Consider the following 62,057-nt stretch of genomic DNA (forward strand, 5'->3'; position numbering starts at 1 on the left):
CCAGCTGGCAAGTGTCTTCACTGAGATTTTCGACCTCTCCCTGTCTGAGTCTGTAATACCAACATGTTTCAAGCACACCACCACAGTCCCTGTGCCCAAGAACACTAAGGTAACCTGCCTAAATGACTATCGACCCGTAACACTCACGTCTGTAGCCATAAAGTGTTTTGAAAGGCTGGTCATGGCTCACATCAACACCATTATCCCAGAAACCCTAGACACACTCCAATTTGCATACCGTCCCAACAGATCCACAGATGATGCAATCTCTATTGCACTCCACACTGCCCTTTCCCACCTGGACAAAAGGAACATCTATGTGAGAATGCTATTCATTGACTACAGCTCAGCGTTCAACAAATCAAATCAAATTTTATTAGTCACATGCGCCGAATACAACAAGACCTTACAGTGAAATGCTTACTTACGAACCCCTTACCAACAATGCAGTTTAAAAAAAATACAGGTAAGAATAAGAAATAAAAGTAACAAGTAATTTAATAGCAGCGGTAAAATAACAATAGCGAGACTATATACAGGGATGTACAGGTACAGAGTCAATGTGCGTGGGGCACCGGTTAGTTGAGGTAATATGTTCAGTTGAAATCGGAAGTTTACATACACCTTAGCCAAATACATGTAAACTCAGTTTTTCACAATTCCTGACATTTAATCCTAGTAAAAATTCCATGTCTTATGTCCGTTAGGATCACCACTTTATTTTAAGAATGTGAAATATCAGAATAATAGTAGAGAGAATGATGTATTTCAGCTTTTATTTCTTTCATCACATTCCCAGTGGGTCAGAAGTTTACATACTCTCAATTAGTATTTGGTAGCATTGCCTTTAAATTGCTTAACTTGGGTCAAACGTTTCGGGTAGCCTTCCACAAGCGTCCCACAATAAGTTGGGGGAATTTTGGCCCATTCCTCCTGACAGAGCTGGTGTAGCGGAGTCAGGTTTGTAGGCCTCCATGCTTGCACAAGCCTTTTCAGTTCTGCCCACAAATGTTCTATGGGAGTGAGGTCAGGGCTTTGTGATGGCCACTCCAATACCTTGACTTTGTTGTCCTTAAGCCCTTTTGCCACAACTTTGGAAGTATGCTTGGGGTGTTGTCCATTTGGAAGACCCATTTGCGACCAAGCTTTAACTTCCTGACTGATGTCTTGAGATGGTGCTTCAATATATCCACATAATTTCTTGCCTCATAATGCCATCTATTTTGTGAAGTGCACCAGTCCCTCCTGCAGCAAAGCAACCCCACAACATGATGCTGCAGCCCCCGTGCTTTACAGTTGGGATGGTGTTCTTCGGCTTGCAAGCGTCCCCCTTTTTCCTCCAAACGTAACAATGGTCATTATGGCCAAACAGTTCTATTTTTGTTTCATCAGACCAGAGGACATTTCTCCAAAAAATACGATCTTTGCCCCCATGTGCAGTTGCAAACCATAGTCTGTCTTTTTTTTGTCGGTTTTGGAGCAGTGGCTTCTTCCTTGCTGAGCGGCCTTTCAGATTATGTCGATATAGGACTCGTTTTACTGTGAATATAGATACTTTTGTACCTGTTTCCTCCAGCATTTTCACAAGGTCCTTTGCTGTTGTTCTGGGATTGATTTGCACTTTTTGCACAAAAGTACGTTCATTTCTAGGAGACAGAACGCGTCTCCTTCCTGAGTGGCATGACGGCTGCTTGGTCCCATGGTGTTTATACTTATACTGTACTATTGTTTGTACAGATGAACGCTGTACCTTCAGGCATTTGGAAATTGCTCCCAAGGATGAGCCAGACTTGTGGAGGTTTACAAATTTGTTTCTGAGGTCTTGGCTGATTTCTTTTGATTTTCCCATGATGTCAAGAAAAGAGGCACTGAGTTTGAAGGTAGACCTTGAAATACATCCACAGCTACACCTCCAATTGACTCAAATGATGTCAATTAGTCTATCAGAAGCTTCTAAAGCCATGACATAATTTTCTGGAATTTTCCAAGCTGTTTAAACGCACAGTCAACTTAGTGTATGTAAACTTCTGACCCACTGGAATTGTGATACAGTGAATTATAAGTAAAATAATCTGTCTGTAAACAATTGTTGACAAAATTACTTGTGTCATGCACAAAGTAGATGTCCTAACCGACTTGCCAAAACTATAGTTTGTTAACAAGAAATTTGTGGAGTGGTTGAAAAATGCTTTTTAATGACTCCAACCTAAGTGTATGTAAAGTTCCGACTTCAACTGTACAAGTGGGTAGAGTTATTAAAGTGACAATGCATAGATGATAACAACAGAGAGTTGCAGCGGTGTAAAAGGAGGGTGCAATGCAAATAGTCTGGGTTGCCGTTTGATTAAATGTTCAGGAGTCTTATGGCTTGGGGGTAGAAGCTGTTTAGAAGCCTCTAAACACCATAGTGCCCTCAAAGCTCGTCAATAAGCTAAGGACCATGGGACTAAATACCTCCTTCTGCAACTGGATCCTGGACTTCTTGACGGGCCGCCCACAGGTGGTAAGGGTAGGTAACAACACATCCGCCACGCTGATCCTCAACACCGGGGCCCCTCAGGGGTGTGTGCTCAGTTCCCTCCTGTACTCCCTGTTCACTCATGACTGCACGGCCAGGCACGACTCCAACACCATCATTAAGTTTGCCGATGATACAACAGTGGTAGGCCTGATCACCAACAACAACGAGACAGCCTATAGGGAGGAGGTCAGAGACCTGGCTCTGTGGTGCCAGGACAACAACCTCTCCCTCAACCTGATCAAGATAAAGGAGATGATTATGGACTACACGAAAAAGAGGACCGAGCAGGCCCCCATTCTCATCGACGGAGTTGCAGTGGAGCAGGTGTCCACATCACCAACAAACTAACATGGTTCAAGCACACAAGACAGTCGTTTAGAGGGCACGACAAAACCTATTCCCCCTCAGGAGACTGAAAATATTTTTTATGGGTCCTCAGATCCTCAATAGGTTCTACAGCTGCACCATCGAGAGCATCCTGACTGGTTGCATCACTGTCTGATTATGGCAACTGCTCGGCCTCCGACCGCAACGCAGAGGGTAGTGCAAACGGCCCAGTATATCACTGGGGCCAAGAATCCTGCCATCCAGGACCTCTATACCAGGCGGTGTCAGAGGAAGGCCCTAACAATTGTCAAAGACTCCAGCCACCCTAGTCATAGACTGTTTTCTCTGCTACCGCACGGCAAGCGGTACCAGAGCGCCAAGTCTGGGACCAAGAGGCTTCTAAACAGCTTTTACCCCCAAGCCATAAGACTCTGAACATCTAATCAAATGGCTACCCAGACTATTTGCATTCCCCCCCCCCCCCCCCCCCCCCCCGCTTACACCACTGTTACTCTCTGTTGTTATCATCTATGCATGGTCACTTTAATAACTCTACCTACATGTACATATTACCTCAACTAACCAGTGCCCCCGCACATTGACTCTGTACCGGTACCCCCCTGTATATAGTCTCGCTACTGTTATTTTACTGCTGCTCTTTAATTACTTGTTACTTTTATTTCTTATTCTTATCCGTATTTTTTAAACTGCATTGTTGGTTAGGGGCTCGTAAGTAAGTAATTCACTGTAAGGTCTACACCTGTTGTATTCTGAGCATGTGACTAATAACCTTTGATTTTAAATTATGTTAGGTACATGAGTATGTTCAAGTCAAATATAAAGCCACTGTTCCCCCTAGCTGTTGGAGGGTGAAGCTGTGGTGAGGCATGAAGGAGGGTGGCAGTCCTCCCCGGGGGAGGAGGGGGACATCACCTGGACCCCCAAGCAACAACTAGTCCCTCTGAAGTTGAAGACCAGCAACACAGGACGCAGCACAGGCAACGCCGCCACCAGACGAAGTGTGTCAATGGCTTTATCATGTTCTGCCGCATCAACAGGAAGACCTACCTCTGGTGAGTAACTGTGTCCATATTCAAATAAATAACACTGTTTATTTGTCTTACAGTATGAGTTAGTTATGGAGTTCGTTGGAGATTAAATTATATTCTCAAACGCAGACACTTCATCCCTGTCTTGCACACCACATTTTAACTGTTACTTATTGTTTTCTACTTCAAATTGAAATGTATTTATACAAAATGTTCAAACTTGATTTTACAGATATCATTGATTACATTTTTACTTGGGAGTTTTCTATTTACATTAAGTGAGGTCTTCCCATGGGTTATTATGCCAAGTCAGTGTTTTACTGGTCATGTAATTCTGACATTTATTTCATCACTCTGTATTTATGACCATAATGCAAAGGACCAAATAAATTCCAGACTACACAGTATGTAGCACAAAACAATCACTTGCACCATGGACTGACAGATGTATTTATTACCTATTTATACACACTGAATTTATGAATATATGTGTAATGTCTGTGTTTCTATATTACACATTGTGTAAAGATTTTTTTTCCAGGCAGGTAAGAACTGAAGTCTTACTGTTGTATTTAGTTATTCAAATTGAGAATTGAAGTTTGCTGAAGTGTTTCTATGCATGGTGTCAAAATATGTTTATACTCTACATGGCCTAAAGTATGTGGTAATGTTAGCTATTCTAGGAATTGGCTTTGATTTGGGCCAAGAGCATTTTCTTAGTGATTCTTTCAAAAGCAAGGGAGAGGGAAAGGGACCTGCAGGGTTATTTTAATGATAATTGCATCAAATCCATCAAGCCCTGCTTAATAGGTTTATTCTCTAAAGGAACTTGTCTTTATATAGGAATTTACAATCAAGAGTCAGGATTTCACCTTAACTTTAATATTACCAGGACATACATTTATTCTAGAATTAATGAAAATAACATGTTAGCTATTCTAGTATCACTTTGCAGTCCCCCACCTGCAAACAGCCGACAATATAGTTTAAGTAATTATGAGCGGATAAAGGCCACTTCATTAAGCATTTGAATGTTTTTCTTTACTGATGTGAATACACTATATGACCAAAAGTCTGTGGACACCTGTTTGTAAAATATCTTATTCCAAAATCATGGGAATTAATATGGAGTTGGTCCTCCCTTTGCTGCTACAACAGCCTCCAGTCTTCTGGGAAGGCTTTCCTCTAGATGTTGGAATATTGCTGCGGGGACTTGCTTCCATTCAGCCACTAGAGCATTAGTGAGGTCAGGCACTGATGTTGGGCGATTAGGCCTGGCTCGCAGTCAGTGTTCCAATTCATCCCAAAGGTGTTCGATGGGGTTGAGGTCAGGGCTCTGCGCAGGCCAGTCAAGTTCTTCCACACTGATCTCGGCAAACCACCCGAGGACAGACAATTTTTATGCGCTTCAGCACTCAGCGGTCCCATTCTGTGAACTTGTGTGGCCTACTACTTCGCAGCTGAGCCGTTGTTGCTCCAAGACATTTCAACTTCCCAAAAACAGCACTTACAGTTGACCGGGGCAGCTCTAGCAGGGCCGAAATTTTACAAACTGACTTTGTGGAAAGGTGGCATCCTATGGCGGTGCCACGTTGAAAGTCACTGAGATCTTCAGCAGGGGCCGTTCTACTGCCAATATTTTTCTATGGCGATTGCATGGCTGTGCGTTTGATTTTATACACCTGTCAGCAATGGGTGTGGCCGAAATAGCCAAATCCACTCATTTGAAGGGGTGTCCACATACCTTTGGTCATGTAATGTATGTTCTGTAAATAAAATATCTTAAATTGTTATTACTACTTTGAGTTATTTGAGACAAGTTAACATTTATTTGAAATACCACACAATATAGTATTTTAGATTATTAAAAATTCATTCTTTGTAAAAATCACATTGTGTAACTCAGTTTTTCATAATCTAAAGTCAAGGCCACTGTGCCCTCAAACCTTTAGAAGTTATTATTACTTGACTTTGGGCATCTCAGGTTAAAGTATATTCACAGTGCTGGTAATTAAATTTGGTAGTCACCAGGTGAAGCTGGTTGAGAGAATGCCAAGAGTGTACAAAGCTGTCATCAAGGCAAAGGGTGTCTACTTTGAAGCTTCTCAAGTATAAAATACATTTTGATTAGTTTAACACTTTTTTTGGTTACTACATGATTCCATATGTGTTATTTCATAGTTCTGATGTCCACTATTATTCTACGATGTAGAAAATAGTAAAAAATAAAGAAAAACCCTGGAATGAGTAGGTGTGTCCAAACTTTTGACTGGTACTGTATATATATATATATATATATATATATATATATATTTGTAAATAAACTCAGCAAAAAAAGAAACGTCCCTTTTTCAGGACCCTGTCTTTCAAAGATAATCTTCATTGTAGAGGGTTTAAACACTGTTTCCCAAGCTTGTTCAATGAACCATAAACAATTAATGAACATGCACCTGTGGAACAGTCATTAAGACACTAACAGCTTACAGACAGTAGCCAATTAAGGTCACAGTTATGAAAACTTAGGACACTAAAGAGGCCTTTCTACTGACTCTGAAAAACACCAAAAGAAAGATGCCCAGGGTCCCTGCTCATCTGCGTGAACATGCCTTAGGCATGCTGCAAGGAGGCATGAGGACTGCAGATGTGGCCAGGGCAATAACTTGCAATGTCCGTACTGTGAGACACCTAAGACAGCACTACAGGGAGACAGGATGGACAGTTGATCATCCTCGCAGTGGCAGACCACGTGTAAAAACACCTGCACAGGATCGGTATATCCGAAACTCACACCTGCGGGACAGGTACAGGATGACAACAACAACTGCCTGAGTTACACCATGAACGCACAATCCCTCCATCAGTGCTGAGACTGTCCGCAATAGGCTGAGAGAGGCTGGACTGAGGGCTTGTAGGCCTGTTGTAAGGCAGGTCCTCACCAGACATCACCAGCAACAACGTCGCCTATGGGCACAAACCCACCGTCGCTGGACCAAACAGGACTGGCAAAAAGTGCTCTTCACTGACAAGTCGTGGTTTGTCTCACCAGGGTTGATGGTCGGATTCGCATTTATCGTCGAAGGAATGAACGTTACACCAAGGCCTGTACTCTGGAGCGGGATCGATTTGGAGGTGGAGGGTCCGTCATGGTCTGGGGCGGTGTGTCACAGCGTCATCGGACAGAGATTTTTGTCATTGCAGGCAATCTCAACACTGTGCATTACAGGGAAGACATCCTCCTCCCTCATGTGGTACTCTTCCTGCAGGCTCATCCTGACATGACCCTCCAGCATGACAGTGTGTGATTTCCTGCAAGACAGGAATGTCAGTGTTCTGCCATGGCCAGCGAGAGCCTGGATCTCAATCCCATTGAGCACGTCTGGGACCTGTTGGATTGGAGGGTGAGGGCTGGAGTCAATACCCTCAGAAATGTCCGGAAACTTGCAGGTGCCTTGGTGGAAGAGTGTGGTAACATCTCACAACAAGAACTGCCAAATCTGGTGCAGTCCATGAGGAGGAGATGCACTGCAGTACTTAATGCAGCTGGTGGCCACACCAGACACTGACTGTTACTTTTGATTTTAACACCTCTTTCTTCAAGGACACATTATTCAATTTCTGTTAGTCACATGTCTGTGGAACTTGTTCAGTTTGTCTCAGTTGTTGAATCTTGTTATGTTCATACAAATATTTACACATGTTAATTTTGCTGAAAATAAACACAGTTGACAGTGAGAGGACGTTTCTTTTTTTGCTGAGTTTATATATCCTCTTTCTCTGATCACATTTTGCAGACAGTCCTCCACCCCTCTGTTCAAGTTATCCCTCTCTCCTCTTAGTGTTGTTGGTCATTCTCTCTCTCTAGGCACCATTCCTGGGGCCACGTTGAACAACAGGCTGAGTTTACAGAGCTTTTCATTGGATGAAAGAGACTCCTCCCACAGGCGCTGGTTGGTCTCCCTCAGAATCGTCACTTCCCCCATCAGGGCTATTCTGTCTTGCTTCTCCTGACCGTCACAGAGAGACAAAGAGAGAGAGAGGTCATTGGGGTTATTTAAAAAGAGATGCTGAGGTGGTCAACACGTGGATTTAATGATGACAGATGGGGGTTGTGTATCTGAGGTAGAAATGTCTCACCTTCTCCAGGTTGCTCTCCAAGTGTCTCAGCAGCACTTCCAGGTCGTGAAGTCTATCAGACAGATCACTGGGCACTTCACTTTAGAGAAGCAAAACATCTTGTTAATACAGAATAACTTCAACACAAGCTCCATGAAGGGAAAAAAAATATGTGCTGAAGATGAATTAAAATGTACAACTCCATAATGGCACACTCCATACTATTCCCATGTGCCTTTGAGAATGAATAGCCAGATCTTACAGGACCCACAGTTTCATTAAGTCAGAGTAGAGCCATTATGTGTGTATGTCCACACAGTAAAGGGAATGGAACCATAGGGAGAGAGAATGTGTGTACAGTACCTTCTTATTGCAGGCTGGGAATTGTAGTCCTGAGGAGGGTAGTAATTGGGTGGGCAAGCCGTGGGTCCACCCTTTGATCCATGCTTCATGGGCTTGCTGAGGGGAATGGGCTCCACTGTCCTCTGTGCTACTATCATGAAGAATAAATGCACCATACACTGATATCACACAAATCCCTGCATATTCTCATTTAGTCTTAAATGCCATGCATCTCACAAGCATTCATAGGCAAGTTCAGGCACAAGGACATGCTTCTTGCACACATACTTTCCTACCCTCATAGGCCTTGGCAGTGTTGACCAGGTTGCTCCACTTCAGGCTCCCTGCAGGGTCTGGTAGGGGGATGTGCCCAGAGTCCCAGCCCTCTGTCAGGGACAGCTCAGAGGCAGACAGGTCCTCCAGCCCCGCCAACTCTGAGCAGTCAGACACTGGGGAACAGGCCAGACTGTAGTCCACGGGACCACTGCCTAGACTTATCTCTGTAGAGAGGCTATGACGGCAGAACTAGGGGACAGAAGCAAAATGAGCTGTGGTCAGTTAAATGTGTACATGGACATAATCTTGAACTTTAAAGGTTCAATGCAGCTGTTTTTATCTTAATATCAAATAATTTCTGGATAACAATTAAGTACCTTACTGTGATTATTTTCAATTAAAATTGTCAAAATAAAGTGAACATAGCTTCTTAGCAAAGAGCAATTTCTCAAGCAAGAATTTTGCTAGGACTGTCTGGGAGTAGTCTGAGTGGGAATGGAAAAACTGAAAACTGCCTGTTATTGGCAGAGAGGTTTGGAACTTTCTTTCTTATTGGTCACTTATGATGTCACCAGGCAGGCCAAAACTCCGTCCAACAAGACAGGCTGAAATGTCAATTTCAAGCAGTCTTTTCAAACAGCTCTTTCACTAAAAGGGCATTATCATCATTTTCACTATTTCACAGTATTATTCCAACTTCATAGTGTGGAAATATATGTAAAACACAGGAAAATTACGTTTGTAAGGTTCGTACTCATATTGCATTTCAGTATGTTAGAACAATATTCAACACCTGTGCCTCTATGATGTGTGTTGAGGTCTTATAGTGAGGGAAAAAAGTATTTGATCCCCTGCTGATTTTGGACGTTTGCCCACTGACAAAGAAATGATCAGTCTATAATTTTAATGGTAGGTTTATTTGAACAGTGAGAGACAGAATAACAACAACAAAAATCCAGAAAAACGCATGTCAAAAATGTAATAAATTGATTTGCATTTTAATGAGGGAAATAAGTATTTGACCCCCTCTCAATCAGAAATATTTCTGGCTCCCAGGTGTCTTTTATACAGGTAACAAGCTGAGATTAGGTGCACACTCTTAAAGGGAGTGCTCCTAATCTCAGTTTGATACCTGTATAAAAGACACCTGTCCACAGAAGCAATCAATCAATCAGATTCCAAACTTTCCACCATGGCCAAGACCAAAGAGCTCTCCAAGGATGTCAGGGACAAGATTGTAGACCTACACAAGGCTGGAATGGGCTACAAGACCATTGCCAAGCAGCTTGGTGAGAAGGTGACAACAGTTGGTGCGATTATTCGCAAATGGAAGAAACACAAAAGAACTGTCAATCTCCCTCGGCCTGGGGCTCCATGCAAGATCTCACCTCGTGGAGTTGCAATGATCATGAGAACGGTAAGGAATCAGCCCAGAACTACACGGGAGGATCTTGTCAATGATCTCAAGGCACCTGGGACCATAGTCACCAAGAAAACAATTGGTAACACACTACGCCGTGAAGGACTGAAATACTGCAGCGCCTGCAAGGTCCCCCTGCTCAAGAAAGCACATATACATGCCCGTCTGAAATTTTCCAATGAACATCTGAATGACTCAGAGGACAACTGGGTGAAAGTGTTATGGTCAGATGAGACCAAAATGGAGCTTTTTGGCATCAACTCAACTCGCCGTGTTTGGAGGAGGAGGAATGCTGCCTATGACCCCAAGAACACCATCCCCACCGTCAAACATGGAGGTGGAAACATTATGCTTTGGGGGTGTTTTTCTGCTAAGGGGACAGGACAACTTCACCGCATCAAAGGGACGATGGACGGGGCCATGTACCGTCAAATCTTGGGTGAGAACCTCCTTCCCTCAGCCAGGGCATTGAAAATGGGTCGTGGATGGGTATTCCAGCATGACAATGACCCAAAACACACGGCCAAGGCAACAAAGGAGTGGCTCAAGAAGAAGTGCATTAAGGTCCTGGAGTGGCCTAGCCAGTCTCCAGACCTTAATCCCATAGAAAATCTGTGGAGGGAGCTGAAGGTTCGAGTTGCCTAACATCTGCCTCGAAACCTTAATGACTTGGAGAAGATCTGCAAAGAGGAGTGGGACAAAATCCCTCCTGAGATGTGTGCAAACCTGGTGGCCAACTACAAGAAACGTCTGACCTCTGTGATTTCCAACAAGGCTTTTGACACCAATTACTAAGTCATGTTTTGCAGAGGGTTCAAATACTTATTTCCCTCATTAAAATGCAAATAATTTTATAACATTTTAGACATGCGTTTTTCTTGATTTTTTTGTTGTTATTCTGTCTCTCACTGTTCAAATAAACCTACCATTAAAATTATAGACTGATCATTTCTTTGTCAGTGGGCAAATGTCCAAAATCAGCAGGGGATCAAATACTTTTTTCCCTCGCTGTAACTCACTGCATCCCTCCCTGAGTCCTCTGATGTGCTGTCCAGTATGACGAGCCTCCTCAGTTCCTCCTCTAGATTTGTTGTCTTGCGGGTCTGTCGCGGAGAGGGAGGTCCCCGCAGCGAGGCCAGGACACGTGGCTGACCAAACACGTTCTGGGACGTCATGTCCACCTGTCTGATTACAGAGTGGTACTGCACAGTTACTCAGTAATTAATAATCTATCTCAACACGCTGCAAATCCTGTTTGGATCAACTCAATAGAAATCCTCTTGGAACCTTCCTTTGTCAACTCAGATCACATAGCCTTTTCTCTAAACATTATAGAACTAGAATCAAATTACAAATCAATGAATTACACATTAATGAAGTAAGTACTTGATACATGCACTATAGAACTGCAATAACTGAAATAATATAGAATATCGTTCTCTCTCTCTCTTACGCTCAAACTCACCTCTTGATGCTGTTACTGTGAGAGCTGTTGTTGGTCTTGATGGTGTTGCTGTCTGTGTTGGTGTTGTCCTTGTGCTGCCAGGTTGTGAGTCTCCTATAGACAGGAAGAGTGGGACTGAGCCTTGGCTGGTAGACCGGCTTGGGACGAAGGCTTGGTTGGTAGAGAAGCTTGGGGCTTAGGCTTGGCTGGTGCTGCTGCTGGTTTGGTCTGGGCTGCTGCTGGTGCTGGAAAGGCTGACTCTGGTGCTGGTCCTGGCTCTGGTGCTGGCTGTGCTGTCGGCCAGACTGGTTAGGGTCCGAGGGGCGGGATCTGATAGTGGCTCTGAGCATGCGAGGTTTGTCCACTGTGGTAGTCTTATATCCCTGAGGGCTGCTGTAGACACTGCAGGCAAAACAATCACACACATATCAGAACCACGGTTACAGCACAAACATAGACACACACAGCAGTACAAACAAACACACCAAAGAAATGCACACACAGTGCAGATGTGCAAACTCGCACATGGGACGCATAGAGAAATGTCGACATAATTGAGACTTATCCAAGCATTAATCCAATCATTTATTGCTAACCCGATGCCCCATCCAGTGTGTTTGTATGTAACAGTTATGTGTCACACGATGGTGGTGGTCCCCCCATGTGGGACTCTGCAGCTCTCAGCTGACCCGGAATCATTACACACATCAATCTATACCAGGGTCCCTCCCACTATGGTCTCTGTCTCACTATGCCTGTATCTCACCTGTGTGTCCCTTTCCTCCCTCCCTTTTTGCCCCCCTTCCTGTCTCTCACTCCCGCCAGGTGTCTTACCCACCAGGGTGTCCCTCCCTCACTCCCTTACTCCCCTGTCTGTTACTCACCTGGGTCTGAAGACAGCCAGGGCTCTGCGGGGCAGGGGCAGGGTGTGGGCGTGGTAGCCCTGGCACTGGTTGAGGGAGACAGGCCTGGCAGAAGAGGAGGCCCCCCCTCTGCTCTCAGTGCTGGATCTCTGTGGAGGGGGGCTGTATGTGCCCCAGCCATAAAGGGACCTCTGGGGGGCCCTGGGACAGGCATAGTGTGACTTGGCCTCCTGAGGTTGTCGAGTGTCATTTGGGGAGTACAGATCTGGTGTGTCAAAGTCCCTGCCACTGAAGAGGATGTCCAGCCCAACCCCCTGGTGAACCCCCCTCTCACCAAACCAGCCCTTGTGGGCAGTGATACAGGAGGCCATGGCGGAGAGAGTGTCACTGCTGGGAAGGGGGGGGGAGCACAGCAACTCCACCGGAGAAATAGAGTGTGTCGGACAGAGGTGATGGTTGGTATGTTCAATGGCAGCTATGGGAGAATGTATGACCAGAGTGGCTTGAAAATGTAAAACTGAGAATTAGGGAGAGAGAAATGCGTAAGCATGTGTGGTAGTACTAGGCACCCTTGTTCAGCCCTAACACGAGCAAAACTCGTTGCCTGGTTTAGCTGAGCTAAGGCTTCACTATATGAGAGGAGGGACTGTCCAGAGCCAGCCTAGAAGAGGCACGGGCTATATGCTCTGGCCCTGAGGAATAGAGGGCAGATTGTTAATGTGAGTGTGGTCAATGCTCTCCTTGTTAACACATAGCTGCATTGTGCTGCACTGGGATTTGGAGCTCTGGCTTGCACTGAATAGCACAGACTGAAGAAATTAATGTTGAAGGAATTTATTCATGAAATGTCATCAATTGCTTTTTTCTGCAAGACCTTATTCCATTAATATCAATCAATTTTAACATCTCAACCATAATGCAAGTATCTACCAAATCACTGACCATTCTACTGGTCATCTTTAGAGAACAGGTTGTAAAACGTTATTGTTGCAAAAGTGTCTCGACTAACCCCCACAGGTTAGTGCCTACAGGCCTAATGCCAGCACATAACAACTACAGCAGGCTATCTATCTGTGCTCAAGACCATCAGCAAAATTTCCAAAAGCATCCGTCAATCATGACCACTCACAAAACAGCTGGATAACTCTTGTCAATAAGTACTTAGACTATGTTATCAGTCACCACTGACGTTCTGTTGTTGACAGCAGACACAATAATACAATTTCTTAGCCATCATCTGCATATGCTAAATCACATTCCAGAGAAATCAGGGAATAACTTGTAGAGGAAAAACAGAATACTTACCTCTCTTCAGTGTCAATGAGCCAGTTCACATGTCCTAAATGAACTCACAGTGCTCTCAGCCTCTGTCCAGGTGTGTGTGTGTGTGTGTGTGTGTGTGTGTGTGTGTGTGTGTGTGTGTGTGTGTGTGTGTCACACAAGCTCCCATAGAATGTCATATTTTTCCTGACAAATTAGCAGCTATTTTTAATATCCTACTCTGTCTAGCAACCTACTCGTTTTTCAAGAATTTTATGGAATTGTCCAACTTTAATCAATTTGTGATTGCATGTGGCCGTTCCTGCATGTGGGCATTCCTACATCTTTCTACAATGCCCCCTCTCGAGCATCCCATTGGTTCCTGCATGAACGTCCTCCCCCTCAAGCATCCCATTGGTTCCTGCATGAACACCCCCCCTCGAGCATGCCATCTTTATGCTTGTGCGACACTTGATATTCTGGATTTCCACTGATTGTCTATGAGATTAAAATGTTGGTCAAAAGTGTAATAAAAGTATTATCTGAGTTTTTCAGGGGTGAAGTACACTGTCTATCGGTGTGCTAGCTAGCTACCAATCCTGCCTGCTAGCTAACTAGCACACAGTGTCCTTCGCTCCTGCTTGCTGAACACCTGCCCTCGCTGTTGTTAACAGAACTGCAGGAAAACAGTGCACAACAAGCGGGGGCAAAGGATTTAGCTATCGTCAGCTAAATACCTTCCTGCCTCCTGTGAACATTTATTAAAACCTGTTTTCGCTTTGTCATTATGGGGTATTATGTGAAGATTGATGAGAAAAAATTGTTTTCATACATTTTAGAATACATTTACATTTACATTTACATTTAAGTCATTTAGCAGACGCTCTTATCCAGAGCGACTTACAAAATGGTGCATTCACCTTATGATATCCAGTGGAACAACCACTTTACAATAGTGCATCTAAATCTTTTAAGGGGGGGGGGGGGGGGGGGTTAGAAGGATTACTTTATCCTATCCTCGGTATTCCTTAAAGAGGTGGGGTTTCAGGTGTCTCCGGAAGGTGGTGATTGACTCCGCTGTCCTGGCGTCGTGACGGAGCTTGTTCCACCATTGGGGTGCCAGAGCAGCGAACAGTTTTGACTGGGCTGAGCGGGAACTGTGCTTCCTCAGAGGTAGGGGGGCCAGCAGGCCAGTGGTGGATGAACGCAGTGCCCTTGTTTGGGTGTAGGGCCTGATCAGAGCCTGAAGGTATGGAGGTGCCGTTCCCTTCACAGCTCCGTAGGCAATCACCATGGTCTTGTAGCGGATGCGAGCTTCAACTGGAAGCCAGTGGAGAGAGCGGAGGAGCGGGGTGACGTGAGAGAACTTGGGAAGGTTGAACACCAGACGGGCTGCGGCGTTCTGGATGAGTTGTAGGGGTTTAATGGCACAGGCAGGGAGTCCAGCCAACAGCGAGTTGCAGTAATCCAGACGGGAGATGACAAGTGCCTGGATTAGGACCTGCGCCGCTTCCTGTGTGAGGCAGGGTCGTACTCTGCGAATGTTGTAGAGCATGAACCTACAGGATCGGGTCACCATCTTGATGTTAGTGGAGAACGACAGGGTGTTGTCCAGGATCACGCCAAGGTTCTTAGCACTCTGGGAGGAGGACACAAGGGAGTTGTCAACCGTGATGGCGAGATCATGGAACGGGCAGTCCTTCCCCGGGAGGAAGAGCAGCTCCGTCTTGCCGAGGTTCAGCTTGAGCTGGTGATCCGTCATCCACACTGATATGTCTGACAGACATGCAGAGATGCGATTCACCGCCTGGTTATCAGAAGGGGGAAAGGAGAAGATTAATTGTGTGTTGTCTGCATAGCAATGATAGGAGAGACCATGTGAGGATATGACAGAGCCAAGTGACTTGGTGTATAGCGAGAATAGGAGAGGGCCTAGAACAGAGCCCTGGAGGACACCAGTGGTGAGAGCGCATGGTGCGGAGACAGATTCTCGCCACGCCACCTGGTAGGAGCGACCTGTCAGGTAGGACGCAATCCAAGCGTGGGCCGCGCCGGAGATGCCCAACTCGGAGAGGGTGGAGAGGAGGATCTGATGGTTCACAGTATCAAAGGCAGCAGATAGGTCTAGAAGGATGAGAGCAGAGGAGAGAGAGTTAGCTTTAGCAGTGCGGAGAGCCTCCGTGACACAGAGAAGAGCAGTCTCAGTTGAATGCCCAGTCTTGAAACCTGACTGATTAGGATCAAGAAGGTCATTCTGAGAGAGATAGCAGGAGAGCTGGCCTAGGACGGCACGTTCAAGAGTTTTGGAGAGAAAAGAAAGAAGGGATACTGGTCTGTAGTTGTTGACATCGGAGGGATCGAGTGTAGGTTTTTTCAGAAGGGGTGCAACTCTCGCTCTCTTGAAGACGGAAGGGACGTAGCCAGCGGTCAAGGATGAGTTGATGAGCGAGGTGAGGAAGGGGAGAAGGTCTCCGGAAATGGTCTGGAGAAGAGAGGAGGGGATAGGGTCAAGTGGGCAGGTTGTTGGGCGGCCGGCCGTCACAAGACGCGAGATTTCATCTGGAGAGAGAGGGGAGAAAGAGGTCAAAGCACAGGGTAGGGCAGTGTGAGCAGGACCAGCGGTGTCGTTTGACTTAGCAAACGAGGATCGGATATCGTCAACCTTCTTTTCAAAATGGTTGACGAAGTCATCCGCAGAGAGGGAGGAGGGGGGGGGAGGGGAAGGAGGATTCAGGAGGGAGGAGAAGGTAGCAAAGAGCTTCCTAGGGTTAGAGGCAGATGCTTGGAATTTAGAGTGGTAGAAAGTGGCTTTAGCAGCAGAGACAGAAGAGGAGAATGTAGAGAGGAGTGAGTGAAAGGATGCCAGGTCCGCAGGGAGGCGAGTTTTCCTCCATTTCCGCTCAGCTGCCCGGAGCCTTGTTCTGTGAGCTCGTAGTGAGTCGTCGAGCCACGGAGCAGGAGGGGAGGACCGAGCCGGCCTGGAGGATAGGGGACAGAGAAAATCAAAGGATGCAGAAAGGGAGGAGAGGAGGGTTGAGGAGGCAGAATCAGGAGATAGGTTGGAGAAGGTTTGAGCAGAGGGAAGAGATGATAGGATGGAAGAGGAGAGAGTAGCGGGAGAGAGAAAGCGAAGGTTGGGACGGCGCAATACCATCCGAGTAGGGGCAGAGTGAGAAGTGTTGGATGAGAGCAAGAGGGAAAAGGATACAAGGTAGTGGTCGGAGATTTGGAGGGGAGTTGCAATGAGATTAGTGGAAGAACAGCATCTAGTAAAGATGAGGTCAAGCGTATTGCCTGCCTTGTGAGTAGGGGGGGAAGGTGAGAGGGTGAGGTCAAAAGAGGAGAGGAGTGGAAAGAAGGAGGCAGAGAGGAATGAGTCAAAGGTAGACGTGGGGAGGTTAAAGTCACCCAGAACTGTGAGAGGTGAGCCATCCTCAGGAAAGGAACTTATCAAGGCGTCAAGCTCATTGATGAACTCTCCAAGGGAACCTGGAGGGCGATAAATGATAAGGATGTTAAGCTTGAAAGGGCTGGTAACTGTGACAGCATGGAATTCAAATGAGGAGATAGACAGATGGGTCAGGGGAGAAAGAGAGAATGTCCACTTGGGAGAGATGAGGATTCCAGTGCCACCACCCCGCTGGCTCGATGCTCTAGGGGTATGCGAGAAAACGTGGGCAGACGAAGAGAGAGCAGTAGGAGTAGCAGTGTTATCTGTGGTAATCCATGTTTCCGTCAGCGCCAGGAAGTCTAGGGACTGGAGGGTAGCATAGGCTGAGATGAACTCAGCCTTGTTGGCTGCAGACTGGCAGTTCCAGAGGCTGCCGGAGACCTGGAACTCCACGTGGGTCGTGCGCGCTGGGACCACCAGGTTAGAGTGGCAGCGGCCACGCGGTGTGAAGCGTTTGTATGGCCTGTGCAGAGAGGAGAGAACAGGGATAGACAGACACATAGTTGACAAGCTACAGAAGTGTTGTTTCTTGTATTATTGTCTCCTGTGTCTTTAGAGAACTGTTTCACTTTGATATCCTTTTTCTTCTGTCCTGATTTTCACTTTCTTTTCTTCTGTTAACTAGATATTCTTTGTTGTTCTTCGTTAGCTAGCTAGCTTCTTCCAAAAGAGTCCCTAGCAACTGCTTAGCAACTGGTAAACAATTCAGCTTGCTAAGATAACTACAATTATACGAATTATACTACAAGAATACGGCTGTAACGTAACAAAATGTAGAAACAGTCAAGGGGTCTGAATACATTCCGAGTGCATTCGGAAAGTATTCAGACCCCTTGACTGTTTCCACATGTAATTACTAATCCACAAAACCAATCCATTCTCTATGGAACCCAAAACAATAGCGTTCCAATTTCACGTTATTTTTCGCAATGATTCTATGATTCTCTTTATGACCATCATAATGCGGTTAAATGGATCACTTCATGAAAAGGAATGCGGGAAAAACATAATTCTGTAGGGGGAAAGCATGTGACTAGTCGCTTAGGAGGTGCGTGAGAGAGCTCGAATACTGTAAATTATGGGATCAATTGGAAGAATTATACCAGACTGGAAAACCTTTCTATCACAACTGAAACAAACCATACAGGTAAAAACATTTGTATTGTTTGTAATATAACATTTGAGGACATAATTCATATTTCCGATATTTTTAATCCATTGTCATTGTAAAGGAGAAAGAGCAGGAGAACCAGGAACCTCAGTCTCATTCTTTAGGAACATCTAAAGATGAGGAGCAAGAAGCTCCACTGTACTTGGATGCATCCCCAAGTACACAGTTCCACTACACCTGTGCTCCTAACTACCTACATTGCCTCACAACTGGGTGCAGTGACACAGTGGTGGTGGGCTTCCAGTTGGGACATATGCTGCTCAGGCATAAGGTGAGTCACCTGTTGGGACTGACTATGGGGAGGGGGTCTTACAATGAGGGAATATGGGTCAGTGAGCTGCACTGTGATGCACTCACCTCTCTTCACTTTCTGCTGATCGTTCATGTGATCATTATACCTCTGCATGCCTCCAATCCTTCTACTCTCCTTCCACCCCTCCTCTTAAATTCTCTCTCTCCCTCAGATGGATATGTGGGCAGATGATGGGCAGGGCCAGCTGAGGCACTACTTGAGCATCCCCATGGAGAAGCAGTACCGGGTAGAGCACCTGGTGTTTGTGCCGACCCAGCGTGTGCAAGATGGGTCCTGCAGTAATCTGTCTCTGCGTGTCTACACTGACACCACCCAGGAGATGACCGTGTTTCACCGCGCCACCTGCCCTGCCTCTGTGGTCTGCATGCACTTCTGCCCTGAGACCAACGAACTGCTGACCGGCAGCATGGGCCTCATTGCCTTTTGGGGCTTCTGGACGTCCCCTCAGACCCCCCTGGCCTGGTGAGGATGCTGGACTGGAACTGCTGCTCCCTGCGCAGGGATACCCTGGTGGGGGCCCTAGTGACCGAGCGCCAGACCTCCTCCATCTACGCCCTGTGCAACTGTCACATCAAGAGCTTTGACCACATGGGCCAGCAGGAGTTGCTACCATTCCACGGCTACAGCCTGGCTACGCTGCGCTGCATCACCACAGACTGGCTGCAGCGCTACCTTGGGTGACGCCGCCGGCTATGTGCAGACATGGAGCCGGGACATAGGCGGCCTGCTGCATGAGTTCCGCGTCCACGCCCAGCTAGTTAGCTCCGTGCTGCTGCGCCCGGACACCTGCAGCCTGTTGACTGCCTCCGTGGGGGGCTGGGTTAAGGAGTGGAGCCGTGGGAGAGACCTGCTGTTCAAGCTCTATGTGGACTCGCCTGGCAGGGTGAGGGGCATGTCACTGATGGGGCAGAACTGCATCCTGTGCCAGTCTCCTCCTATGCTGGCAGTGTGGCGTCTGCACGGTCTGTACCGGCTCTTCATCAACACAGGCTGTGGCCTGAAGGTGATGAAGTGGGTGGAGTCTGGGCGCGGCTGCTGGTGGTGACGCACGACGGTGTGGCAAGGCTCCTCTCTCCAGCTAATGGGGAGCTGCTGGTGCTCTCGTGGCCCTTCCTCCACCTGGACAAGGCTCTGGGCTTCGCCTACAACCCCAGCTAGGAGGAGCTGTTTGTGGCCTACGGAGCCCCAGAGGTCCTAGTGCTGGATACGTCTCTCAGCCCCTGTCCAGTCAACACCTCATCTGCACCTCCAAGGACCACATTGATGGTGTGATGTGTGTGGAGGCATTGCAGGTGGAGGGGATTGGGTGGGCTGGGACTCACTTTTCCTAGTGTTCAGTGGCCATCGTAGTGGGAAGCTACAGTTGTTGTCTCCCTATGGGCTGCACTGCCAGGTCCAGCAGGCACACATAGGGACCATTATCCAGACCAGCAGCCTCCCAGGCCCAACAACCCTCATATGTTGCTACGCCACAGACCACCAGTTCAGTGTGTGGTCAGTCAGAGTGGGGGTGGAGCGGGTGGAACTGACCCTGAACACTAAAGTGAACTGCCCTACCACCCCGGTGCTGTCCTGTCTGCTGCCTGGCCTGGTGTGTGCCATCTCTCCCAGACATAGACTGCTCCTCTTCTCGCTGACAAGGGTAGAGTGTGTGGAGAGGGAGAGGAGCCTTGCAGAGCCTGTCTCCTGTCTGGACTACTGCCCCCAACTGGGTCTGCTGGCTCTGTCTGGACCTGGGGGGAACATGGAGATCTGGGTCTGCCGTGGCAACATGATAAGTGAAATTAGGCTGGGCTCGGCGGTGAGCCAAGTGTGCTTTGCTAACGCGCCGGGAGACATCCTGGACTGCTTCAGTGGCAACATCTCCCTCATCTCCAGCCTGCACTTCCTGCCTGTCAGGTTACTGAGAACAGTGCTGGAGCAGGCCACAGCAGACGATGCCTTGGAGGACCCTGTCCCCTTCCTCCCCAGCTCCCCAGACAGCTACAACATAGCCCTGGTGCCCATGACCAGCCCCGGGTCTAAGGGAAACATGCCTGAACCAATCCCCCCTGTGGTGATCACTGTGAGTGAGACGCCTGAGCAGCAGCCTCAGCAGACAGAGAGAAGGACTAGGTCTGTAGTGCAACACTACAGCCTGACACCAGGCAGAGGAGCTCTGCAGGGTGAGTGTACAGGACATTGTCTTTGTAAGTTTAGTTAAGATTTAAAGTTTTATTACAAAAATCTGTTAGAGGTTAATTACAGCGTATTGATTAGCTCATCTCTTTGTTTCCAAGTGGTGAAGTGGAGTGCCCCTGTCAGAGGGGTGGTGTGGGAGGACATAGTGGAATGTGAGCCTGTGCCAGAAGTTGATGTCTGTGAGGAGGCAAAACATCAGTCTCAGGCTTCAGAAAAAGGCCTAGATTGTTTGGAGTGGCCCGTTGCTCCAGACGGATTTCTTCCTAATTCAGTGATCTGAGGCAAAGGCCAAAAGGTGGAGGAGTCTATTCCCACTAAGACTGAGCCCAAGGGTCTGCAGAGGAAGTTCCCAGAGGAGGATGTGCTTCAGCAAACACCAGACATCTCTCACATTCTATCCACAGCCAAAGCTGTGAGATGCACCATGCCTCCAAAAAACCCTCTCCCAGTCTTAGAGCCAGAGGAGGAGGTCCAGTCCATTTCAGACATTGATTGTCTGAAGAGAATCATCATCCCCATCTTGAACCAGCTGGAGCAGGCAGATAAACAAGGCTATGAGGAGTACAGTGCTGCCCTGCTGGAGGTGGTCCACTCACACTCACATACCCTGAACTCTGAGATTATTCAACTCATTAAGGTGTTGCTTCTAAGCCAAGTGGGGGGGCAGGAGCCTTCATGGAGGCAGCTGGGGAGCTGGAAGAACCTGGAAGCCCTGGAGCTGCTCCAAGACATGGACCTGGTGATGTTGGGAGTGATGATTGTGAAATACAGTGTGAAAAATGCTGAAAATCGGTGATCAAAATACATTTTCTATCACAGCGACCATATTATTTTTGGCAAGCCCAATTGATTCTGGCTTTGGACATATATAATGTATATGTGAAACTATTTCAAAGATGCATATTTTCCAATTTCCCGAACTCACTTGTTTCCCGAACTCACTTGCGCTGATCACACTTTGAAATCCAAAGGTGAGGTTCTAGGGGTTTTGCTCGATGTTGATGGAATGAGAGATCAGCCAATTAAAAACAGCGGTTGTTTTGTCCACTCCTGCCATAGATTTCCAGTCAAGTCCCATTCTGAGGGGCTTGGAAACCATACATCTCCACAGAGAGAGAGCCGGCTGGTGGGCGAGATTACAATCAACCCTACCATCAGTAAGAAATATCTCATGCAACTGCTGAAAATACTGACTGAAGACTTAGAGCTCATGGTGCAAAGGAAGCCAGAGCCAAACAAGACTAAGGAAGCAGAACGTCCACAGCTTACTCAGACCAGACGTATGTTTATACAGCAAACACCTCTGATTACTACACATAACCCAGCACTACAATATGTCCTCTTAGTTATCACTCTCTCCCTGTTTCAGGCATGACCATTACAGAGAAGCTTTCGCTGGTCATATCTGTTAAAAAGCAAGGTAAATAACATCTGCATTATATTTTACCCATAGGGCAGCCATAGGGGAAAGCATAGTGTACTTCAGAGAGACATGAAGGCAAAGTTAAAGCATGATAGGTGCAGTATGCAGAGAATCTAAACCAGATGGTTTTTCAGCATTTGACTAAGTTGGTAATTCTCTCTCCATCTCTCATGACAAGCAAATCAGGCGATAATCCCTGAGCTGACAGTCAGTAGTACCAGCAGAGAATCTGTGAGGAGAGCCTCCCTGCTGCCTGTGGAGGTGAAGGAGAAAAGCCTCTCTGTTCCTCCCAGTATTCCCCCCTCCTCATGCCAGTGCCCCCAAACAGTGTATCAAGAACAGGCCCTTCAAGCCGCTGGACAGACAAAAGGTGGTGGAGGTTGTTGAGAAACAGGAGGTTCTGGTGTTCAACGATCCTTTGCTGTACATCTACAGGAAGTCCCGTAGGCTCACTGCGGCCCTATCCAGCCCTGCAGCTGGCCCTGGGGCTAAGACAGACCCCCTGCAGGTCCAGGCCAGTGACTCAGGCTTAGGCTCCCTCCTTAGCCAGGTGTCCTCCTCACTGCAGGCCCCCTTCGTCCCTGCCCCTCACCCTGTCCCAGAGTACTGCCGCCTCCAGCCCAGCAGGGACAAGGCAGTCGCCACCTGGAGGGAGAGCCTCCACAAGCTGGTCTCACTATGGCTTTCGCTCCCAGAAAGCATCCAAGGCTGCCCCGCCTTACACTGCATTCTGCCCAGGGCCTCCTGTTCCTCTCTTTGTCACAGAGCCCCAGGCCAAGTCTATGGCCCACAGCCTTCCCCAGCTGCCTTCCAGGCCTGTGGGCCAGTGTGCCTTGGGTGAGAGGGTGGTGCACATGACCCAGGTAAGGTGGAAGACCTGGGAAAGACCCTCCTCTCAGTTCCAGCATGAGCTTCCTCTGCCCTGGCAGCTGAGCAGCTACACTCTGTGTTCGCGGGGACAGAGCAGGTATGGGAGGCTGGAGCTGGGCTGTGCCAGGAGCCCTGAGGGAGCCCTCTCTGATGCTCACACACTGACATGCCCCCCTCTCAGCCCCGCCTGCCAAGGATTTACCCTTTCTTAGCGAAAGGGAAGAGGACTCATGTGGGACCCATAGAGTTATATTTGAACCATATCAGGGATATATTAACAGAGCTTATAGTCTGGCAACATATACATGAATACATCTTTTTTACCAAAGTTAACTAGCATTATTTTTCATATACTATAATTTTTTGCAACTAGTAGAGCTCTTTCTATTCCCAGTTACAAATAAAACATTTTTGTTCAGCAACCTCAGTTCAGCTGACAAACTGCTGTGAGCCTGACAAATAACACAGGACAACAACTACTGCAAGACATGTGTGAGTTGGTTCACATTTTAATGGCTTCCATTTGAGTGCCTTGTCTAAGAAACCAGTTGCAGACTTTTCTCCAAATATCACAATTGTTCAGTTCTAAGTTCCAGGCTGCCAATTTGATGAGCTGCTACTCATATAATACTACTAAATCAATAAACACACTAATAGTTGTACATATGCTCGTTGCCTTAATGTCTTAGTTGTAGAGAAAAGGTGCGGGGGAGACCATAACTGTCTCATCAATAGAAAAATATATCTGCAGTGGCACTCCTTAAATAAAAATGTATAAACAGTACGAGTCAAAAGTCTGGACACACCTATTCATTCAAGAGGTTTAATTTATTTTTCCTATTTTCTCCACGGTAGAATTATAGTGAAGACATCAAAACTTTGAAATAACAAATACGGAATCATGTAGTAACCAAAATAGTGTTATACAAATATAAACATATTTTATATTCTTCAAAATAGCCACCCTTTCGCTTGATGATAGCATTGCACACTCTTGGCATTCTCTCAACTAGCTTCATGAGTTACCACATATGTTGAGCACTTGTTGGCTGCTTTTCCTTAACTCTGCGGTCCAACTCGTCCCAAACCATCACAATTGGGTTTAGGTCGGATTATTGTGGAGGCCAGGTCATCTGATGCACCCCTCCATCACTCTCCTTCTTGGTCAAATAGCCCTTACACAGCCTGGAGGTGTGTTTTGGGTCATTGTCCTGTTGAAAAACAAATGATAGTCCCATTAAGCGCAAACCAGATGGGATGGCATATCGCTGCAGAATGCTGTGGTAGCCAAGCTGGTTAAGTGTGCCTTGAATTCTAAATAAATCACTGACAGTGTCACCAGCAAAGCACCCCCACACCATCATACCTCCTTCTCCATGCTTCACGGTGGGAACCACACATGCAGAGATCATCATTCACCTACTCTGCATCTCACAAAGACACAGCGGTTGGAACAAAAATCTCAAATTTGGACTCATCAAACCAAAGGACAGATTTCCACAGGTCTAATGTCCATTGCTCATGTTTCTTGGCACAAGCAAGTCTCTTCTTATTATTGATGTCCTTTAGAGGTGGTTTCTTTCCAGGACATCGACCATGAAGGCCTGATTCACACAGTCTCCTCTGAACAGTTGATGTTGAGATGTGTCTGTTATTTCAACTCTGTGAAGCATTTATTTGGGCTGCAATCTGAGGTGCAGTTAACTCTAAGGAACTTATCCTCTGCAGCAGCGGTAACTCTGGGTCTTCCTTTCCTGTGGCAGCCCTCATCAGAGCCAGTTTCATCATAGCGCTTGAGGGTTTTTGCAGCTACACTTGAAGAAACTTTAAAAGTTGAAATGTTCTGTATTGACTGACCTTCATATCTTGAAGTAATGATGGACAGTCGGTTCACTTTGCTTATTTGAGCTGTTCTTGCCATAATATGGATTTGTGGACATCTACTTTGTGCATGACACAAGTAATTTTTCCAACAATTGTTTACAGATTATTTCCCTTATAATTCACTGTATCACAATTCCAGTGGGTCAGAAGTTTACATACACTAAGTCGACTGTGCCTTTAAACAGCTTGGAAAATTCCAGAAAATGATGTCATGGCTTTAGGAGTTTCTGATACACTAATTGACATAATTTGAGTCAATTGGAGGTGTACCTGTGGATGTATTTCCAGGCCTACCTTCAAACTCAGTGCCTCTTTTCTTGACATCATGGGAAAATCAAATTTAAATCAGCCAAGACCTCAGAAAAAAAGTTGTAGACCTCCACAAGTCTGGTTCATCCTTGGGAGAAATTTCCAAACACCTGAAGGTACCACGTTGATCTGTACAAACAATAGTACGCAAGTATAAACACCATGGGACCACGCAGCTGTCATGCCGCTCAGGAAGGAGACGTGTTCTGTCTCTTAGAGTTGTGAAAATTGCAAATCAATCCCAGAACAACAGAAAAGGACCTTGTGAAGATGCTGGAGGAAACAGGTACACAAGTATCTATATCCACAGTAAAACGAGTCCTATATCGACGTAACCTGAAAGGCCGCTCAGCAAGGAAGAAGCCACTGCTCCAAAACCGCCATAAAAAAGCCAGACTACGGTTTGCAACTGCACATGGGGACAAAGATCGAACTTTTTGGAGAAATGTTCTCTGGTCTGATGAAACAAAAATAGAACTGTTTGGCCATAATGACCATTGTTACGTTTGGAGGAAAAAGAGGGAGGCTTGCAAGTCGAAGAACACATTCCCAACCGTGAAGCACGGGTGTGGCAGCATCATGTTGTGGGGGGGCTTTGCTGCAGGAGGGACTGGTGTACTTCTCAAAATAGATGGCATCATGAGGGAGGAAAATTGTGAATATATTGAAGCAACATCAAGACATCAGTCAGGAAGTTAAAGCTTGGTCGCAAATGGGTCTTCCAAATGGACAATGACCCCAAGCATACTTCCAAAGTTGTGGCAAAATGGCTTAAGGACAACAAAGTCAAGGTATTGGAGTGGCCATCACAAAGCCCGGACCTCAATCCTATAGAACATTTGTGGGCAGAACTGAAAAAGCGTATGTGAGCAAGGAGGCCTACAAACCTGACTCAGTTACACCAGCTCTGTCAGGAGGAATGGGCCAAAATTCACCCAACTTATTGTGGGAAGCTTGTGGTAGGCTACCCTAAACATTTGACCCAAGTTAAACAATTTAAAAGGCAATGCTACCAAATACTAACTGAGTGCATGTGAACTCTGACCCACTTGGAATGTGATGAAAGAAATAAAAGCTGGAATAAATCTCTACTATTATTCTGACATTTCACATTCTTAAAAGAAAGTGGTGATCCTAACTGACGTAAGACAGGCAATTTTTACAAGGATTAAATGTCAGGAATTGTGACAAACCGAGTTTAAATGTATTTGGCTAAGGTGTATGTAAACTTCCGACTTCAACTGTATGTATGCATGCATGCATGCATGCATGCATGCATGCATGCATGCATGCATATACACACACACCTGTAAACATTTTTTTTTTTGGAATAATGCTGTAATGTAACCAAATGTTGAAAATTCGGGGGGGGGGGTCTGCAGACTTTCTAAATGCACTGTATATGAATGCAGCTGACATTACATTAAAGCCATTAGAAGCAGTTTATCATAGCGCCCTACGCTTTATTACAGGCGACAGGTTCAGTACACATCACTGCATTCTTTACCAGAAAGTAGGCTGGCCCTCATTGTAGTCACGTAGGTCAATTCATTGCTTCTTTAATATATAAAGCACTCTTACAAAAACAAACACTAGTACCTAACATCATTAATGATGTGGTTAAAAACACCAACGCAGAATCCAAGTCCAATGTGTGAACAGTCTCTTGGTTGTCCAACCCTCTAAGGTGAAAGGTGACGTGGCCATTCAGATAGGGTATGGTTTAAGTGGGAGAGGATGTTTTGGTTTTGATGAGGTCCTGTGTCAGTCAGATTGAGGTTCAGGTCAGGTGAGGCAGTATGTCAGTCAGGACATCGATGAGGTTGTCCAGCCCCCACAGGTACCCGTCCTCTCGGTTGCCCTCTTCCCAGGGGGTGCGGTGGTCCAGGGTGAGAGGCGGCGGCAGGGGAACAGTCTTCCCAAAATCAATCATCCATACTCCAGTCTTCCCTGTACTGTCATGCACAAAAAGCAGGGAGCTGCCCACTACCTGCAGAGAGACAGATGTTAGTGTGCACCTCTCCATACATAGACCAGCATCAAGACATGCAAAGCATGCATTATACTGTGAAAGCAGTGCAAAACAGCTTACCTCGTGTGTCCTGAAGAAGTCGGATGTCTCCAACACCAGTCGAAGTTCCTTCAGTCGTCTTAGATATCCCTTCTGAAAATGGAGAAGAGAAATGTAATCCTGAAAGAGGAAGGGGGATGAAGGGGGTAAGATTAAGAGCGACACACACTCACCACTATTAGAGCGTTGCAACCCACATAGTCCTGCAGTGCCTGCATCACCTCCTCTCTGCTCTTGGTCCTTTTGAAGTTTGTGTTGCACACACCATCAGCCTTCTACACAGGGATTTAACAATGTTGTAGACAGTCACATCAAATTATTGGCACCCTTGATAAAAGACTACAAAATACATACAGTACAAATATTATGCTATATTGTATGCTCCAAAACATTTGGAAATGATATTACACTAATATTGCTCAGAGAAAGACATTTGTTAAATTATTGGCAACCCTAAATATTCTTAGAAATAACATCTCCCTTTAAAGAACTGTATTTTGGCATTCCACTGCTTCCGTTTCACTGGGGTATAAACACTGGGTAAAATCCCTTTGTCATCCATCACCATGGAGAAATGCAAAGAACTCACAAATGAAGAGAGACAAATGGTTGTCTCTCTTCATAAATCCCAACAATGGGTGCAACAACAAAAAATGTGTATAGGAAAATAAATACCACTTACCCCTATTAGGGCAACAATTAAGAAGTTGAAAACCCCTGGAACAGTGGTAAACTTACCTGGTGGAGGACGCGTGTGGACACCTTTATTTAAAAATATATTTTGGCAACATCCTCAGGGAACTTGTCATGGAAATTACAAGATGTTGTTATAAAGCTTGTATTGCATTATAGTGGTTGTTTTATTCGACAGAATAGATTATTCTGTTAACTATTGTGTGTGTGTTCTACTGAGGATGGGACTCTATGAGATAACACTTGACAGAGGAGATTTACGATGTCTTTGGGTGATAAAACCTAAAGAGCATTCCAGAGAACATGAGTTAACGTTTATGCTATACCATACCAGGAACGAGATTAGAACCTCGTTTTAGGGACCAAACTGAACGATAATTTATAGCGAATGCTATCTGGCTACGGGATACTCCTCTCTCATTATAAAGTCTCACTTTGTGAACTGTTCCTAATATCTGTGGTTTGTCATGTCGACTAGGGGGGTGGATCTTTGCTATAAAAGACCTCAGTAGCCATTGTGTTGTCACTCAACGGTTCATTAGAAATAGGGAATCGTTGAAAGTCATTGCTATTGCAAAGCTCTTATTATTAAAGATGTAGTTTAAGTAGAACTCTGACTGGTGTGTGAAGTTTGTCTCTCCTCATTTGGTAATACAGAAATTAACCACCACAAACTACATTTAGGTCTGAAAGGCACCTACCTATCGAGAAAGTCAGGAGTATTTTTTGGTTTCCCGAAGATTATGGCCACTTGCCCATACATTTGGAAATAGTTGTTTACACGCAGAAATGACATAACGTTTCAGGCCCTAAAACAACAGGGAGGAAACGGAAAAATAAATAAAATTGACTGACCTGCTTGCGACATTGGACACGCAACTTTTGCCAAGCGTGAGACGCTCCTATTCATTTCAATGAAACTTGGGCCCCAGTATAGGTCCTATGCTAGGCTATTGAAATGATTTGCAGTATGGTTGTTTTAAAAATCACCTGCCCAATGGGAAAACCCCAGAGCAGTCAAATTGTCAGTCTTTCACTTAAACAAAACAATGGGTATGAACCAAAAATATGTTTTAGGCTAGGCCTAGTGGAATTCTTTGCAGTTTTGTTGTTTCGAGTTGTATTTATCATCAACTGGGGCAACCTCAGAGCAGTTAATTATTATATATATATATTTTTACCAGGTAAGTTGACTGAGAACACTATCATTTAGTAAAGTAAAGACCTGGGGAATAGTTACGGGGGGGGGGGGGGGGTGAATGAGCCAGTTGGAAGCTGGGGACGATTAGGTGGCCATGATGGTATGAGGACCAGATTGGGAATTTAGCCAGGACACCAGGGTTAACGCCATGGGATCTTTAGTAACCACAGAGTCAGGACACCTGTTTAATGTCCCATCTGAAAGACAGCACCAATCACTGCCCTGGGGCATTGGTACATCGTTTTTAGACCAAAGGAAAGAGTGCCTCCTACCGGCCCTCCAACACCACTTCCAGCAGCATCTGGTATCCCATCCAAGACCAATCCTGCTTAACTTCAGAAGCAAACCTGCAGTGGGATGCAGGGTGGTATGCTGCTGGCTACTTGCTCAGTTCACTTGCACCAGGCAACCCTCAAAGTCAATCCCTGCTTCCTTATCTCTAGGACTATGCAGGGGGAAAAAACAGAGGGAAGTTCTCTCTCTCACTCTGACTCAAAATGTTCAAGCATTGAAAGAAAGATTGTAGACAACTAATGGATCAGGCTATAGTATGAGGAAGCCTTGCCCACTAATGTTTGTACCATGTTTTGTGCTGCTACCATGTGTTGTTGCCTTGCTATGTTGTCGTCTTAGGTCTCTCTTTATGTAGCGTTGTCTCTCTTGTCATGATGTGTGTTTTGTCCTATATTTATTTTTAATCCCAGCCCCGCAGGAGGTCTTTTGGTATGCCGTCACTGTAAATAAGAATGTTCTAAACTGACTTGCCTAGTTAAATAAAGGTTAAATAATAAAAAATAAAAAAAATTTAAAAGTTCATTTCAGATATTTCTAATGTCTGAAACCCTACTTCTTTAAAGAGCATCTTAAATAAATCCGCTTTGTCTGCTAAATGACAGATGTAATTTCTCTTCCAAAGTTCAACAGCCTTGGCTACGGTCATACAGCACTTAAGCCATAGAAACACAATGGATCAATACATCTGAACTTATCTCGTCTCCCTGCATTTGTCCATTTGTGTGTGTGTGTGTGTGTGTGTGTGTGTGTGTGTGTGTCCATGCCTTGATTCCCTCAATGCGGAAACCCAGAGTGGTGGTGGAACTCAGGGTCTCTCTCCACTGCATGTATCTGGTCTTGAGTACTGCCTGTTGGGCTTGCTCCTCTGCAGTGGGGGCCTCTGGGTCCACGTCCACCATCTTCTCATACATGTCTTGACGAGGCTGGGGCCGCTCCCGAGCCTTCGTCAGCTCCTCCTCCAGGTATGTCCTAACAGAGCAGACAGCTCAATAATATATACATAATCATCACAAGACAACACACCCAGAGCCAGTTTGCCTATTCCTGGACTCAAATGAACACTTTAGCCCAGAGGTTGGTTTAATCTGGGTCAGGGTAAACCAGCTCCCAGTGTCTCTAAATCACACAGTCACACACCGGGTGCCAATCTTGCAGTCCATGATGGCGGGGGAGTTGAAGTGAGTGAGCAGGTCGTCCATCATGTTGTAGTCCTGCTCAGCCCGCTGCACCACTCCGTGGTAGCCTGGTACGAAGGGCCTCAAAGAGTCCTCCATCAGCCTCTGCAGGCACTGTTGCTCCCCCTCAGTGTAGCGCTTCAGCAGCATCCCATAGTCCCCTGCATGGAAGCTCCCTGGCACACCAGCCACGAAAGGGGAAAAGAGGGGAGAGACTATGCATGTTATACTTTCAAAACACATTTGGTACTACACAGCCATTTTTGTTAGAAGTAAGCAATACTAACTTCACAAATCCATCAAGGCAGCAAAAGACCAATTAAAGAAAGCCCGACAAAGAACCAACCTGCATGTCCGACCACTTGCACCCAGGGCTGTGGCTTCTTGAGGGGCACGGTGATGGGAGGCAAGGTCCCTGTACTTCCGGGTTTCTTCCATGTGACGCCCTGCATGGGGAAAGCAAGTAATTACACCTCACAACCCCATTCCTTAGCGTACAGTGCAACACCTCTAGCTTACATTTCCTCCTCTGTCTGTCCTACTGCCTTGTAACTCCACTGAGAGACACCGTCATGAGAAAGACAACCTCAGACTTCAGACTCCGTCACACAACTTTTTGACCTATGGCTAAGTGTCTCTATGGAAACAGCCATTGACCGACCACCAGACTGAGCCAAGACATGTAGGAGAGGTTGGGCTGGAATCTTACGCAACAGTAGCGATTAAAAATATTGCCTAGTCAGACCATTATTACTGTTCCTGCTGGCCGATATGCATTATTAGGTAGGTAATGTTAAGTGTAGCACAGAGAATTTTCAACCAAACCTTTACTTGCCAAAATTCCCAACTTGGAAGACAACACGTTCTAAACTTCTATGTCTAGTTTCAGGGGGTTCTTTGAATTTAGAAAATGCACCATTACTACATTAAATGTTCTGTGCCCCGAAGTAATCCAACAGAATTTTAATAACGGAGCATTTTCTAAATTCAAACGAACTACACATGGAAGTTTAGAAGAAGTGTCAGTCGGGAATTGAGGAAGAATCGCCAAGTAAAGGGTCTCTGTGCTACGCTTAACATTACCTACCTAATAACGCATATCGGCCAGCAGGAACAGTAATGGCCTGACTAGACAATATTTTTAATAGCTGGTGCAACAGCTGCACACATTCATCAAACATTTACAGGCTGCCGGACTTGTTTTGATCAAAGATGTAGTGAATGTGAGACCACACCCACGCGTTAAAGTACCACAGTGAGTTTGCACAGTGGGTGTTGAGTTTGTTGTTCTGCTCTAGGTCTCTGTAGTTTCACAATATTCTAAAACATGTCCCCCAGTATGTACAGATGAGGATATGCGTTTGTGTGGAAATACTTGCCCAATCTGTTCTCCGTTAGTGTAGTGGCCTGCATCTACACCTGAAACTACAAACCCCCAGGTGAGGAGAGTGTACACCTGGAGGACTTGACCAAACCTTTTTGTTCTTCAAAACTTAGTTGACTAGAACTACACTACTTTCTTTCTATACAAATACAATGAGATTTCAAAGAATAATTGTCCCATCTTTGTCCAATCTCTAATATATCCCCACACATCTATGCCCATCCTTTTTCTATCACCCATTCACTCTCTCCTGCATGTTGTCAACTGTAGGATAGTGGGCAGCCAGAGCAGATAAACTCAAATGATGGATGCCAAGGGAGAGGCCTGCGTAGTATCAGGAAATGAGAGGATGGAAAACCTTAGTTCATGTAGACAATACTCACTATATAACACTGGAGTGTTGGCTAGTAGACACGATGCAACACACTGGTGCTGCCGGGGTGAAATTCTGTAATCATCTCTGTATCAGTCTAATACTCTTTAATGCCCAAAAAGGTTATGTAGCTGCTAGCATGATACAAATATCCTATCCCCAGCTCAGCCTATAGAGTGACAGGCTTTGAGCCTCTGTCTGTAGATACAGAGGGATGAGGAGAGGTAGCGAGAGAGGACACCTAGGAGACAGATCACAAGTGTTTAGAGTTTCTGTGCCATTGTGGACTTCTTTCCCCCCCCCCCCCCAGAGGTTAGCTCCCAAACACACCCAGTATTAGTGCCTTCACAGTAATAGAAAAGGTATAAGATGTACAGGCATGACAGATGGAGATTTACCCGGACTGGAGAAATCACACACGTTGCCCTCATTTCCAGCAGTTTAGACTACATTTAGCAGAACTGTTGAGCCAAAGCCAGTTCTAATCATATAATCTAATGAAACCTGCATCTTCCTGAGCAGAATGTTACATTATTTCAGACTCATGCTGATCGGTCCCATGCTATGGCAGCTGATAGAGTATGATATCATTAACATAATATTGGTTGGGCCATTACCATCACAGGGGCGCACTCCCCAAATGTTACCACGCACACACTCACCCGGGGAACCTCATCAGGAAAGCCGCGGTCGTCCTCGTATTCTTCAAAAGACGAGGCGGGTGACAACCCAGACGATGAGGCGTTTGACAACTTTCTGATTAGAAGTGATGCGGGGGAGCCTCCGAACCCACTGTCCGAGCAAATCGAATCCTCGTCGGGATGAGAGCCAACGGAGATCCCGCTAACCCTGACGGACTCCAATTCAATTCGGCATGGGCTTGTATTACATTTGACCACCAGTTGTGGAACATTTTCGTGTGCGTTTTCGCAATGTGAGGGGAAATCAGCGGCATGTTTTGTAGAGTCTGCCGACCATACAGGAACCCCCGATGCGTTTGGGTAACTGTGGTTCATATCCCCCATACTCATCAGCTGTGGTCACTGCGTTTTAGTCATACTCATCGGAAATTTAGCGGTGAATGAGTGCAGCCTCACCTGATTTCGCTGCTGCCGAGGTTTGCTAGCTAATCCAAACGAAAAGAGAGCCACGGTGCATTTCATCTCCGAAGGGAAACAATAACCTGGCTGATCTCAGCAACTCGATGCCCCTTTGAACCATCCAAAACGGTTTAACCACCTAAGCAGGCCTATTGTTACATTACCTTCTGCACAGGCAATAAGGCAGATATTGCGATGTTTTAATTAGCAAACACATTCACATTTTTTATAACCGCGACCAAATGTTTTCAACCAGATGCTGGCAACAATTCTTCGTCACCACGCAGGGGTGCTAGTTAGTGCATTAGTTATTCTTTAGCCACTCCCTGTTGACCCAGTTAACCCCGCCCATAAATTACACTGCGTTGGCCACATGTTAATCATCGATAAGTGGCTGTCTTGCCATGGAGCTGTTGCTCAGCTTACAATAACGAACTAGTCCTGCCTTTATTTTCTGGAGAATTGCCATTTTAGTTAAAAATTGTTGTAAAGTATTGAGCACGTGTTACACAACCACAGCATTTTGCATTCATAACTAAAACCCATTGAAAGAGGACATTCACTGTTTAAATGTGTAAAGTTATGAATGATCCTCTTAAGAAACAACTTCTGATAGATGGTGATTTAGTTAAGTGGAAAGCATCTGACATTTTATTAGCAGTGGAGGTCAAATCTAAAAACCAAAACTCCCCTCCAAAAAACAGCACAAAAGGCCTGTCAACTTCATCCAATATTCTCATCCTCCTACAGTGGTAGATGGAAGCAGCTCTTCCAGCTGCTCACCCAGGAGTGGAAGGGTCCAGGCCTGGAAGGTTCAGTGTTAATTAATGAGACCCAGCCAGCTGTAGTGGCAGCTGCCCCTTGAGTAAAGCCCTAAGGAGGAACCTTCAGCCCATCCAAGCAACACTAACTGTACTGCAGAGAGAGGACACTGCACTTAGTTCACTCATACAACACACTGCACTACTATGAGGCAAAGCTGCTGCAGTGATGATTAATAGAGTAGATATGTTGAGTAAAAGTAACAATATTTACAGATTCAAATACATCAAATCACAATAAGCTTTGCAGTCATCAATCACTTGTTTTATAAAAAGGGAAATGGGGTATTACTGTCACAACATACACAATGCATGAGTTATAAAACCATAGTATAAAAATCAGTCACTCAGTTCAAGTTCAACAAACTGTGGCTTAACAGCCTTCACAGTGGCATCTTCATCCACAGACAGGCACTGTCTGCCGTAGGACGACAGAATAAGCTGTGCGTGCATCCGTGTTTGCACTTGCATAAGCCTATCGGTTGATAATGTCTGCTTGTGTGTAAAAATATCATAGGTGTAGTGCAGTGGTCTTGTTTAGTCACAGTGTCGACTCCAATTGTAGTCCTTGGTCTCAGTTTGCAGCACAGGAAACACAAGTCAGAACTTATTGTCCGGATTGGGAGTGTGCAGAATTGATGGCTTTAGTGTCCCGTGTCCAGGTCCCTCATGTAGTCCTGTAGGGCCTGCAACCGGGCATCGATCTCAGACAGGTCAGCCCCATCTATGGAGCCCTCTGGGTAAAGGACAAGCAGTACACAGCCAATGTTAAATTATTTGTTTCAGCAAGGGTCTCACACAGAATGTTACCAGGGCTCATATTAAAAATATATTAATTTATTTAGCTAAATGACTCTGATTACACTTTAGATTGGAGAGTAGGGAATGGATTGGTTACCTTTGTCTGATCGTATCCTGCGTGTGGGAGTGCTGCAATGGGGCTTCCTGGTCAAATTTCCTCCTCTGGGCTACAAAAAGAAATCACTGTCACTCAACAAGTCAAGGTCCATCAGCAGCTGTAAAAAAAACACACCGCACTCACCATGGTTGGACCATTGTAGGTCTGCTTCCTTCCTCTGAAACGCATAACAAAATTAGAAACTGTCTGAGACCCACAGTAAAGCAACAGAACATCTCCCATTTTCTCAAACAAACCCAGTTTGAACTTTAATACCATATGATATAGATGCAAGTTATAGAATAACTTACCCGCTTGTCAACTCATCCAACTCCACCAATGAATTCACAGAGGACTGTCTGCTCCTCCTACTCTCCATTGATAAACTCCTCCCTCTGCTCCCACTGCCTGCCCTGGTTAGCTGGGGATATGCCTCCCTGGACCGAGATCGGCCCCTTTCCACAACAGGCGATGCTAGCATGTCCCTCCGGACCTTCCTCTGGCTGAGGGAGAGAGAGAACACAGGAGGCCAAGTTAAATCGTGATTAGTCAAAGTATCACTCAGTATTGGTTTTTGTATTAGCATTAAGCTAAAATGGGTTGCCATTTGAAATCCTTGAATGCATTTCAGCAGATGAAAATCACTATAACAGTGTTTCACATGCATGAAACACTGGTATAATTGGCACAAGCTTGCACTGCAGATAGTTATGACAGTTAAATGATTAGAGGGAGATGTCTGACTTTTTGAGCTCCCCCTCTCTCAGTCGGCGCTGTCTGTCCTGGATATATGCAGTGGGGTCAAAGCGTGGTGCTCGCGAACCTGGAAATAGGAACGACAGGATTGACTGGGAGCTCCTAGTAAAAAACCAAGCAGAGAGTCAAGCTCTGACAGCTTTACTCAGACTTGGTGGTACATCAACTTTGATTGAATCCATTTCATTACCAAACTTATACTAAGTCAAAAACAATGCAATGAAGCTAAATTACCTTTCACCTCCAAAGTCTAATAAAGAGAGAAAAATGTAATACCTGTGGGAGAAGGTGAGGGTCTGGAAACATGCGAGCGGGGCCCTGAGGAGTCTGCCCTACGGCCTTCTGACCTTCGACCCCTCTCTTCTGTCCTCTCCCTGGACCCTGAGCGAGCCCTGACCACAACACGTCCCAAACTGCGCTCCCGGGACAGTGAGCGCCTGATCTCCCCATCACCCCGTGAGGCACTGCGCCCAGAGAGAGCAGGGGTCAACCTACTAAAGACACACATAGTATACAACATTAGCCACAGGCAGAGAGAATCATAAGGAGTGTGTGAGTCAGTAGGTAAGTAGGAAAGTGAGTGAAAGAGACAAAAGAAAAAGGAAAGACATACATGCTTAGATTGACTAACCCTCGCCTAAGCAACGCCAGCTCATTGGTCAAACTCTTAACGCGAATCCGGAGAGCTCGCTCTGATGCTCTTAGCTCCTCCAACTAGGAGACAGGAAACGTCTGAATTACCAGCTTAACAGAGGAATCAGCACCAACAATGCTACTTATAATGGCACACAAATTAGTACTTCTAAGTATTGACATGCACACAAGGCCTTGTTATGGTATGCAGGAATCTGTTACTAGCTACATTATTTCCATCAACACAAAGCCAGTCATGCTGAATTATTTAAAGTTACAGACAACATGCTTACTTGAAATAGGATGCAAGCAAGGACCAACCTGCTCAAGTAGGAGGCGCTGCTCCTGGCCCCTCTTGGTGGCAGAGCGCTGACTCTTGGCCCGCTCTCTGAGGAGCTGGTCCTCTAAACTCCTGACCACCTCTCTGAGCCCCCGAGCCCCTCCTCCAGGGGTGGCGCCAGCCCCCACTATCTGTAGACGCTCCAGAGCCTTGGTCAGGGCCTCCTTTTCTTCTCTCACCAAGGTGAGTCTGACAACAGACAGAGAGAAGTCAGGGCCCTTAACCTCTTGCCTGAGTTTGGCCAAGAGTCTAGAGAACAACAATAGATTATAACTTACTCTGCCCGTAACCGGCGTATCTCTGTCTCTGCTGGTTTGTGACCTGCATGTTTGGCAAGGGCGTTTAGCTCAGTCTTCAGGGCTCTGATCTCCTTCTGCAGGGCAGCAGGGTCAGGCTTGCCATGGTAGGGCAGAGGCAGGGGGTAGTGGATCCTATAGGAAATAATGATGCATGTAAACCCTGGATTGCTGATGCTATGTATTGTCCAATCAGAGGCTTTGAAGCCACAGGTTGGTCATATTGGCACTCCCCAGAAGGAGCAGTCCTCCATAGGAATGAATGGAATTCTACAGTATTTAAAGTACATGCATTTCATTATTTTATTTAAAAAAATTGTTTAGCTCACATAATATAATTTAAAAGCATGCATTAAGGTGTCTGTAATAGAATAAACATGGCAAAATCAGCTGTAGACAATAATTGAATTTTTTACAATGGTGGGGGAGACCCCGCGCCCCATCAGTCATCTAGTGAAGTGGTTCCAAACCGGGGGGAACCACTGAAAATTGGAATGCAGAAGGTGAAATTTCAAAATTGTTTTCCTCTTGTCATGTCAGTCAGAATTCCGTCCCGTGTGGCTCAGTTGGTAGAGCATGGTGTTTGCAACGCCAGGGTTGTGGGTTCGATTCCCACGGGGGACCAGTATGGGCGAAAAAAAGAAAAAAATAATGAAATGTATGCATTCACTACTCTAAGTCGCTCTGGATAAGAGCGTCTGCTAAATGACTAAAATGAAATTAAATGAAGCAGTCATTGCATACCTTAGAGAACCATTTGTCAGAAATGTCCAGATCACTATCCCGTCAGCTGTTTTTTAGCCACGTTTTTTAAGCCCATAGATTTTGCAGTCAAATATCAAATTAATACACATTAGACATGGCAAAATGTATAGAATTGCAAGAAAATGTGTTTTAAAACAGCATAATGTCCATGACAAAATATGTAGAAATGCAGGCAATATAAGCTTTAAACCTGCAAAATGTTCTCTCCGCCAACAAGAGGGCTGTGAACAGTGTGTCATGTACAGTTCTTGTGGATGGTGTATCAATACACCCAGTCACTACAAAGATACAGAAATCCTTCCTAACTCATTTGCCGGAGAGGAAGGAAACCTCTCAGGAATTTCCCCATGAGGCCGCTGGTGACTTTAAAACAGTTACAGAGTTGAATGGCTGTGACAGGAGAAAACTGAGGGTGGATCAACAACATTGTAGTTACTCCACAATAATAACCTAATTGACAGAGTGAAAAGAAGGAAGCCTGTACAGAATAAAAATATTCCAAAACATGCATCCTGTTTGCAATAAGGCACTAAAGTAAAACTGCAAAAATTGTGGCAAAGAAATTAACTTTATGTCCTGAATACAAAGTGTTATGTTTGGAACAAATCCAACACATCACTGAGTACCACTCCCCAAAACTATTTTCAAGCATGGTGGTGGGTGCATCATGTTATGGGTATGCTTGTCATCAGTAAGGACTAGGGAGTCTTTTTGGATAAAAATAAATGGAAGCTAGGCCCTGGTAAAATCCTAGAGGAAAACGTGATTCAGTCTGCTTTCCAACAGATACTGGAAGACAAATTCACCTTTCAGCAGGACAATAACCTGAAACACAAGGCCAAATATACACTGGAGTTGCTTACCAAGACGTCATTGAATGTTTCCGACTGGCCTAGTATTGTTTTGACTTAAAAATCAGCTTCAAAATCGATGGCAAGACTCGAAAATGGCTGTCAAGCTATGATTAACAACCAACTTGACAGAGCTTGCAAATATCATACAATCCAGGTGTGCAAAGCTCTTAGAGACTTACTCAGAAAAACACACAGCTGTAATCACTGCCAATGGTGATTCTAACATGTATTGACTCAGGCGTGTGAATACTTATGTAAATGACATATTTCTGCATTTCATTTTCAATAAATTTGCTAACATTTTTCTAAAAACATGTTTTCACTTTCTCATTATGGAGTAGTGTGTGTAGATGGGTATAGGGCTGTGGCGGTCACTAAATTTCATCAGCCAGTGATTATCGTGAGACCGACAGTTATTTGCTTGACAATTGACCGTTAATTAACATAAACACATTTAGCATCTCTTGGCTTCCACACAAGCCACTGATGCAGACCGTTGGAATATCTACATTTTAAAAAGTCTTATAAATCCATATAATATAGCCAACACCTTCACAATAAATCCATTATTTATTTTAGACAGGTCTAAAGAAGCATGATATGAAGAAAATATAGTCTATTTCAGAAGAACCTACTCTGAGTTGTCCTTATGTTAGGTCCTGATTTGGCTATGCCAAATAGCTGTGGGCTACACTAGCTAATTTAGCAGACAAGATTTGCTTCGAATTTGCTTTGCATATTTTATAGTATGAAGAATACAATTGAACAAAGCTGAATAAAATAAAAATGATATTTTCTCCAAACAATTTGAGGGAGTGCGCACATGCGCCTATTCTGTGTTGAGCGGTTAACAAAGAAATAGGTATTCCTATATGCTTACTTTAGAGTTATTAATGTAACTTTAGTTGTTCTACAAACGTTGGGCTATTTGTTTTGATTTTTAATACGTTGTAAGGCTGCATGATGTGACTAATAATGATTTGAAAAAAGTCTCTTGAAACGGCATGAACCCTGCTTTGTTTTTTGCGCAGGCTGTAAACACTACATCAGCCACTCATTCACAATTTGACAAGCACTTGATAATGCCTAGAATTTCACGGCAGCATCCCCTTCACGTGGCTGTAATGCACCTTAAACAAATCCATGCCTTTTGCGGCCAGTGGCCGTTGTGCCCTTCTCCCTGAGTGCTGCGCGCTCCAAATCACCCATCACTCACATGGCTCTCCATCACGTGATCGGGTCTTTCTCACAGAATACAAGTGAAGACAGACACATCGGGACGCAACTGCAAGCGTCTTTATCCAATTCCAAGGTGCATATTGAAGATATTGGAAGAACTGTCCACATTTACTTTTCGTCAGCCAACAAGATGAGTAGGCCTAACGAACAGCAAAAGCAAAATCACTAGCCTATGCATAGTCCCTTTACCCCTACCTACATATACAAATGACCTTGACTAACCCCCCCACATTGACTCGGTACCACCTGTATATAGCCTTGTTATTTTATTTAACTTTACTTTATTTAGTCAATATTTTAACTCTATTTCTTGAACTGCATTGTTGGTTAAGGGCTTGTAACTAAGCATTTCACGGTAAGGTGTTCGGCGCATGTGACAAATAAAATTTCAGGTCAAATCTACTATCCCCCAGAGTACAAAAGTCAGCATATTCTATTCTGTGCAAGATATAAATATTCCAAACATAGTCCGGGCCAATTGTGGGATACGATAGATCCCAAATTAATACAACCACTAGCATCAAAATAAACAACATTTATGTAATATGGCTGACGCAACAGATCAGAACATTTAGCTTAAAATGTTGATAAACTATTAGGCTATGTCTTCACATTATAGGTTCAACAATACGCACATGGTAGTGGGTTAGAAGCGAGAATGTTCCATTAGCGGAAAACACCATTATCAAAAGTGACCGCAAATGCAATTATGCATGTAATGCTTTTATTATAATGGTGCATTTTTATGTGAAAATGATCTTCCCCAAACTTGAAACTCACACGCTGCTTATGTATGCCAGTTAGGCTCTACACCGCTTGTATAAAGCAGATTCATGTGCTTAATTTTAAGGAGTTATTAGGCCACTTTAGATGTGATACAAACCTTATCAAAACATATAGGCCTATGGGCTAGGCTACATTAAGTGTGCGACTATGATTTGAAAAAGTTGCAAAAAAAGCATCGTTTCTGATGCTGGGCATCATTCATCATGATAATATAGAATTCACAAGTGATAGGCTAATACTGTCACCCATCAGACTATTCTTGATTTAATATTACCTTTACATATACTAAATAATATGTGTGACATTTGTTTTTATTTAGAATGGACCATTATCATGCAGCTGTCTTGAAACAAGGGCAGCGAGAAAAAAATACATGTCATCTATGCACTTAAATAGCAAATGGAGGACGCTTTTCATGTGGTTCATTTTCATGCCAGCCAGGTAGGCTATACTCCTGTTGTAAATATAAGCAATGTGCTTAATATTAGGAAAGTTGAGAATAAATATAGTAGGCCTACTAGCCTACAGAAAACCGATGGGATCCTGATGGGATTATCGCAAAATTGCATAACCTATAGAAATATTGCGCAACATGAGCTCTCATGAAGTGTTTGATTCGATTTTCGATTTGATTTCCATTGATGTCAGAGTGATTAGAGGGACAATAGAGTGCTGGGTCAGGATGCCTTGTACGAATCCGATGGCGAGTGGGTAATCTGCCTCTATCAGTCCTACTAGCCAACGTACAATCATTGGATAACAAAATGGACGAGCTACGATCACAAATATCCTACCAATGGGACATTAGAAACTGTAATATCTTATGTTTCAAAGAGTCGTGGCTGAACGACTACATGGATAACATACAGCTGGCGTGGTTTTTGCTGCATTGGCAAGATAGAACAGCTGCCTCCGGTAAAACAAGGTCTGTGTATATTTGTAAACAACAGCTGGTGCACGAAATCTAATATCAACGAAGTCTTGAGGTTTTGCTCGTCTGAGGTAGAGTATCACATAATGGGCTCCCAAGTGGCGCAGCGGTCTAAGGCACTGCATATCACTGCTTGAGGCGTCACTACAGACACCCTGGTTCTAATCCAGGCTGTATCACAATTGGCCCAGCATCGTCCGGATTTGGCCAGTGTATGCCGTCACAGTAAATACAAATTTGTTCTTAAATGACTCGCCTAGTTGCATAAAATAAAAAATAAAAAATAATGATTATGATAAGCTGTAGACCACACTATTTATTTTTTGTAGCTGTCTATTTACCACCACAAACCGATGCTGGCACTAAGATCACACTCAATGAGATGTATAAGGCCATAAGCAAACAGGAAAAAGCTCATCCAGAGGCGGTGCTCCTAGTGGCCGGGGACTTTAATGCAGGGAAACAAATCCGTTGTAACTCATTTCTACCAGCATGTTAAATGTGCAACCAGAGGAGAAAAAAAAAAAAAAACTAGACCACTTTTACTCCACACACAGACGCGTACAAAGCTCTCCCTCGCCCTCCATTTGGCAAATCTAACCATAATTCTATCCTCCTGATTCCTGCTTACGAGCAAAAACTAAAGCAGGAAGCACCAGTGACTCGCTCAATACAGAAGTGGTCAGATGATGCAGATTCTAAGCTACAGGACTGTTTTACTAGCACAGACTGGAATATGTTCTGGGATTCTTCTGATTGCATTGAGGACTACACCACATCAATCACTGGCTTCATCAATAAGTGCATCAATGACGTCATCCCCACAGTGACTGTACGTACATACCCCAACCAGAAGCCATAGATTACAGGCAACATCCTATCGTGGAAAATTACATAATTAGTCATGCTATCCCGTGTTTTACTGTTTAAAGAAGTGTCTCGTTTTTGCTAGTGTTTTTCTAACCTGCTACAAACTTGTCTTTGTGGAACTTAGTCATAAGACTGGGCGTATAGCTACGGCCCACTTGGGTGCAGCCGTAGCATGTAACATCCCCTGGGTTTACTATCTACAGAAAGTCACATGTATGGAAACTTGCAGAAAGGAGCACATTATAGCGTTTTACTGTTGCGAATGTGCTAACTAATTACCTTTTACACACCATCTGCTGACAGCCACGTATACAGAAAGAGGTTGTATGTATTTCTCTATAAAAGCAGAGACCCGGCTATGTTTGTTAAGCTTTCAACTCAACCATTCTTGGTGATGTTGATTGCTTCATCTTTGCAAATCTTATTATAAAGTGTTGTTTGAAAGAATCTGCAGTCTCTCTTCCCTTTTATTTGATATTCCACGACAATCCGCACTGAGCTAAAGGCTAGAGCTGCCACTTTCAAGGAGTGGGACTCTAACCCGGACGCTTATAAGAAATCCCGCTATGCCCTCCGACGAACCATCAAACAGGCAAAGTGCCAATACAGGACTAAGATTGAATTGTACTACACCGGCTCTGATGCATGTCAGATGTGGCAGGGCTTGGAAACTATTAGACTAGAAAGGGAAGCACAGCCGCAAGCTGCCCAGTAACACAAGCCTACCAGACGAGCTAAATGCTCGCTTTGAAGCAAGCAACACTGAAGCCAGCATGAGAGCATCAGCTGTTCCGGAAGACTGTGTGATCACGCTCTCCGCAGCCGATGTGAGTGAGAAAGACCTTTAAACAGGTCAACATTCACATGGACGCAGGGCCACACAAATTACCAGGACGAGCATGCGCTGACCAACTGGCAAGTGTCTTCGCTGACATTTTCAACCTCTCCCTGTCTGAGTCTGTAATACCAACATGTTTCAAGCACACCACCATAGTCCCTGTGCCCAAGAACACTAAGGTAACCTGCCTAAATGACTACCAACCCGTAGCACTCACATCTGTAGCCATGAATTGTTTTGAAAGGCTGGTCATGGCTCACATCAAAACCATTACCCCTAGACCCACTACAATCTGCATACCACCCCAACAGATCCACAGATGACACTGCCCTTCCACACCTGGATAAAAGAAACACCTACGTGAGAATGCTATTCATTGACCACAGCTCAGCATTCATCACCACAGTGCCCTCAAAGCTCATCACTAAGCTAAGCACCCTGGGACTAAACACCTCCCTCTGCAACTGGATCCTAGACTTCCTGACGGGCTGTTCCCAGGTGCCACGCTGATCCTCAACACAGGGGCCCCTCAGGGGTGCGTGCTCAGTTCCCTCCTGTACTCCCTGTTCACCCATGACTGCATGGCCAGGAATGACTCATTAAGTTTGCCAACGACGCACAGTGGTAGGACCGATCACAGACGACGATGAAACAGCCTATAGGGAGGAGGTCAGAGACCTGGCAGTGTGGTGCCAGGCTAACAACCTCTCCCTCAACGTGATCAAGACAAAAGAAATGATTGTGGACTACAGGAAAATGAGGACCGAGCACACCCCCCCTTCTCATCGACGGGGCTGTAGTGAAACAGGTTGAGAGCTTCAAGTTCCTTGGTATCCACCACCAACAAACTATCATGGTCCAAACACACCAAGACAATTGTGAAGCGGGCACAACAAAGCCTATTCCTCCTCAGGAGACTGAAAAGATTTGGCACGGGTCCTCAAAGTTTTACAGCTGCACCATCCTGACTGGTTGCATCACTGCCTGGTATGGCAAAAGCTCAGCCTCCGACCACAAGGCACTACAGAGGGTAGTGCGTACGGCCCAGTACATCACTGGGGAAAAGCTTCCTGCCATCCAGAACCTCTATACCAGGCAGTGTCAGAGAGAGACCCTAAAAATGGTCATAGACTGTTCTCTCTGTTACCGCACGGAAAGCTGTACCCGGAGCGCCAAGTCTAGGTCCAAAAGGCTTCTTAACAGCTTCTACCCGAAGCCATAAGACTCCTGAACAGCTAATCAAATGGCTACACGGACTATTTGCATTGTTTCTCTCCCCCCCCCACACACACTGCTGCTATGCTCTGTTTATCTATGCATAGTCACATTACCTCTACCTACATGTACATATTACCCCGACTAACCTGTGCCCCCACACTGACTCTATACCAGTACCCCCTGTACATAGCCTCACTACTATTATTTTACTGCTGCTCTTTAATTCTGTTATTTTTTTTTTACTTAACACTTATTTTTCTTAAAACTGCATTGTTGGTTAAGGCCTTGTAATTAAGCATTTCACTGCAAGTTCTACACCTGTTGTATTCGGCGCATGTGACAAATACAATTGGATTTGGAATATGGTCACCGCAACAGCCCTAGACGTGTGAGATAAAAAAAAATGTAGAATCCATTTTCAATTCAGGCTGTAACACAACAAAATGTGGAATGAATACATTCTGAAGGCACTATATAAATCATTGATAAGGAAAGGTTAACTTGGCAAGTTTGCAGTTGTAAGATTCAAGTAGAGTTTGATAGTGAAGTTTAAGATAGTGATCGCTAAAAGAGAAACAAACCTGTCAAATTCAACAGTGTAGATAAGGATGAGGTATCTTTTGGCACTGAGGTTAGGAGATTGCTGTTGGGCACGCGGACGACCAACAACCCCAGCTTTCCGGTTCCGCAGGAGCTCCAGGTCAGCATAGGTCAAGAGGTCAAGGGTAACAGACTCACTAGTCTGAAGAAAAATAATGCATTATAATCACAACACTTTTAAATCATACATGTTTTAACTTCCTTTAATGCTTCACAGACTCACATTACTAACAGCAGATTCCAACATGCTGCAGAAGATAGGAAATTGCTTGAAGTTGCCTGTTTTGCGAGTGAGGTCTTCGATGTCTGGAACACAATGAAAACATGGTAAGACCATAAATAGTCATGTCTACAATGTCCATATAAATTAATTGTAATTTAACAACGCTTCACTTACAGGCTGGATCAAACTCTCCCCTCCACTGGTCAGCTGTCATTGCGTCAGATATCTCGACTATTAGCAATCCTTCTTCTAGTTCTATCTTCACAGCAAACCCTACTCCTCGGAAAGTAATGTCCTCCTGTACCACTGAGCCCACCTCCATCTCTCTGATTTGGTCCCAACGTCTACAGACCTACAAGACCAAGACAGACCACCAATCGATTTACAGCATCTCACACATGCCAACTACTGGGCATCAATGTTGACAAACTAAATGTAGGCCTAGTATTGAGTAACTAGCCAATGAAAATGCGATTAAGAATCATTGCTGGAACGTAATATAGCTAATATATGCCAAGTTAAATAAAGGTTAAATAAAATAAATAACGTTCGTTTAGCTGGAGAGAGCTTAACTAGCCAACAACATCTGGTTAGCTAGCTAACGAACGATAACTACACCAACTAGCGAGCAGGCTTACAAATTAACTGCTGTTTTCTGCTAACTATAATACTGCATGATAGCTTAATTACACTGCTATCTAGCAAGTAACTAAACTAGCAGGCACGTTTGCTTGCTCGGTTTGTGTTGGTAAATAACAGCTAAGTTAGCTAGCCAGCTAATGTTAGCCAGCTTGCTAGTTAGCTAATATATGCTTGGTAAGCTACATACCCGTAGTGATGTGCTCGAACACAGATTCCAAATTGCTACACCTTGGATAGCATTGTTTTTCTCCAAATAAAATAGAAATACCGAATGAAGTCAGATAATGTCTTTGGCATGAAAGAGTACACCCCTCTTTGATACCTGACAGTTTGGAAGCCGCCGCCACTGTTGAATGTAGCGGTTCATTAACCGGGAATGCATAACTACCGCCCCCTACACAATGTCAAGTAAATCTATTGGTCTAAAATACGATACAAGGAACTCTGATTGGGTGGAGCTACCGTCAATCATATGTAAACGCTGTGAGGATCTCGCTGGTGCTCAAGCATCAGCTCCGAGGCCCTCTAGTGAAAGTGATGCTGAGCCCCATGATAAACAACAGGGCTTTGTAAATATAAATCCTCAACGAGCTAAATACTGTTGTAGCTGTTCTACCAGAACAGAAAATAGTAAGCTGGCGGGCACTTGGTCAGTAGGAATTATTTAATTGCAACAACACACGTGTATGCAGACAAGCACAGTCACACACACACAAACCCTGCCCCTGTTGCCTAGGGATGTGTACACCATGGCCCTGGCCCCCCATCACCCCTGGTGGATCGCAAAGTGGCTGAGCTGGTGTATGCAGTACTGCCTGACAGAAGAGTGTTCCTGGATTTAGTGTGTTTGTGTGAGCAAGGAGGAAGAGGAGGCAGGACGGTGCTAAACATTGTAATACACTCTATGAGAGTTGTACCCACACGCACACAGGCCACACTGGAACAATGCGACATGTTGGAGCTGCCATAAACAGACAAACACACACACATACACACACATGTATGCGTTCATCCATTTTCTGTAGTTTCAAAACTCCTGCCTCTCTAATACTGTAATACAAGCACAAACTAGAACGAGTCCATCAGGGTAGGACTGTATTTGGATCAACAGGCAGGCACTATGCTATGTTCTTCTACTATAGCGTCTCATACAAAATTACCCTCCCTGTCAGAGTCCATATCTCATTCACTCAGCCCCTCTATCCTGGGTTTTGGCTTCATTGCTTTTAGACTACTGCTAAACACAGATTGAGCTCTCTGTAGAATTCTATGTTATTTTCCCCAAATCCTATGATGTTGAAAATAGTGTGTCTTATCTAATATGTGTCTCCAGTGAGACTTCATCTCTGAAGACAGTGTAGTACTGTAGTCCACAAAATGTTTTCAGAATGGTATCTCAACTTGTCCTTTTTGTGTGTTATTGCGCATTCTATTTCAGAGTTGTTGGCAATTTTTTATGTAGGCTACAGTACATAATATGTTGTCGTGAAAAGTAAAGGTTTCCTGTATATTCTATTTGTATTTATCCTAGATCTCTCAAATACATGATGTTACAGGTTCCTTACAGGTCCATATCATATCAATTGTTTTTCCAATAAACTGAAATAATACGTTTTCAGGGCACCTATTTACAGTGTTCATTCAATATTGACAATGCTAAACCAAATGCAAACTGATAAAGAAACAGCTTAAACTTCTGATTAGTGAACTACTGCTTTAACATTCAGAACAGTCTAATGCTCTTGTGGTTGGTGAAATATCCCACCCCCCCCACTCAAGCAGTATACATATTTTATATTTTTTATTTAACCTTTATTTAGCTAGGCAAGTCAGTTAAGAACAAATTCTTATTTTACAATGATAGCCTACCACGGCCAAACCCTCCCCTAACACGGACGATGCTGGGCCAATTGTGTGCCGCGCTCTGAGACTCCCAATCATGGGCAGTTGTGATACAGCCCGGGATCAAACCAGGGTCTGTAGTGACGCCTCTAGCACTGAGATGCAGCGCCTTAGACCTCTGCGCCACTCGGGAGCCTCAAATGTATTTCAATACTCTCTATTGAAATACATTTAACCAAGTGAGTTACACTGAATTTGAGTCTTTTTGTGAAATAAGACATCAAAAGATGACAATGGAAATTTAATGCAATAGTATTTATTTAATGATTTAAGTCACTTACTGTAACAATAGCTTCCTATTAGATTAACGTATGAAGGTGTTGCGAAGGCCTTTGTTGATGGCCGAGAACATCCTGACAAAGATGGAGGGTTTTTGTTCCTTCTTCTCGGGGTGAGAGGTGGAGGGAAGACTTTCCTCAGGGGTAGCCGTAACAGCTTCTATGTGGGGTGCTAGAGACAACTGAGAAAGTTGGCATGCATTTCAGTGTATAAGCCTACATAAATTTGAGGATTTAAAATGATTTTGTACTCATGTTGCTAATGTTGTGGGACTGGGAAATAGAGTTCGTGATAAAATAATGAATAGCAGTTGGACTTAATGCAATGCTCATCCTGATGGGGAAACCTACCTCTGGTCCTGTGCTTCATCTGCGGACCGGACCTCCTTTTTGTTGAAGCGCTAATTGATTCCAAATAAAGTCTGTCTTTGTCACGTCCTGACCAGTATAGAGGATATTTTGTTATTGTAATTTGGTCAGGACGTGGCAGAGGGTAGTTTATTTATGTATTACGTTTTTTTTTGGTCACTGGTCTGTTTGTATTTCTGTGTATGTTCTAGGGTAGTTTTTCTATGTGTAGGTTGGGTGCTGGACTCTCAATTGGAGGCAGGTGTTTCTAGTTGCCTCTGATTGGGAGTCCTATAAATGGGTATGGTTTTTGTTTGTCACTTGTGGGTAGTTGTTTGAGCGCACTGCTTTTGTTGAGCCTGCTTCTCTGTTCCTGGTGTTAGTTTGTTGTTTTTCCGTGGTGTTCTCATTATTATTATAAATAAATATGTTGAGCACGCAACCCGCTGCGCCTTGGTCCCATTCTCTCTTCCACGACAGCTGTGACAGTCTTAATGATTGTAATTCTTAAAATGCCATAATTTACACAACAGCAATTAACAGGGTTACTAATTCAAGAAAAGACAAGTAATACCAATAATAGGTTTTCATGTTTTGTTGTAAGATACCCCTATAAATACAAAAAACAATAGACAACAATAACATTTAAACTAGGACCATTTCTGGTGTACCTTGAGGTTGATTTTGAACTTGGCGATCTTTGGCAAGAATCTGAACCTCCCTTTGGCTTGTTTGACAACCTGAGGAGCACTGAAGAGACTCCGGATTTGCTCCTCAGATCCAGTGGCTATGACAGATGCCTCTATCATGGATGTTGTCATTCACTGTTGGACTAGAAGCCACAGACACATTGTCTATCACTTGGTGCAGATTGCCCTTGTGAACAGGTTCATGGTATCACGTCTGATGTCTGTGCCCAATGGGGAAGCAGAAATCGCTTCACTGACTCCTCAGTTAACAAGTAGATGAGTTCGGAGAAGAAGGGCTTCCTAGCTTGGTTATCTCTCCCTGCACAGTTAAAAGGGAAGTTCACCCCAAAAACATTTCTGGGCCCTTTATAAAAATTGCCTGGCCGTTTATCAGTTGACCAGAACATTTTTAGGTCGATTGTTTGAGTATTTAGATTTCTGTATTTTACTGTGAGGGCAGAGTGGGAACAGAATCTTGTTTACATCTTCACCCACGCCCACCTCGGAAGTCCCAACCTAGGTCTCAACTCGTGGCGTGCATTAATCTACTTCCTGGATTTCAATAAAAAAATAAAAAAATAAATTGGTTAAAATTTGCCAACTGAAATAAGGTCTGAAAATTGTGCTGAGAGTCATTACAAGCACTATTGCGGTCATGGGAGGCCAGATCGGTGTGTTTGGGAGGTATTAATGATGGACTTTGACGTTGCATGGGATTTCTATGGGGAAGGCGGGGGTATAATCAGTTTATTACCTACATCTAAATACTCAAGTAATGAACCTAAAAACTGTCTGGGGTACTGACAAACGGCCAGGCAAGTGTTATAAAGGGCCCAGAAGTGTTTTTGGGTGAACTTCCCCTTTAAGCAGAATTGTGTCAGAGACGGTTATGGCACAATGAATGAATCTTCTCCCTTTAGATAAGTTCTTCCAGCCATGTTAGATCAGTCTAGAGAAGAGATTTGCTGCAACACTTCAGGAACAAGATTTTCAATGATGATACAACATCGTTCATGTTTTCACTCAATGAGGCCTTCGACTAATATCATCCCTTGCATCAATACATGTGCTTCTAATGGTAGGGAAGCAATCGTCCAGCCACTCAGTTGAACTTGGAGTTCCTGGGAGTATAGGAGTGTTTTCACATTACTGAGACCTTGAGGCTTTTGCTGCAGTACATAAATAAAGAAGATAAAGGCGTTTGAAGCCACTACTCCTCCTTATTGCCCTCACTGAGATTCTGCACAGATTATTACAGCAATTGTGAAGCAATCTCCTGTGACCTTTGGATGCTCTTGAACATGCACGCTATCTATGACTATGTATAAAGACATTTATAGTTACAGTAACCTCAAAAGGTGGCCATGGATGTGGTTGAATAAATACTGTTACAGTAACCTCAAAAGGTGGCCATGGATGTGGTACTCATTTTAAGGTTGAATAAATACTGTTACAGTAGTTTGTAAGATGGAGACGTGAATCCGACATAGCAATTATTCATTTGTAGACAAACTGAAATTAAAACCAGACTAAGTCAGTGGCACATATGGAACTATTCTAGCAGAAGATACATCTCCTTCAAATGTTGATATTTGGTTGAACAACCAAACACAATTACATTTCCAGTTTGTCTACAAATTAATAATTTATATGGTGTATTCACGTCTCCATCTAAACAAAAAATCCAAGTTAAAGAATAGAACTAAATCAAGTCAAATCCAGCTTTAAATGCACTTCAAATTGAGTTTGATTTGATTGACCTTTTCTTTAACTTTGACTTTTGGTTGAGATGGAAACGTTAATCCAACACATGAATTATTAATTTGAAGATTACATTTGAAATCAACCAAAGCTTCAAACCCTAGGCCTATATTGAAACCATAACAGTTGATGAATTCATAAATGCTATATAGGCCTAAATAGTATCATTGATAATATATGAATACATTGGTTACATTTCATTTGCTCTATTAAACCTGCCTTTTGGAATGACTTTGATAACAGTGAATCAATTTAGTAATTAAGTGGAGATCTCTTAATAATCATTCTCATGATAGCACATCGGTAGTAGTCAGAGACAAATATCAAAGCTAAGCTGGGCTTCGTTAAAACACGGGATGGGACGCCAAAGGGATAGCTGTATATACAGTATATTTACTTACCAGTAGGAGGTGCTGCCCAGCTTATTGTTTTTTTCAGATAGTGGCTATAAGGTTGTTTTCAAAGATAAAAATGCAACATATTTGTCTAAATTGAAATTGGTTACCATGATGACATAATCCTGTGGTTGAAATTTCACCCTCAAGACAACAGTTTATGTTGACTACTTTTTGCAAATCCAACGTAGTTTCCAAATAGATTCTACGTCACAATACATTGACAAATCACATTGAAACAATGTTGATTCAACAAGTTTGTGCCCAGTGGGATCTTTGCTTTGTATTCTCAGAAATCTGTAATGTGTGAAAAGGTTAACCTGAATTGGGATGCATACAGTGAAAATATTATTTTGGTCAGGCACACAGTTGAGGTGTGGTTTGGAAACATACTTTCTAGAATAAGAACGTGGAGTGGGTGTGCGGGAGCTGTAATAATGTCTGCCACCACCGCTGTGGTAACTGTGTTTGTGGATCAACTCCAGCCTATGTTCAATGTCAACGGCAGAGGGGTGGGGAGTATTGACCTGTTGAGTGCACAGAGACTTTCCACTGCCAGGCCTCTTGGGTAGACCTTCTTTATTAAACCTCACCACACATTCCTGGATGCTTGCAATGGTAGAGCACTTTGATCCACTCAGTGAGGGAGATGTGCTATCTTCTCTAGCGGCGTCAAGCTCTAGTATGTGTGCAAGGACCGGGATGAGGATCTCTATCCGTTATGTAGGAAACCATTTTCATTATCTTCCTGCACATTTTGGCAAGGTGTACTTTGGTCGTCTGTTTCAATATAAAAAAAGAGCATGATATTTATTTTTGAGAGGCTGTGGTGTTAGTGCTTAGTAGTCAATATGATAAACTTTATGCCCAACTTTCTATTAAATAATCATACATCAAATGTACAGATTAACTTATGTCACATGCCCTCTTGAATAACCTTCTACTTTCTGATAAAAATTTACATTTTCATTTGTTTTGTAGTGGATCAGGCAGGTTTGTTGTATATACAGTTGAAGTCAGAAGTTTACATACACTTAGGTTGGAGTCATTAAAACTCATTTTTCAACCACTCCACAAATTTCAATTTCAATTGTTTACAGACAGATGATTTCAGTAATAATTCACAGTATCACAATTCCAGTGGGTCAGAAGTTTACATACACTAAGTTGACTGTGCCTTTAAACAGCTTGGAAAATTCCAGAAAATAGGCTAATTTACATCATTTGAGTTAATTGAAGGTGTACCTGTGGATGTATTTCAAGGCCTACCTTCAAACTCAATGCCTCTTCGCTGGACATCACGGGAAAATCTAAAGAAATCAGCCAAGACCTTAGTAAAAAATTGTAGACCTCCACAAGTCTGGTTCACCCTTGGGAGCAATTTCCAAACGCCTGAAGGTACCACATTCATCTGTACAAACAATAGTACGCAAGTATAAACACAATGGGACCACGCAGCCGTCATACCGCTCAGGAAGGAGACGCTTTCAGTCTCCTAGAGATGAAAGTACTTTGGTGCGAAAAGTGCAAATCAATCCCTTAACAACTGCAAAGGACCTTGTGCAGATGCTGGAGGAAACAGGTACAAAAGTATCTATATCCACAGTAAAACGACATAACCTGAAAGGCCGCTCAAGAAGGAAGAAGCCACGGCTTCAAAACCGCCATTAAAAAAAGCCAGACTACGGTTTGCAACTGCACATGGGACAAAGATCGTACTTTTTGGCGAAATGTCCTCTGGTCTGATGAAACAAAAATAGAACTGTTTGGTCATAATGACCATCGTTATGTTTGGAGGAAAAAGGGGAGGCTTGCAAGCCGAAGAACACCATCCCAACCGAGAAGCACGGAGGTCGCAACATCATGTTGTGGGGGTGGTTTGCTGCAGGAGGGACTGGTGCACTTCACAAAATAGATGGCATCATGAGGCAGGAAGATTATGTGGATATATTGAAGCAACATCTCAAGTCATCAGTCAGGAAGTTAAAGCTTGGTCGCAAATGGGTCTTCCAAATGGACAATGACCCCAAACATACTTCCAAAGTTGTGTCAAAATGACTTAAGGACAACAAAGTCAAGGTATTGGAGTGGCCATCACAAAGAAAATTTGTGAGCAGAACTGAAAAAGCGTGTGTGAGCAAGGAGGCCTACAAACCTGATTCAGTTACACCAGCTCTGTCAGGAGGAATGGGCCAAAATTCCCCCAACTTATTGTGGGAAGCTTGTGGAAGGCTACCCGAAACGTATGACCCAAGTTAAACAATTTAAAGGCAATGCTACCAAATACTGAGTGCATGTGAACTTCTGACCCACTGGGAATGTGATGAAAGAAATAAAAGCTGAAATAAATCTCTACTATTATTCTGACATTTCACATTCTTAAAAGAAAGTGGTGATCCTAACTGACGTAAGACAGGCAATTTTTACTAGGATTAAATGTCAGGAATTGTGAAAAACTGAGTTTAAATGTATTTGGCTAAGGTGTATGTAAACTTCCGACTTCAACTGTTGATTGCGCGCTACTGAAAGATTTTCAGCATGCCTATCAGTGACATTCCTCATTGATCAGGATTGGGAAGCAGATGTTCTCTTCCACTCTGTTTTGGTATTTATCTGAAGACTGAGCTCTGGATGAACAGAATGCCACAGATAGACCCGAAGAACGAAATAAATGAGTTTTTATGAATCCGCATAACAAAGAGCACACTAACAAAACAGTAGCCTACCGTACTGGGAAAAGCAATTCTTTAATATAGAAAAATCTTGAACCTTCTTCAGTGCCATGGTCGGCAGAGGTCTTCTTGGCACTCGATTTCAGTTTGGCCTTCAAGAAAACCGATTTCAAATCCCATTGTCACATCCTGACCAGCAGAGGGAGTAATTGTATTAGATTTTGGTCAGGACGTGGCAGTAGGGTTGTGTTGTATGGTTTTTCTAGTATGTATGTTTCTTTGTTAGTCTGTGTGGCTCCCGATCAGGAACAGCTGGTTATCGTTGTTCCTGATTGGGAGTCATATATTAGGAGTGTGTTTTTCACCTGGGGTTTGTGGGTTGTTTTTATTTTGCACTGCTAAGTATCTGTATAGCCTGTGAAACTGTCACCTTATCATTCTTGTTTATTGTTTTTTCCGTGTACATCATATTTAATAAAATGATGTGGAGCACCCAACCCGCTGCGTATTGGTCTGACAGTGATTTCGAAATATCAGACGACGAAGATCGTGACACCCATGTTATTATGTGTAACATCAAGCCAAAGCAGCCAATAATTTTGCCAACAAAGACAAATTCATTCAAACCTAGCAAAGAACACAAATGACCAGAGGATGAATCTTACCTTCCTCTCTTTCTTCAGCTGAGCAACTGGCTCTTCATCCTTTTCCTCCTCCTCTATCTCTTTCTCCTAATGACTATCTTCCAAGTCCTATACAGTGTTTATCACAATGAAAGTAATTAGCTTTATAATCTGTATATAACTATGGATAACATAGAGTGGACCTAAAGTTCGCTAGTTTGAATCCAGCCTCGGCTATAAATAACATTTCTAAACAACCGCTAGTCTCCAATCCAAAAGTGTTATTATTTTTCACATTTGTGAATTAAAGATCACCGGAGTTCATGGAATGATTAAGGTAGCATAATCATAACATATAAAAATGTTACTCTAATGAGGTTGGTTTATTACTGTACTATACTCCCGTTACTTTGTTTATGCAATTAGTATCTTAAATTAGTTATCTGTTGAGGTTTCTTGTGGACTACATATTACCTGATCTAACTTTAAATACATCACATCCCACTGAGCACAGACGTCAATTCAACATCTATTCCACGTTGGTTCAATGTATTTTGATTGAAACGACATAGAAAGAACATTGATTCAACCAATGTGTGCCCAGTGGGATGTATGACAATTTACTCTGAGAGCCACGTATGTGCAGAATGATTGACCTACAATCAAAAGTCATTCAAAGAATTGGTTGAAATATAGAAACATGTCTATTAATGACAAATCAAATTTTATTTGTCACATACACATGGTTAGCAGATGTTAATGCGAGTGTAGCGAAATGCTTGTGCTTCTAGCTCCGACCATGCAGTAATATCTAACAAGTAATCTAACCTAACAATTTCACCACAACTACCTTATACACAACAAGTGTAAAGGAATGAATAAGAATATGTACATAAAAATATAGGAATGAGCGATGGACAAACGGCATAGGCAAGATGCAGTAGATGGTATAGAGTACAGTATATACATATGAGATGAGTAATGTAGGTTATGAAAACATTATATAAAGTGGCATTGTTTAAAGTGGCTAGTGATACATTTATTACATTTTTCCATTATTAATGTGGCTAGAGATGAGTCAGTATGTTGTCAGCAGCCACTTAATGTTAGTGATGGCTGTTTAACAGTCTGATGGTCTTGAGATAGTTGTTTTTCAGTCTCTCGGTCCCCGCTTTGATGCACCTGTACTGACCTCGCTTTCTGGATGATAGCGGGGTGAACAGGCAGTGGCTCGGGTGGTTGTTGTCCTTGATGATCTTTTTAGCCTTCCTGTGCCATCGGGTGGTGTAGGTGTCCTGGAGGGCAGGTAGTTGCTACGCCTTCTTCACCACGCTGTCTGTGTGGGTGGACCATTTCAGTTTGTCTGTGATGTGTACGCCGAGGAACTTAAAACTTTCCACCTTCTCCACTACTGTCCCGTTGATGTGGATGGGGGCTGCTCCCTCTGCTGTTTCCTGAAGTCCACGATCATCTCCTTTGTTTTGTTGACATTGAGTGTGAGGTTATTTTCCTGACACCACACTCCGAGGGCCCTCACCTCCTCCCTGTAGGCCGTCTCGTCATTGTTGGTAATCAAGCCTACCACTGTAGTGTCGTCTGCAAACTTGATGATTGAGTTGAGGCTCAGGGAGGAGGTGAGGGCCCTCGGAGTGTAGTGTCAGGAAAATAACCTCACACTCAATGTCAACAAAACAAAGGAGATGATCGTGGACTTCAAAATGAGGCTCAGTAGTGTGTGTGGCCTCCACGTGCCTGTATGACCTCCCTACAACGCCTGGGCATGCTCCTGATGAGGTGGCGGATGGTCTCCTGGCGGATCTCCTCCCAGACCTGGACTAAAGCATCCGCCAACTCCTGGACAGTCTGTGGTGCAACGTGGCGTTGGTGGATGGAACGAGACATGATGTCCCAGATGTGCTCAATTGGATTCAGGTCTGGGGAACGGGCGGGCCAGTCCATAGCATCAATGCCTTCCTCTTGCAGGAACTGCTGACACACTCCAGCCACATGAGGTCTAGCATTGTCTTGCATTAGGAGGAACCCAGGGCCAACCGCACCAGCATATGTCTCACAAGGGGTCTGAGGATCTCATCTCGGTACCTAATGGCAGTCAGGCTACCTCTGGCGAGCACATGGAGGGCTGTGCGGCCCCCCAAAGAAATGCCACCCCACATCATGACTGACCCACTGCCAAACCGGTCATTCTGGAGGATGTTGCAGGCAGCAGAACGTTCTCCACGGCGTCTCCAGACTGTCACGTCTGTCACATGTGCTCAGTGTGAACCTGCTTTCATCTGTGAAGAGCACAGGGCACCAGTGGCGAATTTGCCAATCTTGGTGTTCTCTGGCAAATGCCAAACGTCCTGCACGGTGTTGGGCTGTAAACACAACCCCCACCTGTGGATGTCGGGCCCTCATACCACCCTCATGGAGTCTGTTTCTGACCGTTTGAGCAGACACATGCACATTTGTGGCCTGCTGGAGGTCATTTTGCAGGGCTATGGCAGTGCTCCTCCTGCTCCTCCTTGCACAAAGGCGGAGGTAGTGGTCCTGCTGCTGGGTTGTTGCCCTCCTACGGCCTCCTCCACGTCTCCTGATGTACTGGCCTGTCTCCTGGTAGCGCCTCCATGCTCTGGACACTACGCTGACAGAAAAAGAAAACCTTCTTGCCACAGCTCGCATTGATGTGCCATCCTGGATGAGCTGCACTACCGAAGCCACTTGTGTGGGTTGTAGACTCCGTCTCATGCTACCACTAGAGTGAAAGCACCGCCAGCATTCAAAAGTGACCAAAACATCAGCCAGGAAGCATAGGAACTGAGAAGTTGTCTGTGGTCCCCACCTGCAGAACCACTCCTTTATTGGGGGTGTCTTGCTAACTGCATATAATTTCCACCTGTTGTCTATTCCATTTGCACAACAGCATGTGAAATTTATTGTCAATCAGTGTTGCTTCCTAAGTGGACAGTTTGATTTCACAGAAGTGTGACTGACTTGGAGTTAAATTGTGTTGTTTAAGTGTTCCCTTTATTTTTTTGAGCAGTATATTTTAAATTATTGCATGTTGTGTTTATATTTATATTCAGTGTACTAATGAACAGCAACTTGATTATAATATTTAGCCGTCAAATAGTCATTGCAACAGAATATATTTACTAGGCAAATCAGTTAAGAACAAATTCAGGAGCAGAACGCCAGATTTTTACCTTGTTAGCTCAATGATTCGATCTTGCTATTTTTAGGTTACTAGTCCAACGCTCTAACCACTAGGCCACCTGCCACTACCTGTGTGAAAGTCCCAAACTGTTATCCTGTCAACCAATCACATATTTGGGGACCCTATAATTAGTTTTATTCAATTGAGTCGGGTATGAGAACGGTAGACCATATATGCAAAAACACTTTTTTTGCGGAAAGCTGAGTTTCTTAGCTATTAATCGGTGCCTTAAAATCTTTGGTGTAATGTACTACCATATATGGGCATATAAAGTTATAAAGGCAGGCCTTGCCGATTACCTCTTTTCAAGATGGCTGCTATCTACGTTCCGGTTAGCGTTGTGAAGCATAGACGAAATAAAACTAGCAATATCAATATCGAACAGGAACCTAAAAAGAGGATTTCGATTCGGCCGGCGAGGATTGCTATCTAAAAGTGGATCCAATCCTTCCAGAAAGCTATTTTAATGACTTTATATAGTTATTTTACTATATTTAGATATCTGCTTTTTGTGCATTGGATTTAGTTTACATAGGCCTATGCAAATTAGCAAGTAATTTCAATGTTATGTAATTCCAAAGTAGTTATTCATTATGTTTCATATTAGTTCACTGTTTTAAGTTTCATCCTTGTAACTTTGGAGAGGCAACAAAACTTTCATGGCCATTGTTTATTTGTGCATCTCAACTCTGCCTTTGTATCCAAAGTGTTACTGTTTGCATAGTGTGTGTGTTTCATACCTTCTATGTGAATCACTGTACAGATAAAGTTTGGGCTTGGTGTTTTTAATTTACAGTAATATCGTTTTGTAAATTTAGTCAATAGTAATTCTTTGTCTTACAACAATATATCCCTTTATTTTATTCACCACAGGGTGGAGGATGCAGGGGATTTGGATGACGCCACCCCTCCCCAGGAAGCACCCCCGCCTGTCATGGTCTAAACCTCCCCACTGCTATGTCATTCACCCGGTCTGATGGTTCTACATCCACTTTTCATAGACCTCTTGAAAAATTAAATAGGGGCTTGTGGCACCATTTGTCCTAACAGAATCGGTTTCCCCAAGACCAAGGTAAATGACATGTCAAAGACAGCGGAGAGGTGGACCATATGTTGGATCAGGACTAACAAGCTGCCTTTTGTGAAATGGAAGGATACTAGGGAAGTAACCATGCTCACCATCCATACAGCATCAAGTATTCAATAACAAACATGTCTCAAGGAGGGTGAAAAATGCCAGTGGGGCATGGGTGAGGAAGAATATCTCCATTCCTGTTTCTGTGAAGGACTACAATGCCAGCATGGGGGCAGTGTCGACCTATCTGATGCTCTGGCTACTACCAGGTCCTCCACAAGACCAGGAAGTGGCATAATACATTTTTTTTTTTAGCACTTTATGGACATTCTTACTGTAAATGCTTTCATTCTCCACAAGCAGATGGCCAAAGCAAAAGGTCAAACCCCTCTCTCCCAGTTGGCCTCCCGAGAGCAGCTAGTGTTGGAAATGGCTGAATTGGGGTCCCAAAGTAACCTCACAAATAGGGTTGCACATTTTAGGGAATAGTCAGAGGTGGAAACTTTCCGTGGGAATTTACCGGAATATATGTGAATTAACGGAAATATATGCAAATTAATATTAATACCATTTAAATGTAGATGTTTTTTGAATTGGACATATTTACCATATCATATGGAGACAGAAACATAAACCTTTTACCTTATCATAAGTATACATAATTGCAAATGATTAAATTCTTCCAATAGAAAAAACCCAAAAAACATTTAGTTATGAATTGAACTTTAATGAAATGTGTTGACTCTTCACATGGGATGATTTCACTGAACAACAAAGAAAGGGAATATTGAATGATCCCCAATGACCCATCGCTTCTCAAAAAAAAAACGTTTTTAACATGCAGCTGTAAAATGATAGTCTAGAAACTAAAGCTTTGGTTGTCTTCCTCTCAGGCTTCCATGTCTTCTCCTTAGACCTCCTCAATGTCCACCACTTGAACATCAGACTCTGAGGCCTCATCTTCACTGTCACTTTCCAACCTTGTTGGCTCGTTGTAAGGCTCAAAAAGCCTCAAACTTTCCCCGATGCCCACCAATTCTTCAACCCTCGTATTGGTCAGCCTGTTGCATGCTTTGGTGTGTGTGTTCCCAAACAAGGACCAGTTGCACTCTGAGGTGGCTGATGTTGGTGGGATTTGGAGGATGATGGCGGCAACAGGGGAAAGGGCTTCAGGTCCACAAAGTCTCTTCCACCAGGTGGCTGATGAGATATTTGATGAGATATTTGCATCTCCATCCCAAAGCCCTTGCTTGGAAGTGTACTTCGCCAGACTGCCAAGAATCTTGCCCTCATCTAGGCCAAGGTGGCGAGACACGGTAGTGATGACACCATAGGCCTTGTTGATCTCTGCACCAGACAGGATGTTCTTGCCCGCATACTTGGGGTCCAACGTACGCTGCGGCGTGTATGGGCGTGTATACGCTTTTAATGTATTTTAGAACTGCAGTTTCCTCTGCTTGGAGCAACAGTGAAGTGGGCAGGGCAGTACAGGTTTCTTCTCTTACATCTGCAAGCAGAGTCTGAACATCAGATAAGATGGCATTGTCTTCAATCTGTGCAATGGCTACTGCTATAGGTTTCAGGAGTTTCAGGCTGCTTACCACTCTCTCCCAAAAAGACATCATCCAGGAGGATCCTCTTGATGTGGCTGTCCATATCGGCAGACTTTGATATGACCATTTCTTGGAGAGACTCCTTCCCCTCCAGGAGACTGTCAAACATGATGACAAGACCACCCCAATGGGTGTTGCTGGGCAGCTTCAATGTGGTTCTCTTATTCTTCTCACTTTGCTTGGTGAGGTAAATTGCTGCTATAACTTGATGACCCTTCACATACCTATCCATTTCCTTGGCCCTCTTGTAGAGAGCATCCATTGTTTTCAGTACCATGATGTCCTTGAGGAGCAGACTCATGAGGAGCAGACTTTGAGGAGCAGATTTATGAGGAGCACAGGCAAGGACTCCTCCATTTAGGACTCCTAAATTCTTGAGGAGCAGACTCAAATACAATTATGATCACACCATGTCTTGTTAATCATAAGGCATACACCCCCGCCCTTCTTCTTACCAGAGAGATGTTTGTTTCTGTCGGAACGATGCGTGAAGAAACCAGGTGGCTGTACCGACTCTGATAATGTATCCCGAGTGAGCCATGTTTCCGTGAAACAAAGAACGTTACAATCTCTGATGTCTCTCTGGAAGGCAACCCATACTCGGATTTTGTCTACCTTGTCGTCAAGAGACTGGACATTGGCGAGTAGTATACTCGGGGTGCGCGATGTGCCCGTCTGAACAGAAGACCGCTCCGTCTGCGGCGCCGTTGTTTTGGGTCGCCGGCTGGGATCCGATCCCTTGTCCTGGGTGGTGGTCCAAACAGAGGATCCGCTTCGGGAAGTCGTATTCCTGGTCATCATGTTGGTAAGTTGACGTTGCTCCTATATCCAATAGTTCCTCCCGGCTGTATGTAATAAAACTTAAGATTTCCTGGGCTAACAACAAAATAATACATTAAAAAAACGAAATACTACATAGTTTCCTAGGAACGCGAAGCGAGGCGGCCATCTCTGTCGGCGTCGGAACTCAGCTGCCTCAAATGTTGTTTTAAAGAACTGAGTTACAGTTCATATAAAGAAACTAGTCATTTTAAATACATTCATTAGGCCCTATTCTATGGATTCACATGACTGGAAATACAGATATGCATCTGTTGGTCAGATACCTAAAAAAAAAACGTAGGGGCCTGGATCAGAAAACCAGTCACTATCTGGTGTGACCACCATTTGCCTCATGCAGCATGACACATCTCCTTCGCATAGAGTTGATCAGGCTGTTGATTGTGGCCTGTGGAATGTCACTCCTCTTCAATGGCTGTGCGAATT

At 44.2% G+C, this 62,057-nt stretch overlaps 3 protein-coding genes across 7 annotated transcripts; all 3 read right to left on the minus strand.

Annotated features, from left to right (window-relative positions):
- Window positions 1-6,210: 6,210 nt before the first annotated feature.
- LOC106568054 (uncharacterized) lies at window positions 6,211-13,730 on the minus strand. Of its 2 annotated transcripts, none has more exons than XM_014138054.3 (8): window positions 13,661-13,730; window positions 12,377-12,872; window positions 11,514-11,894; window positions 11,068-11,233; window positions 8,649-8,877; window positions 8,374-8,500; window positions 8,032-8,110; window positions 6,211-7,901 (listed from the first exon to the last, which is right to left on the minus strand). In XM_014138054.3, exons 2-8 carry the CDS (start codon window positions 12,724-12,726, stop codon window positions 7,743-7,745), a joined length of 1,491 nt encoding a protein of 496 aa, XP_013993529.1. In that variant the 5' UTR covers window positions 12,727-12,872; window positions 13,661-13,730; the 3' UTR covers window positions 6,211-7,742. The 2 variants fall into 2 exon arrangements, with proteins under 2 accessions (XP_013993529.1, XP_013993528.1); XM_014138053.3 differs by having other exon boundaries at window positions 8,374-8,503.
- Window positions 13,731-26,659: 12,929 nt separating this feature from the next.
- On the minus strand, window positions 26,660-33,827 carry LOC106567814 (inositol-trisphosphate 3-kinase C). 2 transcript variants are annotated; one of them, XM_014137574.3, is made up of 7 exons: window positions 33,071-33,827; window positions 30,998-31,097; window positions 30,614-30,827; window positions 30,241-30,445; window positions 27,462-27,563; window positions 27,310-27,381; window positions 26,660-27,207 (listed from the first exon to the last, which is right to left on the minus strand). In XM_014137574.3, the coding sequence occupies exons 1-7, from the start codon at window positions 33,437-33,439 to the stop codon at window positions 26,998-27,000; spliced, it is 1,272 nt and encodes a 423-aa protein (XP_013993049.3). In that variant the 5' UTR covers window positions 33,440-33,827; the 3' UTR covers window positions 26,660-26,997. The 2 variants fall into 2 exon arrangements, with proteins under 2 accessions (XP_013993049.3, XP_013993050.1); XM_014137575.3 differs by having other exon boundaries at window positions 33,506-33,823.
- A 745-nt stretch (window positions 33,828-34,572) lies between these two features.
- Window positions 34,573-46,602, minus strand: LOC106567813 (centrosomal protein CCDC61). Of its 3 annotated transcripts, none has more exons than XM_014137573.2 (13): window positions 46,406-46,602; window positions 45,751-45,928; window positions 45,577-45,659; window positions 45,335-45,495; window positions 37,235-37,387; window positions 36,938-37,145; window positions 36,615-36,697; window positions 36,260-36,474; window positions 35,972-36,050; window positions 35,539-35,730; window positions 35,372-35,405; window positions 35,228-35,297; window positions 34,573-35,065 (listed from the first exon to the last, which is right to left on the minus strand). In XM_014137573.2, the coding sequence occupies exons 2-13, from the start codon at window positions 45,896-45,898 to the stop codon at window positions 34,974-34,976; spliced, it is 1,518 nt and encodes a 505-aa protein (XP_013993048.1). In that variant the 5' UTR covers window positions 45,899-45,928; window positions 46,406-46,602; the 3' UTR covers window positions 34,573-34,973. The 3 variants fall into 3 exon arrangements, with proteins under 3 accessions (XP_013993048.1, XP_013993047.1, XP_013993045.1); XM_014137572.2 differs by having other exon boundaries at window positions 36,260-36,477; XM_014137570.2 differs by having other exon boundaries at window positions 36,260-36,477; window positions 36,597-36,697.
- Between the last annotated feature and the right edge of the window lie 15,455 nt (window positions 46,603-62,057).

Source organism: Salmo salar, chromosome 13 (assembly GCF_965601325.2).
Source record: "Salmo salar chromosome 13, fSalSal1, whole genome shotgun sequence".
Taxonomy (NCBI): Eukaryota; Metazoa; Chordata; class Actinopteri; order Salmoniformes; family Salmonidae; genus Salmo; species Salmo salar.

Excerpts from the sequence above, each read along its gene's own strand:
- LOC106568054 (XM_014138053.3), bottom strand. The coding sequence starts at position 12,726 with ATGGCCTCCTGTATCACTGCCCACAAGGGCTGGTTTGGTGAGAGGGGG. Across the intron at positions 8,878-11,067 it reads AGGACTCAGGGAGGGATGCA|TTCTGCCGTCATAGCCTCTC; the intron begins GTGAGTTACAGC and ends TCTGTCCCCTAG. Across the intron at positions 8,111-8,373 it reads TCCCAGCCTGCAATAAGAAG|TGAAGTGCCCAGTGATCTGT; the intron begins GTACTGTACACA and ends GCTTCTCTAAAG.
- LOC106567814 (XM_014137574.3), bottom strand. The coding sequence starts at position 33,439 with ATGAGTATGGGGGATATGAACCACAGTTACCCAAACGCATCGGGGGTT. Across the intron at positions 30,446-30,613 it reads GACTGCAAGATTGGCACCCG|GACATACCTGGAGGAGGAGC; the intron begins GTGTGTGACTGT and ends CTGCTCTGTTAG. Across the intron at positions 27,564-30,240 it reads TCCGCATTGAGGGAATCAAG|AAGGCTGATGGTGTGTGCAA; the intron begins GCATGGACACAC and ends ATCCCTGTGTAG.
- LOC106567813 (XM_014137570.2), bottom strand. The coding sequence starts at position 45,898 with ATGGAGGTGGGCTCAGTGGTACAGGAGGACATTACTTTCCGAGGAGTA. Across the intron at positions 36,698-36,937 it reads AGCGCCTCCTACTTGAGCAG|TTGGAGGAGCTAAGAGCATC; the intron begins GTTGGTCCTTGC and ends CCTGTCTCCTAG. Across the intron at positions 36,051-36,259 it reads ACCCTCACCTTCTCCCACAG|GTTCGCGAGCACCACGCTTT; the intron begins GTATTACATTTT and ends TCCTATTTCCAG.